This window comes from Lytechinus variegatus, chromosome 18 (assembly GCF_018143015.1).
Source record: "Lytechinus variegatus isolate NC3 chromosome 18, Lvar_3.0, whole genome shotgun sequence".
NCBI classification, from domain to species: Eukaryota; Metazoa; Echinodermata; class Echinoidea; order Temnopleuroida; family Toxopneustidae; genus Lytechinus; species Lytechinus variegatus.
In genome coordinates, this window is record NC_054757.1 from 17296590 (window position 1) to 17368678 (window position 72089).

The 72089-nt window shown below is 36.0% G+C and overlaps 1 protein-coding gene across 5 annotated transcripts; it reads right to left on the reverse strand.

The window, feature by feature from the left end:
• Positions 1 to 1232: 1232 nt before the first annotated feature.
• Positions 1233 to 56503, reverse strand: LOC121432052 (cGMP-dependent protein kinase 1-like). 5 transcript variants are annotated; one of them, XM_041629877.1, is made up of 17 exons: positions 55339 to 56503; positions 33874 to 34040; positions 28830 to 28943; positions 25024 to 25129; positions 23364 to 23505; positions 22706 to 22800; positions 21414 to 21482; positions 16082 to 16159; positions 12219 to 12254; positions 9650 to 9782; positions 9183 to 9319; positions 8499 to 8588; positions 6310 to 6451; positions 4129 to 4292; positions 3580 to 3765; positions 2988 to 3054; positions 1233 to 2428 (listed from the first exon to the last, which is right to left on the reverse strand). In XM_041629877.1, exons 1-17 carry the CDS (start codon positions 55866 to 55868, stop codon positions 2333 to 2335), a joined length of 2352 nt encoding a protein of 783 aa, XP_041485811.1. In that variant the 5' UTR covers positions 55869 to 56503; the 3' UTR covers positions 1233 to 2332. The 5 variants fall into 5 exon arrangements, with proteins under 5 accessions (XP_041485811.1, XP_041485809.1, XP_041485808.1 ...); XM_041629875.1 differs by lacking the exon at positions 12219 to 12254 and adding an exon at positions 14180 to 14224; XM_041629874.1 differs by lacking the exon at positions 12219 to 12254 and adding an exon at positions 14979 to 15056.
• Positions 56504 to 72089: the final 15586 nt, after the last annotated feature.

Consider the following 72089-nt stretch of genomic DNA (forward strand, 5'->3'; position numbering starts at 1 on the left):
AAAACAGGTTTACAATTTGAGTTTTACAACGGCCTCCTAAAAAGTTTCACTTATTCAGTGAAAGCGGATCTGAGCGGCAATAATGTTTTTTTCTCATTCTGATTGGGAATAAACATGGCTTCTGGCTCAAAATCACAAATCATAGAAGTAGCTCTTATCGCCACAATGACAAATGCAGTAATAAGACACATATCAGTATAAAAATGAATAAATATATTTTTTTTTTTTTTTTTGTTGCTTTCATTAACTTCATAGTTCGGAGAGCAATTACATAAAATCAGTTACATATAAATTCCCAATATCATTACATGATTATTCTCCTACGATACTATTACATGTAAATACTAACGGATTCATCCTGAAATAAAAGCGTTTCTGGTTTAAAAATGATTGCTACAGAATAATAATCATGCTGATGCCACTAATTCAAGTTAAGATAGTTTAAAAATCTTTTTATGATTATTTTCTCGTTTTATAATACTAGTAATATACTCAGTAAAATTATAGACCATTTATTTTGGTTAATATTAGACGAAATGCTTAAAATTGTGTACAAAAATGAGAGAGTCCATTCCACTATAACAGAATAGACACAAATTATTGAATGAAAAATCTTTTACTCGAAATGTTTCTCTTCGTACCCGCACAAATAAAACAAGGCTATTAAATATAAAATGGCATAATAATAATGGGAAAATCCATCTCTTTAGAATAAATATATACAGAGCCATATTTACATGTTGCTGAAGTATTCATAATAAATATATACATGTTTGAACAAGCCCTGCTAACATGGTATGCCACGGAGTGCATACTTTATAAATTGCAATAAATGCTTATTTTGGCATATACTTGTGCGTAAAACGATAATGCCTCACTGGAGTGATTTAGAATATGTCATTTTCCTTGACAAAGCAATAACTTACCACAAAACATTTCACGCTTCATGAACGGTTGCTATAGTAACTTTGATAAAATGGCAACTACCATGGTAACAAAGTTCATCAGCCAAACAAAATCAAAATGGTAGTTAACAAGATGGTAAAGTTAATTGCAACTCGTTACGAAACAGGCCCCAGTGATAGAATTTATGTGAATATTGCTTTGTATTGCAGTTCAGGAATATCGATTTAAAACTTGCTTTTCAAACATTTAAATCCAATCAATATTCAAATCTGGTTTTGAATTTAAAATTCTCAACTGTGATACCGCTTTTCTTTCGAGTACATCAGCTAGTGCAACATCGGGTAAATCTTTGACAAGGCAATTAATACTTGAATTAATTCCTTCAGGAAATCAGTATTTGTTTTCTGTGCCAAGGTTTGCATAATACAGATTTATCTGCATTTTTGAGTACTTATAAACCCACGTGCTGTCAAAACAATGGCGCCTGGAGTAAAGCCTAAAAGTTTGCCCCATTGAAATTACATCTAACATTCTCGTTTTGAGTTAGCCTACTCTTAACCAAACTTTAAATTGCGATTGGGTATATCGCATGTGTACCTGATGATAACAATGGCAACAACAATCTAATAGAACAGGTTCCTGTGTCTCTATAAATACGTATACACTATTTTCATACATCTGTCTTGAACGTCACTGGCAATGTATAGCTTTACCTGATCATATCTACATCAGTCATTTTCCTGATGAACAAATTGAAAATAAAAATCCAATCTTTCGGTAAGAGGGGACATAATCCATTATGATAAATATGCAACAAATGTGCAACTAAATATTGTTGTCCTCAGAAAGTTGAGAATCGTCTTGTCTTGTGCACTGTCTTCTAATATGCCTCTGTCCTCTGATCCAAATTTTAGTTAGCAATGTAGTCCTTAAACGTTGCACCTCTTGTGTTCAAAAGGAGATATCCTCTCTGAGGTCTTCGCACATCTTCTCTGGCATTTACACTGGATGTTCACATCTTGCGAAAATAGCGTCAGTTTCCGAATCATCTTCTCAAGCCATGGTACATCTCAGACCATGCAGGCAGCGTATCCATTAATGCCCAGCTTTGAAGATCAGTGCAGTCAAAATGTCTTAATGTCTGCAAACTAAATGTAAAAATGGTGTGCGATACTCCAAGTCTTGGCCAAAGAATGTCCGACACAGACCAAGACCATTCCGTTAACCCCTTGTCGCCATAAACACGGCTCCGACGATAAAATCATTGTTCCGATTCCGGTCTATGTAAAAAAAAATCGTCGGCGGCGATCATTCTGTCTTCGAGTGCCTGTCAGCTCCCGTTTTAAAATATTCCTCCCATCCGAACGCACATCTGGACTTTACATCGGAAATGATCGTTTAGTCCTCGGGTGCCGTCGGTTCCCGTTTAGAAATGTTCGTCCCATCCGGACGTTTCGTCGGGTGGCATCTCGACGTCTTTCGGGTAGCTGTCGAAGTTACTGCAATCATCTGGTCCTTTCACCTGTTGAACGAGACATAAAGAAGGTGGTTCTAGGAATTGTGATACGAAATGTTATCTCTCCTCCATTCCATCTCTCTCACTTGTTTTCCCCTAAGCCTCTTTCATCCGTTCCTTCCTCCCTCCTTCGAATCAATCTGCCTCTCTCCTTCATCCTTCAGGCCATCCAACACACTACATCTCTACCATGTCTTGTCTATGGTTCACTTATCCCCCTCCTCAATCTCTTTACCCCCCCCCCTCCTCAATCTCTTAACCCTCACTCTAAATGTTAAATCAACATTTAAACGGTTGGACGAGTGTCAACCTATTCCAAATGCTAGATGCATCCTTGCCTAGGCTAGAGCTGGATCGAACATTTTAATGAAAGGTCGATCGAAAGTGGTAAATGCAACATTTAGAAAAGGTAGTCACTCGTCCACCCCGTTGAGTGTTGATATAACATTTCATTTTTTAGTGCTGTCTTCTCGCCCTCACTCCCTTTGTCTTACTCTCTCTTTCTCCCTTCACATCCCCTTTTGCTTAACCTGTGTTTTCTACTTCATCTATTCTGTCTACGCACCTTTGGAGGTAGTGGGGGTGGCATCTCTTGTTTTCTGAGGCCTTCCCAGTCGAAACCTTGGAACCACCTGAATAATAAAATAAGAAAGTTCCATTCAACTGACGAGCTTTTTTCTTCGAATTCGACAAGAAATAAAAGTCTCAAGTCTGCAACTGAGTAATGGGTAGGTCCGATCGGATTTCGCACAAACATAAAATCATGAATGGACATAAAAAAGTTAATTGAATGTGGCATAATAGATAGTGATCATGATACAGATAGATAATGATTTAATCTATCTTCCTTAAATAATAGTTAGCATACATGCACTTATAATTCTTGAGAATTGTAAACCTAAAATAAAGATATATAACTTTTCCAAAATGCCCTCGCATTGGCAGACGGCTTGAAGAAACACTACATACATGTTACTTTCCAATATGGTCAAATAGGAAATTCAAAAAACATTATTAATGAAATAAAATTTGCCATAGTTTATAAACAAAGTTTTAGGTCTTTTCCTCATCAAGATTTGAACACTAATTATTAAGTGTTAAATCATTTCAGAGTGGATTACATTACAAATCTATTGTACCAAAACATTCAAACTTACTTGTGTTTCTTGATGTCGGCCAGTCCATTCTTCTGGTACCCGATTCTCTCGACGGGGTTGTCTCTGCATAGACGCTTTATGAGGTTCGCTGCACTACGCGGGATTTTGCGTGGGAACTCCACGATATCAATGCCCTTTAGGATGACATTGTACGTCTTCATGGGATCTGTGGCGCTGAATGGAGGACTGCGAATGTAAAGACACAAATTCAAAATGAAATAAAATTTGTAACATATGTAAGGAAACACACATCAAAAGAAATACTGCCGAAATATGAAAAATGTATGAATTTTCCATGGCAATAACACACATGTACATCTGAACCTCTTCATATTGGATATTAATAAAATGATTTCTTTTTATTGTAGTTCGTAATAGAACAAATGTAAAAATCTCATACCACAACAGATAAAGCAGGTCCCAATTAAAAATTGAGAATTTCGGCGATAGAATATACAGAATAAAATAAAGCCTGCATTTTTCATGGAAATATCAATAGTTTCCATTTCCCATCTGCTTATTTTGTTTTAAAAAAAATCTCATCCTTACTTTCCTGTTAGCAGCTCAAAGATCAGGATACCAAGGGACCAGTAATCACAAGACAGGTCATGACCTTTGTTGAGGATGATTTCCGGTGCTACGTACTCCGGCGTACCACAGAAGGTCCAGGTCTTGCGACCAAATCCGATCTTCTTTGCAAACCCAAAGTCGACCTGTGAAAGAACATGACCGATGATTAGATGTATAAGTATTCGGTTTTAGTCCTATAGACCAGTTGGTAGTTACCTTATGGACAATTTTGGTCAAATGACCTTTCATTTCTTTCATTATGATAGGCAGATTTCAAAGCGAGATATTACATAAGCTTGCCCTACATAACAAGATGAAATTGAATAGACCAGGTGACTAGAATAGCACACCAGTGAACACTTTATGAAGGTATTTGTTGCCTTCCTACTTTGAATAAATATCTTAGCATGTTGCACAATGTACTTGGCAAACTGCATGTGAAATACCAGTCGTTCGTGGACGCATTGTTGTTTTTTGTGGATGTAAATGAAAATCACAATTCAAAAGAAAATATGAACAATCAAGACATCAAAGTTGGTGCTATCTCATTAGATTTTAAGCCACCATGTCACTTTAGTACAAATGACCTTCCTCTGATCATGTGTAGAATCTTTTGATCATGCGCAAAAAGGTATTACGAACTGGCTTATCCATATTCTTATCCACACTTCCACGGAACATAACAAACTGGTCCACACTCTCATCCTCAATGTCATCCACTCTTTCATCAACCTCTAATTGACACCTCATTCCACACTCCCATCCAAACTATCATCCACATCGCCACTCACACTCATCAACAATCCTTCTCACACTCTCATCCTCACTCCTATCCACACCTTCATCCACACTCCCACTCCCACTTCATTTCACTTAATTCCACCCTCACACAAACTTTCATCCACACCCTTATTTACACTCCTATACACACTCATCCACACCCCACTCACATTCATCAAATCTCCTCACACTCTAATCCACACTCCGTTCCAAATTATCATCCACACCCACTCACATTCATCAAATCTCCTTCTCACACTCTAATCCACACTCTCATCCACACTCCCACTCACATCTTCATCCACACTCTAATCCAGATTCCAGACTCACACTTCGTTCCACTCTCACACAAACTTTTATCCACACCCTCATTTACACTCCTATATAGACACACTCTCATCCAAACTATGATCCACACCCCACTCATACTCATCAACACTCATATCCCCACTCTCATCCTCACTCCCTCCTTCATTTCACTTCATTCCACCCTCACACAAACTTTCATCCACACCCTTATTTGCACTCCTATACACACACACACCCATTCATATTCCATTCCAAACTATCATCCACACCCCACTCACACTCATCAACACTCCCTCTAACACTCTAATCCACACTCCCATCCAGATTCCAGACTCCCGCTCACACTTCGTTCCACTCTCACACAAACAATCATCCACACCCTCATTTACACTCCTATATACACACACACTCTCATCTAAACTGTGATCCACATCCCACTCACACTCATCAAAACTCCCTCTCACACACTCATCTACACACGACTCTAATCCAAACTCCCCTCCTTACTGCTATCCATACTCCCATCCATATTCACTCTCGTCTACACTCCCACCCACTCTCATCCACTCTCCCATCCACACTCCGATCAAAACTCGAACCCACACCCTCATCTACACTATCATCCACATTCGCCCATCCACACTCACCCACACTCTCATCCATTCGCCCATCCACACTCACCCACACTTCTCCCACTCATCCAACTCTCACCCACATTCTCATCCACTCTCACCGATTCTCATCCACTTTCTCATCCACACTCCCATCAAGACTCCCATCCAAAATCTTACCCACTTCCATCCACAAACACACACACTCTCGTCCTCACTCTAACCCACACTACCATTTACATGCATATTCATACTCTTATCGACCCTATCCACACTCCCATTTACACACACATACACACTCTCATCCACACTCATCAACACCCCACCCACACTCTCATCCACACTCCCATTTTTACTCCCATCCGCACTTCCATCCCCCTCTCCACACTGTATCCCACACTCCTATCCACACTCCAATCCTCACTCCGTGTTAACACTCTGCTTGTAGTCCCATACATACCAATTTGACGTAGCCCTTGTTGTCAAGTAGTAGATTCTCAGGCTTAAGATCTCGGTAAACAATACCTCGACTGTGCAAGTAGTGGAATGCTTCAACCACGCAAGCAGTGCAGAACCTCGCAGTTCGATCATCAAAGTGACCCCTGGAAATACAAGGAAAATAATCGACAACAGTGAAATTCATTTCTGCTTAACAACGTCTAATTTCTTAATAAATTTTCATTCCTGATTTGATAATTTCAAAAGAAAAAAATGCATACACATTCACTGAAAACCTAATCAAACTCGAATAAAAAACAAGCAGGTTTACGACATCTCACAATATTGCACATTGCAACTGTTTGTTTATATTTTCTTAGTATAACAATTATCCTTAAATTACAATAAAATTTTTACAAGTATTGAGGATAACGAGTGGAATGCCTCTGGCCATCTCACCTGCATCACGCGTTTTAATATAGCAGCAGTGCTCACTTTGAATACTACTCTAACTCGCACAAGATGTTCAGTGATACATGGTTACTCTTATGTCCACTATTTATGAACTAGATCAATAAACTTACAGAGATATGATGGTTATTCAACAAAAAACCCCAACATGGCCAAAGTTCATTGACCTTACATGACCTTTGACCTTGATCATGTGACCTGAAACTCGCACAGGACGTTCAGTGATACGTGATTACTCTTATGTACAAGTTTCATGAATCAGATTCATAAACTTTCAAAGTTATGATGGTATTTCAACAGATACACCCAATTCGGCCAAAGTTCATTGACCTTTGACCTTGGTCATGTGACCTGAAACGTGCACAGGATGTTCAGTGATACTTGATTACTCTAATGTCCAAGTTTAATGAACTAGACCAATAAACTTTCAAAATTATGATGGTAATTCAACAGATACCCCCGATTCGGCCAAAGTTCATTGACCCTAAATGACCTTTGACCTTAATCATGAGACCTGAAACTTGCACAAAATTTTCAGTGGTGCTTGATTACTATTATGTCCAAGTTTCATGAATCAGATCCATAAACTTTCAAAGTTATGATGGGAATTCAACAGATATCCCCAATTCGGCCAAAGTTCATTGACCCTAAATGACCTTTGACCTTGGTCATGTGACGTGAAACTCATGCAGGATGTTCAGTGATACTTGATTAACCCTATGTCCAAGTTTCATGAACTAGGTCCATATATTTTCTAAGTTATGATGACATTTCAAAAACTTAACCTCAGGTTAAGATTTCGATGTTGATTCCTCCAACATGGTCTAAGTTCATTGACCCTAAATGACCTTTGACCTTGGTCATGTGACATGAAACTCTAATAGGATGTTCAGTAATACTTGATTAACCTTATGGCGAAGTTTTATTAACTAGGTCCATATACTTTCTAAGTTATGATGTCATTTCAAAAACTTAACCTCAGGTTAAGATTTGATGTTGACGCCGCCGCCGTCGCCGTCGCCGTCGGAAAAGCGGCGCCTATAGTCTCACTTTGCTTCGCAGGTGAGACAAAAATGAAACTATTTTCTAAACTTAAAATGAGGCTTAACTAATTAAGGCTAACTTTTCGCTACAGTCACACCGATGAAACCGATTCCATCATTCATACATTAATTCACTCATTCATTCATTCATTCATTCATACATTCATTCATTCATACATTCACTCACTCATTCATTCATTCATTCATACATTCATTCACTCACTCATTCATTCATTCATTCATACATTCATTCACTCACTCAATCATTCACGCATACATTCATTCACTCATTCATTCATATATTCATACATTCACTCATTTATTCACTCATTAATTCACTCGTTCATTCATTCATACATTCATTCAGACACTCACGCATTCACTCACTCATTCATTCAATCATTCACTCACTCACTCATTCCCTCATTCATACATTCACTCACTCACTCCCTCATTCATACATACATTCATTCACTCATTCATTCATTCATTCATACATTCATTCATTCACTCACTCATTCATACATTCATTCACTCATTCATACATTCTTTCACTCACTCATTCACTCACTGATTCATTCATTCACTCATTCATTCCAGATAGATCAAAGCTATTACGTGTAAAATGGCATATTGTTGGTAAGCTTGAAGTCGGTAAAGATATTAAACTAAAAGTGAATATAGAAGGGGATCTTACTTGTCCCTCAGAATGGTCCACAGTTCTCCGCCAAGACAGACTTCCATTAGCATGTATATATACTTCTTGTCACGGAACGTCTTGAACAATCTAAAAGCAGAAATTGGCGGTGGTTTAAAATACAATAACACACATGAGTAAAGGCATTGGTAAGAATTATCCACACGAGTTACTCTGGGCACAGTTTAACACGCATGCACGAGCTTATAGACGGGTATGATTAGTCTTAAAATGAAGATATTTCTCGCGGGTTATAATACAACTTATTACACATTGGAAGGGCACTATAGTAAGAATTATCCACACGAGGTAGTCTACGAACACACACGAGGTGATAGGCGAAGGTGTTTTAACTGTTTCAGAAGTACTAACTGAATAAGTCTACGGAAGTTCTGAATAGATTATGTGTTTTAGGAAAATGAAAAGGAGATCTAAAGTTAAATGTGTTATTTTATTTCTTTAAGCTAAATGCAATTAAAACTTCATTTTTTCACGTAGCTGTCTGCTTCATAAATTATTTCATTATTTCATTAAGCATTAAGCATTTCATTAAGTGCACGTAGCAGCTGCTCTGCTAAAGCAAGGGTAATTATGGATAATTACACTGCATTATTAGTGAGCGCCTCGAACCTCCAGAGGCAGTTAGTGCTTTATTCAGTAATAAAACCTTATTATCAAACTTACTTGACGATAAAGGGGGAGCTGGATTCCAGCATGATTTTCTTCTCTGAGAAAATATGTTCCTGTTGGCGAGTCTCAACGATGTGATGTTTCTTCAAACATTTGAGGGCATATGTTCTCTTATCACCAGCCAACTGAACCTGTATAAATAAAAAAACAAAATGTTCTCCTCTTTTAAAGGGGGAGCGAACTGACCAAAATGCTGTGTACCCTCTAATTGATCATATATTGTAAATAGCTATTCTTAGTATTACAAAATTAATATGGAGAATAACCTACCCAACGATCTTACATATTTTTTATCACTTTATATGTATCTGAGCCTGTTCTGAGATGTTCTGAGAGGAAACAAACTTGTCTGCTACTTGGTAATAAAATTGCGGTAATATTTTGTATTTCTGTCAATGTTTAGGGTGATTGTTTTTTTTTTCTGGATGGGGCGTTTGTGTGGTATTTATTTCCCTTCTTACCAGCTCAACCCGACCGAACCCGCCAACACCGAGCGTGGCGACGATATCGAGATCGTTCAGGTGTATCGATGCTAGCTCATCCTGTATCGGTTTCACTCGTGCGATCTCAGTATTGTCCATCTCCGAGCTTGATCTAATTGGAGGAGGAAGAAAAACGATTAACCAATATTGCAATATTCTATCGCTATCTTTTCTAACGATATTGTATTATTTACGATACCGTTTTTGTAATGACATTAAATTTTGTATTATAAGACTATATACTTTCTGAGGAGAACTGATCCATCAACGATATTACACATTTCTAGCTTAAACTTTTCACTTCTTATGTAAACTTTTCACTTCTTATGTAAAAGGGTATTAATGTTTTCTATTGCTAAATCACTAAGGTTTTGAATCTCAAATAAAACGAGCTCTGTGATTATGGTTATTTACATACAGGCAACTTCACATTGCTTGTAAATTAATAACGTTATCAAGTGGCTTTGCATTTGTGGTGATTCTTAATGTTAAATTTCTAAATCCCACGCAATTATTGCGAATCGATTCTTTATTTTTATGTGAATAATTTTCATCGAAGTAGTTATTCATGGTTGACCAAAAATGTGGTGAAATATTTTGTACGCAGTCAACGTATTATTTTGGAAATTCAAATCTTTATGGTACAACATGAGATTTTATGTATAAAAATCTCTGATTCACTTACCTTTAACCTAACACAATGTAGGAAGCAATGTGAATGACCAAAAAATGGTAATCAGAAAAGCCTATTATGCTAATTTTGTTCCCTAAAGCTGTTAAAATTGTGTCGAAATGACTTTGCTTTACAACCCTAAAGGCAATTTTCTGACCAGACTACCAATTAGCATTTTCAGATTAGATTACCTATTTGAAATTTCTAAACATTTTAAAGACAAACACAAAATGCTGATAATAAAATTTCAATGATAGGAAATACATACCATTGAGGCCGTAGCGAATTTGAATAAAGAGTTGCTATGATTTGCTTTCTTTATTAATTTATTTGTAGAAAGCAAACAGAATAATCTTACGAAAAAATATGATCCTGAATGTAATTATTTCGAAATGTCTCAGCCCTCCCTACCTCATGATATATTTATCCCCACTTTCGTTTTTTGGTTTTCTTTGTTTCTATTTTCTTTCTTGAGAAACCATAATGCCATCGATGTGCTTCTACACCCCAAATAGGAGAGCATCACACCTGCATAAACTTTCTTTTAAAGGTTAATGGTGAAATATCAAAATAACAAACTTCAATTAAAAAAAATTATGTCTGTATTATTTCATTGTACACAATCATTATTAAACAATCGCACAATCTGGTAACAATACAAAATGAAATTATGGGCTATAATTGTTTTATATTGCATGCACGTTAAATGATATATGAATTTGTATTCTCCTAAAAATAACGTGTTAATGTAATGGCCTTGAAAATGATTTCATTTGCAAATTTAAAAGAATGATGCAAAGAAGCCATGAAAATTATTTTTAAGTGAATGTTGAAAACGAAGTCTTTCAATTGTGAAACGGGTTAATTTATCTCAGTAGCCTAAACACTACCAGCGTTTTTATTTCAATGACCAGAATGTCTTTTGAATTTCTAGCTTTCTAAAAATCGTATTTATTATCTTAAAACGTTTCATAGTCAATCATCACTGGAAGTATTCGAAAGCCTCTACCTTAAATGCAAAGCAGTATATTAATGCTTTGGTGTTTGAATTTAGTTGCAATACAGCGTCTTTAAAAAGACAAAGATTTGCTTATTATTAGATGCACTGCAAAGTGTAAAAAATGACTAACTTTGATTGATAAGCAATGAAAAGGTTTGAAAAATTATTTAAAAATGTCAGTGACACAGTCAAAGAGCAAAAGAAGAGGGTTAATAACTGAGGACTATAATGAGGATATGATTAATCGAAATAGAATTATAGGAATGAACGATAAAGAAACACATTAATAGTTCAGAGAGACTGTTACGGGGTTATGGTCAACGACTAGACAATAAAAGTGAGAAGTGATGTGTTAAAATGGTTAAGCGTGAGTAAGGGTTGGCGAGACTTGCTATGAATTTTCTTTGACGTTTGGTGCTTCAGTGCCACCATCACCGCATTTCAGTCGAAGCAATAAAGTTCTAAACTTTGACGTCACATTTTGGGATTGTTTGTTTTCTGCTTGTTTGGGTGTATAGAATATCATTACTATATTATCAGTTTCATGATGGAAAACCTCAACGCACCAAGTTTAACATGAATTGGTTCTTAGAGGCCTATAGGGTATGGCCACAGGAATCTCTAGCACCAACCCAAGCCCCTTTGAAAGAAAAAAATGTACATTGGCCAACCTGGCAAACTGACACTGAATGGGGCTACGTATACCACCCCCAATGAACATATCCCACGATATTTTGGCTCGGGTTTTTTTTCATCATGCTCCATCGAGACAGGGTATCCGGAACGCAGAAATACAAAATAAAATTGTGACGCCATCATTTAAGTACTTTATGAAACGACTAAATTATACTGTTAGGATTTCAGTGACCACTTACATTAATCTTATCTCTTCCTGATGTCGATTAAACCAGCTGTGAATTTAGATGACCAAAGTTGGCAAAATCGTTACCTAAAATTACCCTTTAATTGGTTTGTTTATTTTGGTTTTATTAAAAAACGCACTCATACCCCACTTAGAAAAAGAAAAAACATGTTTTCACAAAAATGGCTGTATCTTTGTTATTTTTTTTTCATATCCTATGACCTTGGGATGACAAAAACAAAACTGTCAACGCAAATATTGGCAAAACGTCATATAGCCAATTTTGAACTAACAAGTAAAAATACATAGTTGGACTTAAAACTAAGAAAATTGGGGATAATTCATTTCTCAGAAAAAAAATTGGGTACGATTTTCTTATAGTTCTTTCAAAAGTGAATAAAAAATTGAAACGATTAGTCTCATTAACAAGAAAAGTTACCAATTTCAGAAAAATCCTTACAGGAATAGTATAATTACCGAATAATGACCAATAAATAAATTTAAGAAAATAAGAAAATTCGAAATCAGACAGCAAATTATAGAAAAGCTAGAAACTAGATGATTATGTTTGAAGATGAAAATTTGTTGTTGAGCGATGTTATTCATCAGAATTTTAAAAGAAAATGGGAAATATCAATATCTATTTTGTGAATTTGCCAGGGGTAATTTATTCGAATTCTTGATAATCTTCACAGACCCACAGACCATTTTAATTTGACGTTCTTCAGAAAAACGGAAATGGACAGGTGCGATTTTTTTTAATGTGATTTAATTCTTTATCCGATAAATGATAGGCTAATATCTCGTATCCCCCCCAAAAAAATAAGAAGGAGCAGCAGAAGAAGAAGAAATAATAATGGTAATAATAATAGTAATAATACATAATAATAAATGAATAAATAATAATAGATAGTTTAACTTAGATGAAAAGTAAATGAAAAAATAAAATCCCAAAAATTAAGGAATGAATGAATTAATCAAAAAAGAAAAAACCCGTAGTAAACGTACATGGGTGTGGTTGAGAGTATCCTGCGCCCAGAAAAGATGCAAATGGTCTATTAAATACGTAAGGGAGTCGATGAGGTATGGATCTCATACCGGTTTGACAATTTTGATCTAATGATAATATTATTTCTAAAATGAAAGGAGATGTTTACAGAATTTTACCGATAACAAATAAGTAACATGGTCATGATAAGCTAAGCTAAGGAAGGGTCGTGTACAAGTGACTCCACAAGTGGATTTCTACATCTGAACTGAAAAAAAATGTAATCAGTTATACTCGATTATATACCGATTGCCAACTCAGCAAGATCACGTGTAAATGAGTTAGGCGCGGCTTTTGACAGTAATCCTGATACCATGGTCACACGAAAGAAATCGAAGACAGAAAGAATGACAAAAATTACGAGGCTACTGTTTTCGAATCGTGTTGCAGATCGTTTGGTGACACTGATCCCCTCACCGAAAACCGGTTTTCATAGACCCACGATTTCAACGATGCATGAGAGATATGAACAATTTTAAAAATTGTAAAATCTATTCTAATTATTCGTAATCTTTGGCCTCAAAATATTTCAATGACTCCAAATCTTTGTCACAAAATTGTGAATATGTTTTTGTTAATTTTCCTGTCCAATTATAGTAAATTGAATTCCTGCAAACGAAAAAAAAATTATGACGCCTTTCCAGAATAATTTGCCATATATCGAACTAACTTTAACATAATAAAGAAAATTTCGGATGATTTTTTTGGTGAATCGTTCTCATGCTCTAACTAACCGGTCATCGGATCGTTTCAGACCATCATTTTTGCCATTCTATCCGCCGTTTTTAGTCCGATCTCTCTTTGGTGTGAACGAGGTGTATGTATAAGAATGTAATGCGATGTGATGAAAGGGTATACTGAGTTCTCTCTAATGTAAAGGTGTAACTGTGGATGATTGAATGAATTACTAGAACATCTAAACTCACTTGTGTAATTTGCTGACGGGGACGCTCAAGTCGTCGACACTCGTTCTATTCATGTAAACATTTTCGATTGACATTATAAATTCATACTCAGGATGTCGTGTAAACATGGGGGGGGGGGTACTTATTAACTTAAACACACAATCATCATTTCCGCTCATAGGACTCCATTCACGCATACATGGAATTATGAATGTAACGTTGTACGGTTAAAGAAGAATGTATTTTGTGAATTTGTCAGTCCAGGCAGGTATACGAAAAAAGGAATATAATTTGATATCTAAATAATGGAATATATGGCAAAACTTCAAATAGTTTAGGAAACAGATATTTCTGCACTTATACTCTAGTGTTTGCACAATGGACTTAAAAAACCATCAAAGAAGTGAATGTACTAGGTATACCACGTATTTTGTCTCCTTTTCTGCTGCAGTACATTTTACATTAATTGCCAAAAAGAAAACATTCCCTCACACAGGCCTTACTACCGCAAAAACAAAACGACAAATAAGGAAGGAAAAATGGTATCCGAGAGAAATCTATTTTTCACGTGTGCGATGTACCCTACTCAACGATAATATTTCAGCACAAAAAAGTCAAGCCCTAAAATTTTCCAAAATCCACACAGAAATTTAGGGGTGCAATATGAAAAGACACGACCAAATTTCCCAAACGGCATTAAACTAGGATTTAGTCAATACGTTAAAAAAAAACAAATACAGTCAGTGATAATAATAGCAAGAAGAGGTTACGGAACAAATAGAGAAGGGAATTTTAGAGGGAAATTGTTTGTAGTGTATACCGTTTTGTGACTTTCGATATCCATTTTACTAGCCCCTTTATTGGGTCAAAGTCAGTTGAATCCACTCCTCCCAACAATCTGGATTAAAAATCAAAAGAATTACCGCTCAAAAACAGGATATTCTTCTTCCTGAATAAGAACCGTTTTTAATATCAACTCCATTTTCCGGAGTAAAAGCACTCTCAATTTGTTAACCAACTGCATAATATAACCACATATAATCCCTGTATGGTATTATGGGCATTGTAAAAGTCGTAGTCAATAGGTTGTGGGGGTGATATGATGGACATCTTTGGTCGGTATATCAAACCATTATAAGGAGACTACGACGTCAGTTGCTCGGGTTGTTTTCTTTCAGCCAAGAAGTCTACATTCGTAGAATTGTATCCGAGAAGCACTTAATGAATTTACTATTAATTTTTTTTATTTTAAGAAACAAAACTTAGTATTAAGTCTTTTGAAAATCAGGACATGATAGCACAAGAATAGGACAAATCAAATTCGTGAAGAATATCACTTATCACGTTTTTGAAAACAAATTCTGATTCATAAAGACAATTAATATTGCACCCCTATTAAATAATTATACAGTGTATACGATCTGGAATAAGTAACAAATACAATGAAGTTTCTCCCCAAAACTATCAACCGTTCCAAAATGTTGTTTTTACTGAGAATGAAAAATGAAAATAATTTAATTACCGTTTTGAATAAAAATCCGACAGAAAAGAAGGGATGATTATGTTTATGATTATGATTATTACGGAAATTTACCCAAAACATTCCATTAAGAAGTAAAGTGGATATAAGGAAATACTTATCTTATCTCCGCAAACAAGGAATTACTGTTATGATAGTTTTGATTATATTATACCGATAGCAAATAATATATTGTCTCTTTTTCCTGGGGAGCCTTATGTGCAAGTTATCATGCATTTGGTAGAGGGTGGGGTACCGGCCAGAGGAACTTTACATGCATCCCTTTGCACAGGAAAGGGTTCGGAGGTAGGTAAATTACCATTTGCCTATTAGCCTCAAATGGCAAAGATTGTGTATGGATGAGATTGCTTTTGGGAATGATGTTTGATCTGTCCCGGACTTACCTTGTAGCACCCCTTTCCTTGTCTCCATAATTCTTGTTCTGGAGGGCCTGGATGTTCCCAATCAATTCGTTGAAAGACCTGTTACCATGGAGATGGAAAATATTGAGAAAGTGTTACGAGAATCTACAAGAATCACGTGGGTGAGTACACAGCGCGATGATGGCTTGCACGATGGTAATTGGGGTATTACGATTTTAAAAGGGAGCTTTGCATAGGACGGCTATTCGGAGAATGATGTCTTGAAAACACGTAGGATGGAACGTGGTCGCGTTTCCATGCGGAGCAGGGATATTCGATCGGAATAGTATTTATCATCAGCAGCAGCATCAATACCACCTCATCATAAAATCATCATCATCATCATCACCATCAACATCATCATCTTAATCCGTACCACCATCATCATCATCCTCACCATCATTGTCATCATTATCGTCCTCACCATCATCATCATCCTCACCATCATCATCATCATGCATCATCATCATCCTCATCATCCTCACCATCATCATCATCCTCACCAACATCATCATCATCATCACCATCATCACTACCATTATTGCCATCATCATCATTCAGTATCACCATCATCATCATCATGCATCATCATCATCCTCATCATCCTCACCATCATCATCATCATCATCCTCACCAACATCATCATCACCATCATCACTACCATTATTGCCATCATCATCATTCAGTATCACCATCATCATTATCATCACCACCAAGATGATCATCAAAGTCGTCGACGGCGTCGTCGTCACCAGAAAGAAATATGTTCAATATTATGTAACTACATATACATGTGCCCATCTTTTTTCTTTATGTTGTTTTCGTCTCTTTTTTTTTGGGGGGGGGTTCTTTTTGTTTGTTCTATCTTTGTTGGGGAGTATAATTTGAATGCATAACGGTCGCAAAGGCAATGGCTGCATTTCCTTCCTATAACCTACTTTATCTTTGGGGCGAATTTTCTTTCTCTTTATGCGGTGGAAATCGGAACCCTTCACGCACGAATCAATCACAAAAGTGTCCCCATTTTTCGCTTCACCTTTCTATTATCTTCTTTCCTCTTTCTACCATATATCTTCATTTCCCAAAGGTTCTGGTAAGAAACCCTAGAAGCGTTGAGGTTATATGCATCTATTCTGAGAAAGCCGTCCGGGTGAGTCTTTCACGAGCATCTTGCCAGTGACTTTCCCTGACCGATTTTTCCTGAGCCAATCAGATGCAAGGATTCCAGCATCTTATAACAAAAGTCAGTGAAAATCACTTGGCTTGTTGTTTCATGAGAAGCTCCCCTGGACGGAGCCTTTTTCCGATTTGTAAGGCTTATCAACCAGGCATTACCAGCCGCAAGGCTCTTGTGAGATCCTCTAGTGTAACCCGAAACGGGATGGTCGCACTTGGTTGTAATTCCTGCGGGGGTTGGACGAATTCATTGGGAAACTCGGAAGAGGAGGTGACAATTCAGTTCAATGAGGTGTCGAAATGACAATGGGGTGTAGTGAATTAAACTCAGGTAACTATAGAGTGCCAAGTTTATCTATTACCCTTTACAGTATAAAGGTAAACCATAAGATGGCAAAGTGGGCCAAGATCCCCATGTTTCGACTGGTTACGCGCACACACGTCATCGGTCATTTTATTTGGCCCAACGATAGATTAACTAATGATCGGTGATGAGCGGTGATAGTAAGTTAAGTATAATGACCGGTCGTGGTTTTGAGAAGAGAATGGTTTATCACATAAATGGTTCTGTATCATCATCCTATAGAATATACAACACATACCATTACTTTTCTGTTCCTAAAGTCCTTCGTGTGTGTTATTCTTACCAATGCCCTCGAAAATGTACGTCATTTATATACTAATACGCACTGCTATTTTATTGATTTGATAGATGAGTGTGGACCCCAGAGAATGTGTATCAAATTACGCCCACATTCTCTCCATGTTTAAACATGCTTTTCACAAACTTTGTCTCTGACATTCTCACACAACTTAATTTGTTACCCGGCAAAGACGGAGCTACGCTTCTCTCGTCGTGAGAAAGGGAGAATTGAAATGCTGAGATCATTAATGTTCTCTCCCCTATTACTGCCCCCACTTCCACGCATACCCATTATAATTGTATTAATGTTAGCTATAAAAGGAAATTCAGTGAAGTTTCCATCAAACTGGCTTGTTTTTCCTTCCATCTATACGTAACCCTCTTTGAATATTTTCACATTTTAACTTTGTCATCTATGTTTATTTACAATTTTGAAAATTGCTTTGAAATACTTCCCAAATAAACTGCGATAAATCGGGGGGTGGGTGGGGTGGTTTTAGAGCATATAATTAGTGATTTCAACTAATTTTCAGGAAGTTTATCAGATGTAAGGATTTAAGTATCATAATATTATTGTCGATACAAATCTTGTATATTTATTCCTCGCTCTCTTCGCTCATTCTTATTATCAGGATGTTTAGGAAGAAAATAGAAACAGCAAGATGCAGAATAAACTCCTTTTCGCCGATGAGATAAAGGTACAAACGGAAAATAACCAATACTCATGTTATTTACTTCAACTGAAAAAGATCACTTCTCATGCAATTTAGTTCTTCATTGTTGTTGTTTTTTGGGGGGAATGAAAATAGTCAATGATCTAGCTCGTTCCGCTCGCTCGCAAGAAACCACTTAATTTAGTACCCCAGCAGCAGGAGAAAACAGAATAATTTCTGTCAGTCCACACCTCTCCCTCCAATGAAAATTTTGAAGCGACGCCCCTGAATAAATCAATGGATTATGGCTGGGATAATACTAAAGTGACAGTTTCGACAAGACTTACAAAACAAAATCAGCAGCAAATCACTTCTTAACTGGTATGCTAACGTTAGGCGACATACAGATTAGCTTCGGAATCTGCATTTTAAATGGCCAAGAGCATTTTGTTACGTATTTGCGCCTAATAATTATCGCTTGAATGATAGATGATGGTATTTAAAAACCATGACAACTCCCAAATGTAATGTATTTTTAGTCGAAAGAGCCGAATAAACAGGCAATTAAATTCCATATGTTTGTCACGGGAATTGAGCCGTATCAGACAGGCTACGTAATAATGGCTCATCTGTCCACGATTGTTTTCAAAGTGGCACATTACCAAATGCATCCATAAGGCCTATGATCTTTGATTAGGCCTTAAATCTTGTCAATAATATGAAAAACCAAAAGAAAGGTTTCCCCCTCATTAGCACCTAATACATTGCATCGATTCAGAATTATGAGTTTGGGAGGGCGATGCCCTATAGGGTGGCGCCGGCGGTGACGCACATCAGCGTATCATGCATAGCTGTGTGTGAGTGTGTGTGTGGGAGAGTGTATGCGATGCGTGAGGGTGGGTGTGTGTGTGTGTGCGCGCGCGCGCAAGCGTAAGACATCTTTATAGCGTAAGCTGACTAAACAAAATAATATCCTCTTTTTAAATTGCCATAACTTTTTGTTAAAACACGATTGAGCAGAGTAATTTGGCATGCATGTTTCTTAACTAATCGACCAAATTCTCCACAGAATCTGATTGATTTTTCATTTTGTATTGCATGGGTGAACAGGTACTGGGCATGCTGCACAAAAAGCCGAAACTTTCGGAAAGTGGCATTTTCTCTCTTTGATATTAGCCCACTCGTGCTTATCATTATTGACTGATCAAGTGCATGTTCACACAGAAACCGGTCAATGAACGAATTAACACTTTTGCGAAATTATGTTGCTCAATACCGTTTAGTCAGAAAGTTGTTTGTTGTTATGTTTTTTTATACTTTGGCTGTGTGTTTAAATCAACGATAGACGTATCCAAGACATACTGCTCTTTACTGTCATTTCATTTAAAAGGCTAGTGAGAATTGATTCCCGTGATTGGAATGAAATCGCTTGGTTCAATCGGGCCTTCGGGGCGAAACAATTACGCTAATGTTTACCGCGTCCATCTAGCCATTCCCTACCTCATGTTGATGCACAAATCAACATTAAAAAAAGGCTCGCTCTTAAAGAAGGATTCGAGCATTAAGACAAAGGCAACAGTCGTCATCTTAAAACTCGTGTTCTTGACGTACAAAACAGCCGTCGACTAAATGGCGTCTAATGGGCTGAGATGCAGAAAGCAAAAACATCACACTGTTTTGATAGAAATTTCGATATATCTCGGATAGAGTTCAATCCTCCAACGTTTGGTGCATCGCGCGTAGATATGAACGTAGGCGGATTCCAGCTCGAATATTTCAACCAAGAATTCTGTCTCCTTAGATATCAAGTAGTATTTATTTGCTCTTGCATGCTATATACCGTCGGCTTCCCGCAAGAGGGACTTAGTGGTAATCTTTCCGATTCTTTTGTTATTATGCTCTTTTATCACGTTTCATAATTTATGCTGATATTTTGAGTTTCACTTGAGGTTTAGAAATGATTTTAGCATCGCCTAAATAGCAAGTCGATGATATACTCTTAACATTGACTTTAAATTGACTACAATCCTATATTCCTAGAATTTAAAAGGGTATACAGTCACTCCTTACTTTGAGGTGATTTTGACACCATGCACAATCACCGTTTGTACCTCAGAAAATTGGTTGAAAACGGACCTTTCCAGGCATTTCTGCTGCCATCATTATCCATCAAAGCAAGAAATAATTTTCTGTATGAACGCAGCCCAAATCGGATTAATTCCCTGCCGACTTGTCCTCCATCGGGAAATCTAGTAACATTTAATTTCTTGTTCACCCTGAATATTTATAGCTTAAAGGTTTCTGGTGGATGACATCAAATCTTTATTTGAACCCCTTATGAAAGCCGACGTGCATTTTCAAATTGAATTTCATGCTTCGTATCTATTTTCAGTTAAGAATACGATTTTGATACTAAGAAAGACTCCCTTTCATAATGAAAATCTTCATTTTAACTTTTTTTTGTAAGTATACTCCAAAATACATTAGTTGCATGATGCATACTTATGGTGTACATTACTTCATTTTTTGTTTCTGCGTTTCGCAAACCAAAGAAATATGTTTCAACATATATGGCATCAGGAAATCACGTACCTAATTCAGTGAGGTACATTGCGCTTGAATCCTTGCCATTCATTGTGTATCGCTTCAGAAAGGGACTTTTATTTTAATAAAGAGAGCATATTTTCTCCGCGCCATGCAGGAAAGTCTGATCTTTAAGCCCTAAGTGGGGGCACAACTTTCACGAAATATTTCAACTCCCTTTAACTAAAACACTACCAGCAGCCTACAAATTGAAGGAAATGTGATAATTTGGAAGACATTTTGAATTTCATTGACTTACCTTCTGTCAACGGCTAAACACTCACAGCCGCCCGTATTCGCCAAGACATTTGCCGTTCTGACGTCCTCGCTACACAAAATAGAAATAAGATTTATTACTTACTGCAGAAGACATCTTAAAGAATGACAGTAGCTGGTTACTAACCAAGTATAACAAAAATATACATAATATCTTTGTAAAGTTGCGACAAAATTCTTTTCTAAATAAAAAAGTAATTATTATGTGAAAAGACAGAAATTGTAAATAACCTTCACCTGACACGTACCTGAAAACATATTCGAAAATTTTTTTAATAATAACAGAGATTCTTGTCTTAGAAAATAGAACATTCTTGGTGTAAACATTGCTGTAACCCTAAATACACACACCAAACAAATCATTTTCAGTTTATCAATACACATGTCCAAGGGGCTACCAATTGCAATTTTATAAGGATATCAGGGCTCCGTCTTATAAAGAGTTGCGATCGATCCAATCAACCTCAACTCTATGGAAATCCATCCATACCATAATGTTTTCTCCAGGAAACTTGCACTATCTCTTTCAGTATTACAAAGAGAATCACACTGAGTTTTCACGAGAATGATGAATTTAGGCATATACGCCATGTCCAGAAAATATTTTGAACAAACACACATTTTAGATGTTGATGTCACTGGCCGTCCATACTTGTGATCGATCCGATCAATCGCAATTCTTTGTAAGACGGGGCCCAGGTGGGTGTTCCATAAAGCTGTTCGTATTAAGTAAAGTGTACCTTTACGCAAGACTGGAACATGTTCTTAGATGATAAGTACGCTACATGGGAATCGTGTAGCCCAAGAAAGTGTCACCAGTTGTACCTGAAGTAATTTGTATCTTACGAACAGCTTTATGAATCATCTACCGGGTATAATACAATAATTTATGGACTATAACTCTCAACTAGAACAGACGTTGTGGACATATAAAATGCCATTAACTTTTTTAACAATGATTCAATGTCAATTTGCCACAATAAAAGCTTTCAACACACCCATTTAACCAACTGAAAGAGATAAAATAGGGTTAAGGTAAAACAAGATTGTCAGAACCAACAACACTTGGTGTCCCAAGAATACTGCACACTGAGGTGTTAAACTTACACACTAGAATTTGAACATAAGACCAAAGAGTGTAACGGTAAACACCAAAGGTGGTGTAATAAAACCCGTGTGGGTTGAAATAACACTGTAAATTTAACACCAGAGTATTGGTGTGATCATCTATATTATGTGCACCAGTTAGCACCATATTTTAGGCTGTGTACATACCTAAGGAGAGCTTTCTCGCCGAAGAAATCACCTTTCTTGAGTGTTCTAACCAATTGCGGTTCCTTTTGTCCTTGGACGGATTGGGTTATCCGGACCTACAAGCAAATAGATATCCGAAATCCGTCATAAAAGGGATCCACCAGTTAGCGGTTATTTCCCAGAATATTGGCATTGATACTTTCAAATCAGAATTTATGCATCCTAAGAAATTATCAAATAATGACATCGGCTGTCTAATGTTGAAAAGTCTTCTTTGTCATCACCACCATTATCATCATCATCGTTATTATCATCGTCGTAATCATCATCGTTGTCATCCTCATCCTTGTCGTCCTTATCGTTCCCCACACAGGCCCCATCAGTACGTCAGTACGTCAACTTTATACATAGATCTCCTTTAGTACATTATTCACTTTATCAGGCCTATAGATTTGTCGGCCTTCTTGAATGTTGAATGTTCATGATCATTATCACCACCATTATTATCATCATCATAATCACCAACGTCATCACAAACACCATCACTACCATCAGCATCATCATCGCATCATCACCACCACCACTAAATTCATCATCATCATTGCCATCATCAATGCCCCCATCCCCACTCCCCTCCCCCAGCACCGCATCGGTACCCCAGTAACTATCATCAACTTACCTCCCCCTTGCTAATGATGTAGAAAGTATCACCCCTGGAACCCTCCACTATGATATATTCATTTTCATGGAAGTAGTCTACCTCCAGACTGTTCGCTAACTTGAAGAGATTATCGGAAGACAAATCTTTGAGCAAAGGCACACTAGGAAAGAAAAAAATTGGATAAAAGTCAACATTAAGATGGTGCAACATGATGGAAGATAAACTATATAAACCATACCAATACTTACAAGGTCTAGTCATACATTATCTGGCAGGATGATAATTTCTCGAATGCATTTGCACTGAGCTGATGTAAGCCTGGGTAACAGTAATTGCAGTTTGTATCCTCCAAAAGAAAGCTGTATACATTTAGATGACTGCTTTAGTTATAATAAGCAAATCAAATTAACAGAACAATAGTTGTATCAAGCCGAACAAAAGTGACTAGTGCAATGGAATTGTCTTCCAATGAGCACAATCACACAAAATGTTCTTTCATGGGCCCATGTGATAAACGATAGTATTGATATTTATTTACACAATTTTCATAATTAATAGTCCGATTATGTTTGAAAGTTTGCATGGTGGCATCGAGTCCTATAGACCATCGTGGAAGTGGTTTACGGTACATCAGGACCCCGTCTTACAAAGAGTTCCGATCGATCCGATCAATCTCAAACATGTGGAAATCCATCAATGTCATTTTTTTTCTTTATGAAATTTGCTCATTGTCCTTTGAAAACAATGAGAAGCATACTTAATTGTCAAGAAAACAGTGAATGTATGAATATATATCATTTCTAGAAAATATTTTGAACAAATATTAATTTTAAATTTTGACGTTACTGGCTTTCCATAGTTGCGATTGATTGGATCAATCGCAACTCTTTGTAAGACGGGCCCCTTGTTTAGAGTCCTGGAAAGGAGTAAGAGAAAGTGGATAGAGGTCGAAGTGAAGTGGATAGGCGGGAAAGTGGACGTTCGAAAGTACAGTATCTTGTAGTCTTCGGAAATGAGTGTAGTAAGTTAAAAGGACTGTAAGCCATAAAGAGTAGATAAACTTGGGAAGTACTAGACAAAATGAGAGGTTTGGTAGAAGGATATCTTAAGATGGAGAGATGGGAGGTTTGAGCAGATGAGAGAAGACTGGCTTGATTTCCTTTATTTGTTTATGTATAGCTAATGTCCTGCTTTATCATTCGAACATAATCTATATGTCATTGTATTTTTTATAATTCATTATGTTTAACTTATTGTATTCCAGCTATTTAATTAATGAACGACATTGTTTTTATTGCTATCATTATTTTGTATTTCCCAACTTGAGTGGGCTGCTTTTCTTACCCAATTTGAAATTTGTAATATGATAATACATTACACTGTACATTGCCTTTCTTGTTTGTTAAATGTTCAATGTTATTAATGTATGCTACTTAATCATTTTGTAAAGCGCTTAGAAACATGTATTTAGCGCTATATAAATACAATGTACTACTATTATTATTGAGTTGAAGAGATGAAAGAAGGCTGAATTGAGTCGGCGAGTGGAGTTGTAAAGCAGGAGTCGATGCGAAGGCCCGACGTTTCAGTCAGTTTGACCGTCCATCTCCTTTTTTATCAAGTGAAATCATCAAGAGTTCCCTGGTACAGGAAACTAATTCTTTGTCTTCCGACCTACCTCTTAAGGAAGTTGAAATACTCTTCGTGTCGCTGCATACCAGTTTTCATCATAATCAGTTGGAACACGGTTCGATCGATCGCCCATACCTGTGCATCGGTGATGGCTGAGAAATAAGGAATAAAACAAATAATGCATGTCATCAATTGTTGTCGTTATTTATGTTTGGACAGATCATTGCCAACTGAATCTCACAAAAACTATCGTATATTCTCTTAACATGATTTAAGCATGATATATTACTGTTCCTTTTATCTTTATAAACTAATAGTGTATAAAGATAAAAGGAACAGTAATATATCACATAAACGCCTATTACGGTTTCGTCAATGGGTGCTGTACGTGGTACTGTTACTCCAGCTGACATTTTAGTGTTCATAACATAACTCGCTAGTAAGTGCTTAACAGCATAAAACCCCTATCGGATTCATTATTCATGCAATTCCTAATTCTAAAATCTTGCTGGGCAAATAGAATTTTGTTTTCAGGGAGAGGATTGGGGTAAAGGCCAACTGAATGTGATTGTTATCTACACGCTTATACCTCAGTCACATTTGGTCTATACGGCGTGCCTCACGGCGAGTCGAAAGCACCCGTTTTATTCATTTATATTCAAACCACCTACATGTATCTGATACATAATTTCAACTCGCCGTACGTCCGCCGTAGAGCAAATGTGACCGAGGTATTACTGATTTGATAGATAACTTGCGGGCATTACAGTGTTGTTGGTGACAGGGGTAATTCCACTAATAGTATCCATCTCTGTCTCCTGGTCACGTGACATATAGCTACAATGCACAGGCGACAATGAGAAAAAACCGCGCGAAATGAGATGGCGCGAAAATTAGATGAGTGATTTCCTTGGGAATATCAGTAAACATGGTGACCAAAAATCAGATTTTCTCAGGATCCTCGGAGAAGAAAATATGGAAAGAAATATTTCTGAGATTGTTGACGCGGAAACCCCGGTTTGTGGGAATATCATTATGACATCCAAGATGGTTGGTTTGGGAATTGTTCGTTATGGAAAATACTTATTGAACGGGGATATAGGAGTCCCAAAGGGCACCATGATGCATACATATTTCTTATATACCAAAGAAAGAAGTATAATTTCACAAGATAACCCAAAACCTTATATTTATTTCAAGTTGTACCAACATATTAAATCGATGGGATAAACAAAGTCAACACAGTGTGGGGGTGCAGCAACGCTTATGTACAGTGAGTGACAATCGTGAAGCGCCTTTCTTCAATGAGGCCAACATTTTTAAAATGAGTACTGTGGTAATACACGCCCTGTTTCGTTGTTCTTCCCTTCTAATTCTTTCTTCATATCACCCTTCCTTTCTCTTTACTGCATTAGCATAATTCCAGCCAGGCATAAAATGAACCATAAAATGAAACCTATGGAGGATAAAATCTAGGCCAGGCTTGGGAAAGGAATACACTTGATAGTGTCGTGTTTTCCATATCCATTTTGTTCGTATTTACGGGATGGATTAACTTTTCAGAGACGAGAACAAAATATTTCATAAGGAATGAGATATGAAACAGAGGCTTGTGTATAATATTACTAGATCGTTCTAGCTAATCTACTTTTTTTAACTTATAGTAGGATTATTTGTGCCGCAAGTTGCAAAGGAAATCTTCGATTTAAAGATGCACCCTTTTTATAATTTACTACAGGCCCTTCCGTGCAAACCTTGCGTGTGACTTGCGGGTTACTATTTTCGTTATATGCAGGTCGCCCGCAGGTCACCCGCACTGACAGTATCAGGCACGCATATCACACGCAGTTGCCCGCAGAAGCGCACTCCCCAAACTTTGTTGCGGGTGAGTTGCGGGTGACTGCTGCAACCGGCTGCAACTCACCAGCAAGGCTTGCACGGAATGTTGTGACAGAGCCTTGAGCGCTTCCACCTACTCTGCTTTTATTTCTATCCAATAAATCTGTCAAAATATTGCATTATGCTATCAAACGAAAGTTTATTGATCCTGTCGATTTGTAAGCTACGTCACGTGTTGTCGTCCTGGTCCCTGTATTGGCTTTCAAACTCAAGGTGCGTGTTCTCCGGCAATAATAACGGGAGCTTAGTTGTTTACGACGCCTTTCGGAGTCGGACTCCGCTCATATGTGCATGTTTACATCATATTTCCCAGTCATTTTCCGTAACCAACATGATCTCGTAATTCTCGTTCAGGGTATACTACTAATAACAAATCAATTAAGCTGTTCTATTCAATACCTGTGCTAGCACTTATTTCAGTCTTTCAACTCGCTCCAAGAGGTTATTTCAAGTGTTTCGCTAATCTTAAATCTCATCTTGATTTTTTTTTCTTTTCTCGTCTCAACCTAACTCGGCTCTGCTCGAGCAGAATCTCATCGATTTTCTGCTCCCGTCGCTCCAAGCAATTTGCATCACTGAAAGCGTTGCCATGGCAACCCCTCCCCCGATGTTGGGAGGAAAGTGCGGTGGCAAACGAGATGAAGAGTGAACGGCGTGCAGCTTTTAAAGTAAAACAAGGATTAAATCACCGCTTGACTATGGCTATACACTCATCAAATAAAATAGATTGACGGGAATAATAAAGAATATGATGTACTTTCTCACTTCAATTATCTGAAATCAAGCTAAAGATTTGTCAGACAAGAAAAGTGGACACTGGATTTTTTTCTCTCTTCGTTTTGAGGGCTTTTGAGTTGTGAAACCACAGATGCAATCAAGATTTAACAAAATGTTGTGGAAGCATTAACAAAGTGGATTGGCAAACACGACGACATACGGGGATTATTGGACTTATAAGTACTTTTGATCTCATCAGTTTTACGATCGTTATCATGTCCAATTACTTTTTTGTATACCTGTTCATTACATTATGATGCTTATTGTGGAAAATATTGCTTTTATGCAAAATAAGATCACTGAAAGAGCCGTCTTCTCAAGATGATTAAGAATTTTCAAAATTCGTCGACAAAATCAGCTATTTTTTTTCTTTAATTTTTTGGGGGGTATTCATTTATTCATTTAAAATCATCCAATGGCAAATAGGACATCGACCACAAACCCTTTTCTGTGAGGTTCCATGCGCTTTATTGCATACCCAATCGTTCTAATGCAATTTTGAACTAAACTTTGAACTGCACAATCTCCACTCCCTGAGGAACAATCTAATCATCTATGGAATGCTTCCTTATGAAGACCTATAGATATAGATTTTTATTTGGTCAACAAGCAGTTGGTCTACTTCTCTCAGATCTGCAGATAGTAGCCCATGGCCTAAACACATTGGTCCGTACTCTGAAGTTGGGTTTAGATCATAATACTTTGCTAAAAATGGGTTGTTTAGCTATGGATAGGCAATTTGTGGTATCGCTAAGTACAAGTTCAATTTACCAGCTTATTTAATTCAAACTAAACTCAATAGTTCATATCTGACCGGGATTAATTATTAAAATAATTCCTCTTTATCATTAAAATATGAGAAAAGAGCCATGTAAAAATAGAAAATGAAGCTAAATGCAATATTTGAAATTTTTGCTTCCAATAAGTTAAACTAGACATCAGAATACGGGTCATGAGGACATTAGACGAAATGGGGAAAACCTAACTGGAAATTAAACAGAATTGCAAATGGGCTAAATGATATTTAGCAGACGAACTGGTTGTAAATATCTAGGATTAGACCATGTGGGAAGATACCAAGAAAAAATAGACGAAGTGAGTGTAGACCAATCGGCAATTAATCTTAGAGTTGTGTGTTTGGTGGTGGGGGACAAGGACTTGTGTATCATGCTTTACCTGTGACTGTGGCAGTTCTCGTGCAATTATAGAGGATGGCCAGCTCACCGAAGACCTTTCCCGGACCCATGGTGGCGAGGACACGATCCCCCTGACTGACCTGGAGGGTACCCACTGAAAGAAAAGATAAATAAATAAAAAAATTGAGGATGATGACGATGACGACTTTGATGATGATGAAGATGATGATGGTTAAGATGTTGTTGATGATGATGATGATGATGATGATGACTACGATGATGATGATGATGACGATGATTATCATATTAGTGGTGGAGTTCAGCATGTGGGGTTCAGTTCCCAAGAAACAGCCCATCTACACGCCAGTCAACATACTTTATAATTTAGTTTAATTTTATTTGAAGAAAGAGCCAATGTGGCACCGCGGGGGCGTTCAAACAAATATCTTATTATGCGAATACAGAGATATCTCCCCTTTGAGGACCCAAAAAGGTAAGTCCAAAACTATCATGTTTTATTCTTTGCACGGTATCAGTTATTATTCAAGAGGGACACAAATATGGATTTACCTCATGACTATTTTATGTCCAACCGCAATAAGACTTCCGGTCAAACAAACTTACCACAGTCATTAGTAGCAGTGGGAGCCAAAAAGTCTGTACATGTCCAACATGTTCAAACAAATAGTGTCTAGACGGTGATCGTACCAAGGAGGCGTGAGCAGCATGGATCACCCCCTCCCGTTGCCCCCCCCCAAATAAAGAAATGTTGTAAGAGTATCCGCCCTAAACCCCCCCCCAAAAAAAAATAATAATAAAAAATATATATATATATGTATATTCCTTTCACTCCCCCAAGTTTAAAATTCCTGTTGTCTTCGTTTATTCGATTAAAATCCAAATTAATAATGCATCATCCTCCTTCCCTCTAGTATCTCACCCCCCCCCCCTCTCTCTCTCTCTCCTACCCATTCTCTCTTTCTAACTCTCCTTATCTCCAGGCATTTATTTAGTGCCTATAGTCATCTCGTCTATCAATTAATGATAATGAATCCTTCACTTAAAAGTGTCCTGAAATAACGAAATGAAGAGAAGTGGAATGCTAGTATAGTAAAAACGGTAGAAATTAATTTCAATTAATTTGTGCTATGGCGGACATCCATTCCTCAAGGTTACTTTCACATCTAACGAAGATAGGGTATACGTGGTATTATCGTTTCCTTTTTTCTATATTCAATATTCCATGGTACTTATCCCCAAAGACTCGTCCACACACCACATGACCTTCTTTCATTTATTCTAATGCCATTCCGTCCATCAACATTTCGTCTAACAACCATTTGGTCCAATAACCACTTGGTCTAATCATCCCTTCTTATAATCACCGTTTCGTCTATTACCATTTCGCCAGTTGGTCTAATACCCATATTCTTTACACTGATTTTGCACAATTAAAACTTAAGTTTGATTAGACCAAATGATATATGGACTAAATGGCTATTGGACCAACTGGTTATTAGACGGATTGGCATTAGACTAAACAAAAGCAGACCTTGCGGTGAGGAGACGAATTGATGGTAGACTAAATGGTAGTAAAGGAGTTGGCAATTGGACGAATTGGCATTAGACGAATTGGAAATAAACCAAAGAAACTGATACGCCTCTCTTCAAGTTTATGTCGCCCTCCCCTATTTCAATTTCCTTCCTTCACTCTCTCCCCATCTCTCCCCCACCCTTATCTTCTCTCTCCCCCTCTCTCACACACACTTTGTTCGAATTTCTTGTTATGTAACTCTCCCCCTCTCTCACCCTGTTTCTGTCTCTATCTCTCTCTCTCATTTATTTTCGCTCCACAAGCAGAAAATGTATCCCCCCCTTTCCGATTTTTCAAGAAGACGTAAGAACGTAATTTATCAGAAAGAGGGAAAATCAGGATAAAATTGATAAACGATGAGAAAGGGGGGAAGAGGCAAAAAAGGGGGGGGGAGAAAACAAGTATAATATCAAATTGAGAGGTATCGGCTGTGTAATGCTATAATACACCCGTTATTCAACTTTGGATATGGAACGTCAACTTTAGATCACCCCCCCACACACACACACACACACACACACTTTTTTTTAAACAAGTGCACACCTAGTTACTAATAATGCAAATAGCATTTCCATTTATTTGAAAGCAGGATAAAAGAGCATTGTGAATTAAATGCCTTGCTCACGGGCATATATAGGTGCCGCGGCCGGGGATCGAACTCCGGACTTTCCATGTATAGCCAGGCGCCTCAAACCACTCGGCCACGGCACCTCCCACACACACATACACACACCCTCTCTATGAATTTACTGTACTGCCACTGTTCTCAAGGAATTTATAGTTAAGATACCATAAGTTGACTTAAGTTGACTTATCCTTCACTGAAAAGTGTTTTTTTAAGCAGCATAAGAAGGTACAATATCAGTATAAAATGCATTTCGGTAAATGCTTTGTCACTTATGACACAAATAACGGAATAGCCAGAATCAAACTTAGTATTCGATAGAAGCTTGGAACAAAATTCTTTAATTTAGTCTGGACCATAATACATTGTTTTAAAGGTGACATTGGTGCTTTGTGTGATTAGTTTATGGCACGCTGAGTGCAAACGGTGGTAGGTAATTAGCGTGTTGACTTTGCCACACTAATGAAGGCAACGAATCTCTTTATCATTGACGAGAAGGGGGGCTAAGTAAATACACTTAACTCTTCCAACTGTTGCGAAAAACATCAATTTATTACGCAGTCTGTATGACAAATTGACGTTACAAGTACACGAAGTAGGAGAGGCTAACATGTTTGATTGAAGTGATGGAATGCGATATTGGATGAATGGTAAAGTCATTACTGTTGACTCCCAGTTATCGCGGTTGTCAGAGTGATAATGTTATTTGGTATCTTTGCTTGCACCAAAAAAAATATTATTGACGTTTGGGAATTTGATACATGACGTTAAATACCCCTCCTCCCCCCCCCCCCCCCCTTCTCCCTCCCAATGCAGATCGGGGTCGAGCAGGCCTTACCAACCACCCAAAACCCACATGTTTGGGGTGGGTTTTGGGGTACTTATTTCATTTCTTTTAAAGGAAAACGCTCTTCGTGAGTGATCATTATCCCTTATTTATATTGGGGGGTGGGGGTGCTTGTCAATATTTTTGTTTTGCCTACACCCAGACATATTGTTACTGCAACTGCAACTAAATGTATATCAAATAATTGCATCACAAACCGTCAAAATAATGCATTCATTAAACAGTGAGAGAAAAGCATACATTAGGGAGTCGTAGAAACAATAATAAAAATCTTCAGAGCCTTTCATTCAACTTTGCTCATATTTCGTTTGTCTATATATATTTTTTTTTTTCATTTTTCAAAGAAAATTGCAAACACGTCACTCAAAAGTAGGCCAGTGCAAGCTTCCCTGCGGAGAAAATAATGAATATTTTTTTCGAGGTAGAAACCACGAACTTTATTACTCGGGTTCTACTTGACATGGCAAATAAATAAAACGGGAGGGGCACTGTCCAGGTAGTATTTCCTCAAAGCAAGTACTCATTTGCATCCTGTTTTTTCCGTGACTGGGAATATGTTTGGACTAAAAAAGGATCGTGTAAATATCCTTTTTCATATTCCCCTTGATTTTCCCGCCATCAACAATCACCAAAAATTGATTGTGAATAATTACTATCATGGCTTCATCGTTCAGAGTTTTCTCTCTTTATTCTCTACTCTCTCTCCCTCTCCTTATCTCTCCCTCTCTCTCTATCCATCTATATTTCTCACCCTTACACATAATTTTTTCTTGCTCGATCCTCTCTTTTCTTTTCAACTCCTCTCCATTTTCTTTTTTTCAACAGCTTTTTTTGCACCCCTTTACAATTGCATTCCCAGTTTCCTACTACAGCCTAACCAATATTGGTTAATCAATCGAAAATACAAACTTTTCCTTAATATTCAAGTTATTCACTATTTTACCCATAATGATCAAACGTAAGTGTTGGTGTGAGATATACAACACAAAATGAGCGTCATAAGATAGATGTACTATCAGCCCTTTGGGCAGTGGCCTATGTAAAATGTACAGTATGATGGATGTTATAATATGTTAGATGCACCTTCAACTCGTTTGCAAATTGCCTATTTTAGGTTACTTTGTGTTTGATTTTGCGAAAGTCGGAAAGTGTCCTTGTACCAAATAGGTTATAAGACCTTTAAATAATGGTCTTTGTCCATTTTCGATCAATGATTTCAGACAATCGTTATCCTAAGAAATCAACGCGTAATCATCATGTATCCTTGAAAAATAATCAATAGTAAGATACTGCCCCCAACGTTGCCCACGACAACACCCGTATATGTGTAGGGTTCTACTGCCCAAAACATTAAAATTGATCATAGAACAAATTATTGCGATCTTTTACGTTTACTTGTGAACATCTTAGTGTGGTTTTTCATGATAAAGATATTTGAAATCAAATAAATTAATAAATAGGTAAATGAATGAACATAAATATGTTAATCAATTAATAAATGTATCAATTAACTGAATAATAATGAGAGGATCAAAACAAGTAAACAAATAAACAGAATGATATATATACACAAATGAATACATAATTTCATGATTAATGAATGGATGAATGAATTTAGAAATGCATGAATAAGTTAAATTCAAATCAGGTTCAAATTAATTTATGTTCATTTCCGACAGAACAAAATAAAATAGTAGAATAACAATGACATTTGCAAATAATATGTGAATAACTAAATAAATAGTTGAACAAGACATGAACAAATACATGAATGTATTAATAAAGAAGTGTATGAAAATAAAATAGAAAATCAAAAATATAAACAAATAAATAAACAAAATAATAAACATTTAATAATAGAAAATAAAATTTAAAAAAAATGAATGAATAGATACCTAACACGTCAAAATAATGATATTAATACAATTCAAATCAATTCAGTTCAATATTTACTTAATCCATTCGATAAACAGAAACATATTTACAATTGAATATACAAATGTATTTCTTCGACTCACCTGCCCCAACGTAAAAATGAGCCCCTGTGTCACCCTCATTGATGACTATCTCTCCCTTCTTATAACTGATCGGGAACATACAATCCACTATTTCACGGGTCTGGGAGATGTCGAAATTCTTTGTGAAGTCATTGAGGAGGATCGCATCTCGTATCAGCTGTTTGGCACTGTAAAATCAAGAAGAAAAGGGGGAAATAGATTCAAATGATCCCTATAAAAACCACAGTAGAAAAGCCTGAAGAGTTTGGGACATGGTGACCGCGTCAGACCATTCATCAGCAGACATAAAAAACACGTGAGACAAAAAATAAACAAACAAGAATTATATAAAGGCACAATCATTTACACGAGCAAAAAGTATCAAAGGGGACACAAAACCACGAAACTAAGACGGAACAATATTTCCACCGATCACGTGTAACTGTAGCAACCCCCCCCCCCCCCCACCCTCCATCATTTTCGAATAAATCATCATATTAAACATCACCACGCATTTTGCAACGATATTCACGCAGGTTTCACGCAAGACAACCCAAACTATTTGTCAACGCAGTAATTTGGAATGTAAGTCAATCATCGATCTTATATGGTCATTGCTTTACATTCCGCTTGTAGGCGTTTATTTATTTGATAGTTGATCAGTCGGGATTGCGCTCGTACATTGTACATAGCTATCGACAAACATAGTCCCTGTCACACAATGCCATACATCTAAACGCTGGCGAGTATAAACTCCTCAAAAAAGTTTGGAAATCTGAGTTTAGCCATCAATTTCTCCCAACTCAAAATTTTACACAATGCATCTTTGATATCATTCAAAACCTCATTTAATTATCTTTGCAACTTTTGAATTTTGACCTTGACCCACATTTGATATCATTCAAAACGTCATTTAATTATCTTTGCAACTTTTGAATTTTGACCTTGACCCACATTTCAAGACACTGCACCTCCATGTGAACCATAATCATATCATGTGGGGTATCATTTTAAAGAGGATTAAATGCTCTTTTCGTTGGTATCAATAACACATTAATATCTACTAAAACCGAGGAGGAATTGTCGATCAGATTTCCAAACCATTTTTAAGGGTTTAGTTCGTGGGCTTTGGGTCAAAATTGTCACGATCAAGCCAAAAAAAATGACAAAGAAAAGAGGGGAAAGGACGATGTTTAGAAGAGATTACTACAATTTGATCATCATTATTACTGTTTTCTGAACATCAACTCATAGCCTATCACCAATTTTGATTTCCCTTCCAGATGTTATTTTTCGCTCGGTTGCGACTTTTTCTGTTTTATATTTTGCCCCAAACGCCATGTTGAATCCCCTCAATGTTTGGCTCATTATGCCTCTGTCATCTAACGACAACGTTCTCAAAACACTGCAAAACGAAAGCGTATTCGTTATTTGAACTTTCTAAAACAGTTGCTCTGCGGCTAGTGAATAGACACATTACGACATTGACAAGTGACACTTGCCATTTTGAATTTTAGACATTTCAAAGTTGAAATTCGACCCATCAAACATCGTCTGTAAAGTGAATATTTAGACCGAGGCGGACATTATCTAAACACGGCACAGTGTGACAGCGCCTAACTGGATGACATTAACCCTTTATGCTTTAATAACCACGCTCTACCGTTGCTAAGGGGTACAACGTGGCTATGATGCCGCTATTGACACTGTCATCAACGGTGGATGCGGTTGCTAGGCAACGGGAGGAGTGTGTCTCATTAAGAAGAAGAGGATTCGCCGAGAGGGTGGTTATAGTACGCACTGCGTGTAAGTGTTCATTTCGTTATCAAAAAGCATGTTCCAATTTACAAACCATGAGTGCAAATACGTAGTGGATTTGTCATCCTGTGTGTATTATCATGACTCGCCAAGACGTCCGCGATGTAAGGGGTATTAGGTCTTGTCATGAATTCAACAAGTGCTGTGTACAAACAGCGAATGTAGTTTAAGAAGTAGCAGTATTAACGATTGTTTTATGTTTGACTGTTGGCATCGGTTGGTCACGTTCTTATTTTTATCGCTGTCTTGACCAACTTTACTGGGGTTTTTGTTCGCAATTCCACCAAGTGATATTGATTAAAGTACTGGTTACCTTGAAAATTACTGAAATTCTTCATAAAACTATCATTATAATTCCGAAAAATGATTGTATGTTCATAGAGGAAACATTACATGAAAAGTAGAAGTAGCAGGAGCACTGGCATACACCCCCCCCCAAAAAAAGGAAGAAAATAAATGTATAAATGAATAATCAAAATGATGATGATGGTGAATACAATAGTAATTATAGTAATTACAATAATAATGTTAATAATAGTAATACAACAATAATAATAACAATAATAATAATAACAACAATAATAATAACAACAATAATAATAACAATAATAATAATAACAGCCCTTTACTTCAATAGCGAGTCTTCGCAATTACAAGTGTAACGGATTCTATAACATTGTAAATCTATCTATCAGTGCCACTCAGCCAATCAAAATCATGGAAAGATGTCAGATCTCACAATTTGTCGGATGAAAATATTGATGAAACGCTCCCCTGGACGACATTGCTATTTTGATTCACCGATTTTCGACAAAGGCTGCTTTGTCACGAAGGGCTTGTGACAATAGATTCTCAACGTTCCAAAAAGCGTCTGTGTAGTGGTTGCCGCTATTGGGTGGAGCACGTTGCAAACGCGTGTGATCATCACATTGATTAGCACAAAGATAATGCAAACAAGGAGCCTTAATAAATTGAAAATTCATGGCAATGGCAAATGAGAAACAAATATGAATTATCAACATTAGAATCATAACGCATGACGAAGAAACAATATTAGATGTATATCATTCTCGAATCTCACAATACAGTACGGCCTGGAGTCATCCAATCCTATTGAAATTCCCAACTCCAACCTCCTATACAATGTAGTAACACATGTAGTATACCACTGACTTAATACACAATTTTTCAGGCAATAGCAATATATTTCTACGGGATTTTGTTTTTAGTCGAGTTGTTTTGAAATTCGTGTAGGTGCTCTAAAAAGGAAAAAATTATCATATCATATAGATCTAGAAGAATTGATTGAAATTCTTTTAATGTCAAAGTACACACAAAGTTTGCGTCGACTGGTTCAAATAAACAAATCAAAATAGAATACAAAATAAAAAAAAAAATGTATGTCATAACTTGAGTGGTTATACGCGCTGTACGCACGTGAGTGAGCGTGTGTATTCATGATTATTGAAGATAATCTGTGACTGAAAAATCATTTATTTTTCCCTGGGGGTCTAATTGTAACACATGTAGTACATTGAATAAAATCGGGAAGGTATTTCCAGTCACTTTTAAACTTTTAAAATATTTTAAAACACTAAATAATGATTTTTTTGGACTGCATGTCGAGTCCCACACTTCCCGGTGCAGCTCAATATTTTATACAGTCAAATCAACGTGAAACAAAGTTGGTAATCGGCTCTAACGTGTTATGTAAATTCTGTCGAACTCTCTCTCTGAAATTCATTTCTTTAAACTAGAATAAAAGTCTATTCTTTGAAGGATATCGGGAATAGAAGATGACAAAGTGGATAATAGAACGTCTTTGACAGGAGTCCGCAACTTATGTAGGCACTTTGCGGTATCGGTTGCTACTTATTCATACGGTGATGCGATATTCTTTGTATGATAAAAAGTGAACGAATGAGGTTGAAAAATCTCTCCGGGATTTCCTTGAAAACGTCTTTGGTTTCAGAAAAGCTTTACGTATAATATATATATATATCTCTCTCTCTCTCTTTACCGCTCCCCCACCCCCACCTCCCTCCCGCCCCCCCCCCCTCTCTCCCTCTCTCTCTTCTCTTTCTCCACCTCCCCTTTTCTCTGTTTTACCGTTTTACAGTTACATTTTCGGTTTCACACATTTTTATTTGGCCGGCTTGACACGTCTTTGTCTTAACATTTCTTGTTGTGTGTTCTTCATTCTATTTATGTATTGTTTATCTTAATATCTCTATTTTGCATTCATATATCACCTTCGTATTTGTTTGTAATATCACCAAAACAGATTGTATATTATCTGGTGACAGAAAGAGTAAGTTGCGTTCGTTCGATGTTATAACTTCACAACCATGACGATGCATTATACCATGCATTATACAAACGCAATTACAAATAGGTAAATGCTGATTAAAGTCTCATTAGCAGTTACTGTTTGTGAATACCCCTGTATCTCAATGCCATCCGCACTCCCTAATACTTATTCAAGTCATCGCTGACTCTATTAGGAAACTAATACACCCTAATTTATATAACGTACACGGACTTTTACTCGCCGATGTCATGAATATCGATCTAGAGTAGATGTAAAACAAGTGTTGCATTATGTAAGACCCATTCACTACTTTGCTGTGAACTAAGTTATTCTTAAGTGTTTGCACGACTATTTACGATCAATCACAAGTACATTTTTAAGTCCAACAATCAATTCAGCAGCCCTGCAATTAATTGTAAATCTACAAATTGATTGCATATCTACTTCATGAAACTGTATATACACTCTAAAAACACTAGTAAAATTCTAAAAACACTAGTAAAATTCTAAAAACACTCTAAAAACACTAGTAAAATTCTAAAAACACTCTAAAAACACTAGTAAAATTCTAAAAACACTCTAAAAACACTAGTAAAATTGTATCCAATATTGGGTAGAAAGAGAACAGGCATGTTTACTGGGTATTTTTGTTTACCCCACATTGGGCTAAATGAATGTTTTAAGGGTAAATCTCAACGCAACATCGCGTAAGATTTATAAATTATTTGGTATCTTATTACCATACCAACATGCATGTTCCCATTTTACTCAAAAACGTTTTTTAGAGTGTATAAATAATAAAGTATAATGATATATATATATTGGCTAGATTTAAACTGATTGATTGATTTGAAAACTTGTGAGAGATGAATGTGATCGATGGCATTGTTTTTTGCAATTATTTCCTCCAACATCACCATGTGTATAAATAATGCAGGCACTAGAGAATTCATTGGTATGGAGAATGTGCTGTAATGTAATGTAGACAAAAGTAAACCCAATTTGCGGGAAACAGCTGCTTCATAAGAACCGCAAGTCATATTCATCACATTTCGAACTATAGGCAAATTAAAAAATAGGAAATGAAAATGAAAAAGTAAATCTAATCAACAAAAAGCACAAGTTATATAAATACATTAATTGTGTTGTGCAAAGCACCGACGGTGTAAGGTTGTTTAGATTAGTTTTGTTTATTTCTTTCCTACAAAATGCTTCTCATTTCGGCCGGCGCCGTGAGAGCTCACCGTTATTAGCGCGCTTAATCCGATTATGATTTATTGTGCAAAATACTACGCTCACTTTTGAAATAAATGTAGGCAGATTCTGACAATGTCACACATGCAAAAGGCAGCAAATGGAATGGAAAATCAGATACTTACAGTATGACTATTATACGCAAATATACCTGACAATATCACTGTAGGTATACGTGTTGGCGATATCGCGGTTTATAAGGTGGGGAGTCAAATGAGATGGTCACGATGGGGGGGGGGGGGGTGATGTTGTTTCCAAAATTTATCCTTCCCCTAGAATGGGGATGACAATTCTTCGATTTCAATAATAATGTAGCATGGTGCTTAATTAATGTGCAATTAACGTTAAAAGGATCGTTTAACAAACTTAAGACACAAAGGAAATGTTCGTACGAATCTCCCCGTTCATACGAATTCTGAAATTTGTCAAAACTAGAAGTAGGAGCCAACTTTCCTATAGAATTCGTACTAACGCCTTTTGATCCGGAAGAACACGTTAAGTCCTTCGGCAGAACAATGTTCTGAGATGTTCGAACGTGTGACATCTCGCAGGCGTAACTCGCGGTATTCTCAATGCATTCGGAAGAATGACATGAGAACGACTTCCAAACAGGTTCTTTACCACTTCTTTTCCTGAAATTCCTAAAATACCTTAAGTTCTAAAAATGTAAAATTCATATTTCCACATCGCGCATGCAGATTTTAAACATGGTCGTGTCGTTAAGATAATCATACAAAATGAATTTACTGTGGTACTGTTGACCAATCCCCATAAGTTAGCGTCCAACGCCTAACCATTACACACCACAGAAATATATATATATATATATATATGTATAATTATGCTACACACCCATAACATCACACACACACAAACACCCTCACACACCGTCATACCTAACACTACTCAAGTACATTCACAAGTTAGTTTGAGGTATTCTTGAAAATGAACGAAAATAAGAATTAAGTAAAAAGAGTTGAAATAGGAGTTGCCCAGGCCTTGTAAATCTATAATACCCGCATAATGCAATTGAGATACTCCTACATCAATCACCTTCTTAAGAGGGTAAAATACGATACAAAACCAAGTGTCATCTTATTACCTGTCTACTTAAAAAAGAAATCGTAGAACATGTAGATACAATCACGATTGCCTTCTTTCTATTTTGAATTTACTTCATTTATGTTATCTTTGGAATTACTTGTAATAAAACTGCCAGCGATTTCCAATCCGGAATTGCAATGGGTGCACTTGCTAATTAAGATTTAAGAATTGCTGATACCATTATGTATACAACATCACTCACCGAATTATCTTCTGGATACTGCCGCACACCATTATGTATTCTTTCTTTAGTCAATATTCTATATAATCATCCCCTGTCGACAGGTGATGTTGATTTCGACTCTGGCTTTCAAATGAGCAACAGTTAGTTTTGTAAAAACGGAAAATCGTTCCCGATCCAAGCCATTCCTTTTCCCACCTCCCCTTTTCATTTCATTGTTTATTTCATTGTTTATTTTCCAATAAATTACGGCAAGTACTATCAATTTCACCTGAGCGGATCATGATGTTTTGAGAATTACGATGTATCTAAACACAAAATCGATTTCCCCGTCCTTCGACTATAAGCATTTCCCCCTAAATACCCGAGCTCCTCGGAAAGGAATCGATATCCTTTTACCGTATGACTGGAGAGTTTTTGTTCTTCTTCTTTTTGAGGAGTTGACTATCATGTTAAGTCGAATTGTCAACGTTTAAAAGGACTTAGATCACTTCAGTACTTGGCAGCTGTACATAAGGTTTATAATATACATGATTGCGCACAGCGTTGGCAAATACTCATACACTTATGCATGCAATCATTGAAATTCAATTGAAATGCTTCGCATCGCTCGAGGTATATTACACTCCGCCGTATAATGTATATGCATCTTAGTCGAAACATGGTGTGAAAAGGAATAACTCTGGAAAATGAAAAAAAAGGAGCCAGACCGGGCAGTGCAGGGGTATGTTGTACAGCAAGAGGAATAAACAAGCGAAAAGGGGTTTTAATTGAATATCCCTAGCTGAATGTATAGTTGGGTACACTACCAAGCCTCTGGTTTCATAATCCCCTTTGATTATATTCTCCCTTTTCTCTTTTTTTCGAATTTCATACAAATATTTACAAACATGATGAAAACAGTCACGTATGTGTTCTCTATATACGCTAAACACACTGTATAATGATGAAAGATAGTTTTCAATCGAATTTCACGTGAATAATACGATGGTGGACACAGTAGTTGTAAACCGGATTTATATACGTTTTTCTAATATTATGCACTCATTGAGTAAATTTTTACCAAAAATTGGGTATAAAGGGAACAGGCATGTTTGCTGGGTATTTTTTTTTTACCCCATATGGGGCAAAATGCATTTTTAAGGGTAAATTTCAACGCAAAATAGCGTAAAATTCACAAAATATTTGGTATCTTTTTATCTAACCAACATGCATGTTCCCATCTTACCTAATATTGGGTATACCTTTTTTAGAGTGTGAAAAACGCTTCAGTTACGTCTCCACAGTTCATTTTGCAATAATCTCATTCCCCCAACATGCTCGCAAACGTGTTAATTAACACACATGCAAAGACGAAAATAGTAGAAAGGAAAAAAATATAAATATACCACTCATTATCTGTCGAGAACGCGTCTGCTTTCTATTCCCTTGCCGCTTGTTAGTATTCAAAGGCAGAAAAACATGGTTATTGATAATACATTAACAAAAACTGACTTTATCATCACCACTACCATCGCCGCCATCACTACCACCGCCATCATCATATTAACACCACCAACAACAACAACATAATCATCATCATCATCACCACCACTATCAACATCTTCACCACCAAACCATAATCATCATCATCATCATCATTATCACCATCGTCAATATCATAACACCACCACCATCATCACCATTACCATCATCATCATCATCATCACCACCACCATCATCATCATCACCATCATCATCATCATTATCACCATCGTCAATATCATAACACCACCACCATCATCACCATCATCATCATCATCACCATCATCATCATCATCACCATCACCATCATCATCATCACCACCACCATCACCATTACAATCATCGCCATCATCATCACCATTATCACCATCTTCTCCCTCATCGTTACTATCGTTTCTATTATTCTCAAAATCACTCAATCTAAAATCAAACAGAAAAAAATACCTCACTAAGTAAATATATTAAATCATGCATTTCAATATGGTGTATTTTCATATCAACGAAAGGACCTCGAAAACATCAGAAAGGGTATACTCGGTGCGGCGGATCATGTAATACTCGAATAAATCTAGCAGATGTCAATTCTACAGTTGATTAAAGGGGGTCCGTGACATTTTAAAAGGCTCGCATTTCGGATTATTCAAGCCGGTATGCGCGGGCACATGCCTCACCTATATAAGTCCGCATTAACGATCCATTGTTTTAGGTTGATCCATTATTGCTGTTTCAATGAATAAAATACACCAGATCAGATCTCCGTGGAGCCACTGTAGGCATCTTACGAAGCAGAACGACTGATGATGACAGAAACTCAATATTCAGAGTCTTCAAAATTGGTTCATCAGATTATTAATCGAGATTTTATCGATCTTGAATTAATCGATTCTTAAATTAAGGCATTGAAAACGCGAATTTGCCTATTTAGGATCTCAAAGGTTTGTCTAGGAAAAAAAACAATGGTCGATGTCTGTTTAAATGAATATAATAAATGATTATCATTACCACTACTTTAACATGGTCATGTAACACAACACAAACATAGAATAGGCAGAATATACCCTTTTCCTAGAAAAGTAAAATGGACACCCAATACCTCCCCTATTTTTAAGAATATACGAAGTATTTTGTTGGCAAATCATATTCGAAAGTACAATGCACGAGAGAACGAAGCGACCGAGTTGATGATGACGGAATACTTAGTCTGATATTGCAGGATGTTGTTCGCACATTTTTGTAATATTCCCTCGGTATGTTTGGGTCAATCTTTGAGCATGGCCTGCGTAAACCTCTTCGCTATTTATGAGGATATCATTTCTATAGAATGACTGCTCTCACTACCCCCCCCCCCCGTGTGTATTTAAGTTCACTCTGTTCCCAATAATGACTTCCTTTCTGTGCCTATTATGCCGATAATTATCGTGACGTATAGAAAATATTACAAGACTAAATATTTACCCAATGTTAGCGGACTAATTCTCATCTTACATGGGATGTGCGCAATATTCATAATCATAAACAATGTACTTTCGTAGATTTCGATTAATGCATGGAGCGGCATAACTTGCTCAAACAAAAGGAGGTACTAATGGCCAATGCATAGATTTCATCTAGAGGTCCAAACCATTATTTGAATAGCCAACTGTTTAGCCAGTCCCAGGAAACTATTAAAAACAATCTCAGCTATCTGAAAATGCGATTCAAACTGATTGTAAGATCTTCTCATAGTCCAAAACCATTGCCCAAAAATGTATACCATATAAAGCTTGGCGAGATGAATATGTACACCTATAACAATGCATTCATCATAGCTCAAATATTATCAGGGAACTCTTTGATATTAAATTGGTATAGCTATTCTACCTAATTGATTTCTTTTTATAGAGCCCTAAGATTTCGCCAAATAAGTGATGAATTTGAATTATATTAAAACTGGAGAGGAAACCGTAAGTTCCATGGAGTATGTAATCGTGAATACACTCTAAAAAAGGGGATTTAAAATAAATGTGAAGAGTGACCAGTCGATATTATGATTTAAAATCAATCATTAAAGAGTTAAATGTAAGTTAAATGTAGATTGATTTTTAAATCAAAATTTATTAGCATTTAAATCTTTATATATTAATCTTAAATCCATCATCGACTGGTCACTTTTCAAAGCCGTAATGGATTAATTTTTTAATCCTTGTAATTAAGAGTGTACCTAACATTTACTAGTATGTGACCTTCATTTAGATATAGAATTTCAAAGAAAGGTTTAATACATGTTATCCTATCATGAGGTTACCTGCATAATTTTGTTTTACACATGTCGTACCGGCTTTTACAAAAAAAGCGCATTATAATATGACTGTTTTTCTTTGATGCTCGCAAGTATAACGTCAATTTTTTTTTTCGTTTTAAGCATGAACGGTAAAAAGTTAAGGAAGGAAAGGTGGTAAATATAAAGTAAAGGGCCAAAGTGTGAGAGTGTGTTTTGAAAGGGTAGAAAACGCCATTGCTTAAAAGGACCTTGTCACCCTTTCCGCCAAGAGTCTATACAGTGACGGTTTCTCATTGTCAAGAAGGATTGTGACTCCGTTTTTATCAGAATTGTATTTAACACCTTTTAAGCAAATTACCTAGCTACATGGAAGAGCATTAATGATAATAAGGAAAAGTTTATCATCATTAAACTGTACGTATATCATAACTCGGTTTTTACCAGAATCGGATTTAGCGCCGTTTGGAAGCAACCTCTCGCGCTATTATTGAAGGGCATTAATAGAACAAAACTTCATCATCATTAGACTGAACATTTCATAACTATTAAAGTTGAAAAATGTCATAACTCAGTTTTTATCATAATTAGATTTAGTACCTTTCGGGAGGAAACTCCCAAGCTATAATATAGCAAAAGTTTATCATCATTATAATATCAGAGTCAAGTATAAGCATAACTCCGTTTTGTCATAATTGGATTTAGCGCCTTTTGGAAGGAAACTCTCTATCTATACGGAAGGGCGTTAATAGAGTAAGACTTCATCATTATTAGATTGAGCATGTCATATTTAGTACAGTTAAGAATTATTATATTTCGGTTCTTATCAGAATTGGACTTAGCGCTTCTTGTACGGAAACTCTCTAAATTACATGTATGAAAGGGCGTAAATAGAGCAAAACTTCATCATCATTAGACCTTACGTGACATTTATCATCCCCTGTTGAAGCTGTCACTGCGTTGGTCATGCACGAAAGTCTTTAATGTCGACATCCTAATTAGAATGAGTGAGTTGTAAGTGAGCGTAGTAAGGTGATAGTGATTAAAAAAAGTAAACAAATTCTTTAATATAGTAAAGAGAGTTGAAGACTCGTCTTTTGCAAACGGTGCATTATGTCAGGTCAAGAGGTTATACTGTGCGGGAACGAGAGTTGCAAGGTTTGATACTCGGTACCAACAAACTGCGAAACGTTCTTGTTCAGTACTCTGCATTATGATTATCAATGTTACCATCATTATGATTTTCATTATCTTTATCACTATCGTTATTATTAGTAGCATTATTATCAATATCAGTAGTAGTAATAGTAATCTTAACTGAGGCATCTATACCTTCACCATGTCCATGATAATTATTATCATTCCTATCATTATCATGATTATATAATTCACTACAACAACAACTATTACTACTACTATTACAACTACTACTACTACTACTACTACTACTGCTACTACTACTACTACTACTACTACTACTACTACTACTACTACTACTACTACTACTACTACTACTACTACTACTTGTACTACTTCTACTATTACTTCTACTACAACTAATAATGATGATGATGATGATGATGATGATACAATAATAATGATAATAATATTTATACTACTACTCTCCCTATCAATACTGCACTACTTCCACTATTATTACTACTAATACTACTGTTGCTACGGCTACTTTCACTACCATGACTTGGTGACGTCGATTTCCAACAAAATATTCTAAATATGACTTTAACTGGCTAGCCTACAACTACCAATACTACTACATTATAATCAATTTGAACAATTTTATATTTCCACCAATTAGTCAATTAAACTGAAAGCTGACCCCAGTATTTTGTTCATTCCTGTTGCCACATAAATCGGGTAATCTACTCGTATCATATTTCCTCAAGTCTTGACATTTTTCTACAATTTTTGACCACGATCATGAAACTAATGCTTAAGCGCTAAAACAGCTAAACTGCCAATTCATCTCTTGCCAACTCGTTCACTCATCACATGATTCATTTAGTCTAATGTCATTTCGCCTAGCAACCACTGGGTCCAATAATCATTTGGTCCAATCATCACTTCGTCTAATCACCAGTTCGTCTATGGCCATTTCGTCTAATAACCAGTTGGTCTAATACCCATTTTTGTATCCATTAATTTCGCCCAGTTAACACTTATGGACTAAATGGCTATTGGACCAACTGCTTATTAGACGAAATGGTGAGTGGACGAAATGGCAATTAAACCATGTGGATAGTGGACGAACTGATGATAGACCAAATGATAGTAGACGAGTTGGCAATTAGACGAATTGGCATTGGACCAATTGGAAATAAATCCTAAAACAAATCAGCCTCGTTCCCCTTTACACGAGGACTACCACACCCATACAAACAACTTTTTTCTGGACAGGACAAAACGGATGCGAACGGACGGAGGCACGTCCCTCTATTCTTTTATTGCGAAGTGATGTGGCAAAAAAACGTGACGCGAACATACTCCAAAGCATGTCCATGATGCCCCCCCCCCTCGAACCAATTATTTCAATTCAAGTCTTTTACATGAAAGATAATAAAGTATAAGGTTGCACGCCGGGAGGAAAATCGATATCAGACCCGTGTCCTTCAGGGAAGCACATTAAATGCTGTAGAAAATCCTTAACAAAAAGAGAAAACACCTTTGTAACATTAAACGTGATAAAAAGTAATGATAGAACTACGTACCTGCAACTTCTCTACTTGGAAAAAAATAGTGGTATGTGTATAAGAACCCTTACTTAATAATGCTTGAACTTACTTTGCTGATATATTTTGAGAGAAAAAATATAAGCTTTTACTAATTCCCACGTTTTCCCTGACAGGCAAGGTAGTAAATCGCAAATTCGTCTATTGCCAACTCGACTCGTCCACTCATCACATGGTTTACGTACCTTCATTGTGTCTAATGTCAGTCCATCCATCAACATTTTGCCTAACAACCAGTCGGTCCAATAATCACTTCATCTAATCATCCATTCGTCTGTTATCATTTCGTCTCATAACCAGTCGTTCTAATACTCGTTATCTTTTCATTCATTTCGCCCAATTAATACTTAGGCGAAGTAGACCAAATGGTATATGGACTAAATGGCTATTGGACGGTCTGGTTATATTACACGAAATGGTGAGTGGGTGAAATGGCAAATAGGACCATGTGGATAATGAACGAACTGATGGTAGACCAACTGATAATAGACGAGTTGGTATTTGGGCGGATTGGATTGGCAATTGAAAATAAGCCGGCAAAGTGAACACCGATGTTTAAGCACTCCCAAAATACCTCTTTAAATGTTGGCAAGTTCCCTATTCCCATATGCAACATAATTTACTTACATTATACATGATAAATATGTAAGCGCTTAGTTACGTACTTAAACGCCTGATGAATAACAAGATTACAATCGTTATTATCATTGATGTATCATTATTGTAATGCCCCTTTCTCCTTTTAAATATGTCCTTCCTACCTTCTGATAAAGTGGCTATTTTAATATTACAATCATTTTCAGCGGAGAGCACCCTATATGTTCCACTTTGCACCCCCCCCCCCCTTGAAAGAACACTAGCTATCCCTGCAAATTATCGTGTGTATTACTAACACATGTTGGATTCATGGATTGTCCATCGTTTATACTTCCTTTGTGACATCAAACATTGATATTTCAGCTGATTTTTAGACAATGAACGGAAATTAATATACCCCACTGACTAAAATCACACGACATATCCAAATAGCGAGGGGAGACAAAAATACCTTGCTTATCGCTGACCCATGTAACACTTATACTATCGTTGTTTGTCTTTCTCGTTGTTAGTGCATATTTTACAATGTTGGTCACCTCATAATTTGATAAGAAAATTGTGACGTCATGACTCAAGTGTTAGATAGTTCTATATCTACATATTTCTCTTTGTTTCGTTCGGAATTACTGCGGTTTTGTAGAGGTCTAATATTTTACTGTTTTCTAAGAATTATCTGATAATTTTCATGAATCACCCAACAACCCAAACTCTAGAGTCACGAAACTGTTGTTTTTCGACTATAATCGAATTATAAAAGAACCGGTTATAACCTGAAAATACATGAATTATCTCAGGGAAATTCATTATTTTGTACACGAAAGCATTATCATCATTAGAATATATACATGTGCTTAAAATATAATTGCATTTGAGACAAATTTATTACCCGAAAAGCTCTACAATATCAAAAGTAGTATGCGTTAATTATTTCACCAATTATCTCAATAACTATTAAATTAAGTGTCAGATATAATATAACGATCCAAACTACACATTATAATCACCATTTCAATGATTGCCACATGATTTTAAGTCTCTATCAATAAAAGGTGTCGTTCAGTGATTGATATATATGGTCCAACCTGTGTCAGTGGCACCTGTCTACAACAGCCACCTGCCTATATTAACCACTGAAACAGATTCCCATGTTGGCAGATTGTGTGTATAAGAACCTGTCTATAGCAGCCACCTGCCTATAGTGACAACTAAAACAGATTCCTATAGAATATTGTGTGAATAAGATCTTGTCTATAGCAGCCAATTGCCTATATAAATGCCAATTAAACTGCTTCCCATGGAGGCAGATTGTGTATAAGATCCTGTCTATAGCACCCACCTGCCCATATAGCAGCCACCTGCCTATAGTGACCACTAAAACTGATTCACATGAAGAAAATTATGTGTATAAGAACCTCTCTATAGCAGTCACCTGCTTATAGTGACCTCTAAAACCGATTCCATCGAATACGAATTGTGTGTATAAGAACCTGTCTATAAAGGTCACATTTTGTGCTTGCCTTGGGTGGCCATTAACTATAGGTTCCGCTGTATAAGCTTCAATTTCACTGCTTCGTGTAATAAGTACTGTTTAATATAAGTTACCATTAACTATTTGATATGAATTACCATTCACTGGTTGTTATAAGTTACTGACCGTCTGATATACATTTTATCAACTGTTTGTACATAATTCATTATTTATGTAATACTGGTTTATATAAGCTGTCATTTAATGGTAAACATATATTTCTTATATATTTCATATCTCTTTTTTCTGTATTTTACTGTATATTAGTTGTTAGTTGAGCACAGAATGTCACTCATTACGACTCCCACGAATCAATGCGGTTTTCGGATTCACGCTTGAAGAATATTTCATTATGTTCATCGTCGTCTAAAACATTTCCCATCCATTAAAATATTTCACACATCACTTGAGACTACCTGTACCTATATCCAGAAGCGAGGAAGGGTAAAATGTGGAGGGAAAACAGCGAATTTGAGGCCATAACAGGCTGCATCGATCGGCTAATTAGCAGTGCGTATTCACAGAGTCCTATTATAAGCGAGTTCTGAGCATCTAAACTACACTATATGTCATACTGATTACAACATGAGTTATGTTGCTGCCTTTTTTGTTTGTTATTCCACCGAGTTCTGAACATTAAGAAAAATGTGTGATTAAAAACCTCAGTCTGTATCTAACAGATGTGGCACTCCGTCCTCAAATTATGCTATAGCAATAAATTAGTCTAGTGCATACGCTCGATTCCAGGGAAAAATGAATTTAACGAAAAAATGCCCAAGGGTAGTAATGACAACACTCATATGCCATTGTTCATTTAAAAACGATAACAGAAATACAATGATGTACTAAATTGATGTATAACTCCTCCGACATTCAAAATAGTTTTGTATACTGTATTATATATAGTATAGGCATTGGTTATTGGTTTATTGATTGTAAACCAACAGATCTGTTTGTATTTGGTAACAGTGTATGTATAAACTATTACTGCAGGTATTACGCAATCTTGTTTTGCTTAACACATGTATAAATCAATAAAGTTATAGTGTAATTGCTTTATAAAAGAAGGGGGTCCTGTTATTCATTTTCTTTATATTGGACCTTATTGCACGCATCATGGTTTAGTACGATACCAATCGTAGCGTGTGTAATGCATTGATATATACTCACACTGCTTGAGGGAATATATTCGCTGTATTAAGATATGCTATGTGTTGAGCTGTTGATTGCGCATTCATTAAAATTCAAAAAAAAATGTTGCTTTTTTTTAATGATTCAAATTTATCTACGCCCCTTGGATGTCTTGGTACATTAGTATCCCTACCTAAATATAGGCCTATCATATAAAGATGGATATTATAAAACTGTATATCAAGGTCACTTACGAATGTGCATCCCCCCCCCACCGGAGGGGGAGCAAACACTCTTATATGAGAGGAGACATACTGATAGAGGCCGTTCTCATTACGCTTTATGCTCGTTGTTACAGACGCCCATGTACATTTCAATATATATCATGAACCAACAATACAAGTCATTTCTTTCGAATTCAAAAGCGGCCTATAGAAGGTCGCGCGGAAATAAGCCATTCATTGCGTTTCGCATCGAATGCGATTGATTAGCCATCAGTACTGATTCTACGATTTCCATTAATTTCAGACCAAAATTGAGATTTCAATAAAGCAATTTCCATGATCAGTAAAGTTATATTTTCTTCATGGTCTGAAGCTGATAGATCATCGGTTCTTATTTTATGATTGTTTAAATGTCAAGAGAAGGGATCATCGGTTCTTATTTTATGATTGTTTAAATGTCAAGAGAAGGGATCACCGGTTCTTATTTTATGATCGTTTAAATGTCAAGAGAAGGGATCACTTTTCATTATTTCAATAGAGCTATTTCAATGGCCAACATTTATGAATATTTTGTGTGGGATTTCAACGGTATATAGACCATCGGTTTTATTCTTATACTTAACTTCCATAGATTAATATGATACAAAATGATACATCAATAAAGTAATTTTAATCATCAGTAACAAGAAGATGGTGGATTTTCGGCACTGATTTAACAAGTTATGTTATTTAAAATGTTGCACTTCGACTGTCGGCAACAAATTGATCATTATTGTTTATACGTTTTTTTCAATTAATTGATGTTTACGTTTTTAATTATTACAATAGGGTTGTTATGACGAATTGGACCTCTAAGAAATATAATACCAAAAATATTACCAACGTTTATACATTTGTAGTTTTACGGATAATTCGTTATAAAATACAAATATTTCTAATTGATCATCTCACGAGAAAATGATAAGGGCAATAATACTAATATTCCGCTTTTATATTGCGCCTGATACACCGGAACGACGCCTTGTCTCTAAGCACTTTATATTATTATTATTAACCCAATCATTGATGCTTGCATGCCCACACATAGTGTATGCACTTTCTCCACTCACTGAGGAGCATTCCAGCAAGAGTTCCGGCTCAACTGCTATGCATACTAGGCTTTCGCATCCCACCGGATGCTAGGCCGCGGTGGGATTCGAACACATGACCCTCTGATGATACAAGGCGAGAGTCAGAACCGCTACCCCACGACGCTTCCACAGAATAATAAAGTTACATTTTTCATAGCTGCAACTCATTTTGTGTATACATGTAGGATGATCATTTATTTTTTAAGATTGGAACATAATAATCATCACCAAATTTGTGGTCTTCCATAATACCCAGTTTATTATTCTATCAAGAACACAAAAAACAGTAATACAATAAACAAAAATAGGTAAATACACAAGCGAGATGTCATTCTAGAAGATCTCTTTCTAAGAAAGAAACATGCCACGAAGGAAAACAAACATAAGAAATAACAATAAACCGAAACAAAGACACATCGAGCATATATTGTTGCATAATATACTGAACAAGAGTTTAGTCAGGTCCAGATTTTAGAAAATGTGCTTAGAAAAAGTGCTTTAGGCATTTTGTGTTAATGCTGATTTATCAATTGTTTTAAGGTAATTCAGGGGTGCTGAACCCAAAAATGCTGTTTGCCAAACTTGATTCCGACGTTTTCATCCTCAAATCGGCAAAAAACAAAATGGCGGCATTTTTAATGCAGTTTCCCATATTAAACGATTTTTATGGGTGATTATATTTAAAAAATTGGGATCTATGCGTTATTTTTTATACCCAGGGTTGCAAACATAATGTGTCCGATTGATTCGTCAGCCATCTTTAATTCCAAGATGGCTGCCATGATTCACAGCTGCTGATTTGATAAATAATATGGCAAAATGTTTGATAATTTGGGGCGATGCTGGCATATTCACATTGGATATCTTTAACGTGTCCGCCATTTTTTTCCTCGCCTGCATAGCAGAAGCAAGACATGGACGCCGCTTTTCCGACGGCGGCGGCGAAGTCAAAATCAAGTTTTAACCGAGGTTAAGTTTTTGAAATTTCATAACTTTTAGGGTTTAGATGTTTATTTCATGAAACTTATAGGCATGTTAGGATTAAACAAAGTCTATTGACACAGGTTATAGTTACAAAACGTTGTCAAGGTTACCTGGAAATCTAACATAGCGTCCACAACGGCAGTCGTTGTACCATCAACTCCAAAAATGAAGTAAATCCTCAAAATCAAAATAATCAAAAAGCTTCAAGGCAAATAATGAATCAGGTCATGTTTACAAGAAAGTCAGTGAGTCTGTCAGAGAATCCAAGATTACCTTCCAAAATGGCGTCTAATGGACGTTGTAACTTTGAAATGGTCCAAATTCATATAATATCCACCTGGTAGAAATAACTTTGGGGTCTACCGAGAATAAAATAAAACATATAAAAAATCATGATTCCAAAGGGGAAAATTACATTGGAAAAATTTCAAGGTTTGTCAGTGGTGCAGTTTCCCCCCCCCCCAAAATAATGATGGCTCAAAAAATAGTTGCTATTTCTTAAACATCTGGCTGCAAAGTTCATATACTATCTACCTACAATGTAAGAACATTTTGGGGCCTTTCTCGTGATTTCAAGGGTCGATATATATGTGAAGAAAAATGTCCATTTTGTCAAAAGATTGAAGAACGCTCCCAAAATTACATTCAAATTGGCCACCATTATTACAAAAATGACAATACTTCATATCCCATCTAGTGCCACTGTTTTGGTGTCTCTGTTTCTAAGACTCATGAAAATATGTTTTACAAGAATTAGTGAATAATTAGGTGGTGGTGCACCAATAAGTAAACATAAAAAAAAACTTTAAAAAATAAGGTACACTTTCACCTAAAAATTTCCATAATTCACTGATAAGTACTTCAAGACATGTCATTTTTGTGCTCAGGGCTATCCTATGGTTTCATGATGAGAGGACAGCAGTCATTTTCACGCAATTTTAGAAGTCGCTTTGGACTTTTTTACGACAAAAATGAAACTGACCATCTTTTTTATTAGTTCCGATTTATTATTTCAGCCTTCAAACCACAATACATGTAGTGTAGATTTTGTTCACCTAATTATGACTATGTTTAGCTGATGGAAGTCTTTTAAGACTCACTTTGAAAGCCAACTTTAAATAATAGGCAAAATGGACCGCTTCATACCATTGTAACTAATCCAAAAGTATTATTCAACCCTTGAAACCATAGTGTAGACAGCAACATCATATTTCCCAAATGGATTTTAAATAGATTATGTCAATTTTTGAGTATCAGCAGCCATTTTAGTCTCCTTAATTGGAAGCGATCTTGGATTTTTAGACCTACATGACCATTGATTGCCCTTGTAACTTATCCTTATGTATTACTTGACCATTTAAACCAAGGGTTAGACAACATAATCATATACCCCAGGCGGATATCAAACAAACTATGACAGTTTTTAGGTAACAATAGCCATTTTAGACCCCCAATTTTGGAAGACTTTTTGGATTCTTGGACATAGCTGGATCTCTGACTGTCCTTGTAACTTGTCCTTATTTATCACTTGACCCTTTAAACCATGGGTTTAACACGAAAATCATATACCCCGGGCTGATACTAAACAAACTATGTCAGTTTTTCGGTGAGAACGGCCTATATAGACTCCATTTTTGGAAGCCATTATGGATTTTTGGACATAATGGAACAACTAACTGTCCTTGTAACTTGTCCCAATGTAATACTTGACCTTTTAATCCATGCGTTATACTACAAAATCATATTCTCCAGGCGGTTATTAAACAAACTGTGTCGGTTTTTAATTAACGACAGACATATTATACTCCATTTTTGCAAACCATCCTGGATTTTTGGACATGGAGGACCACAGTCTTTTTACTTGTTCCAACGTATTTCTTGACCCATTAAACCATGGGTTAGACACCAACATCATATGCCCAAGGCAGGTATAAAACAAACTATATGCCGGTTTCGGGGGTTTTTAGATAACAACAGCTATTTTAGACTCCAATTTTGAAAGACATCTTGGATTTTTGGACATAGTGGGCTGTTGACTGTCCTTGTAACTTGTCCCGGTTACTTCTTGACCCTTTAAATCACCAATGAATACAACCCAAATAAATGACACTAAAATACGTAAAAGATAAATTATGAATTTTTAGGCCATGACAGCCATTTTTACGCAATCTTGGATTTTCAGGTACCCTGGAGTGCTTATGTTCACTCTTTCCTTTTTTCGCCTTCCACCATTGCATTCATTTATGCACCGGAAAAGGTGTCTAGGGTAGATAAAGCGCCGGTTGTGTTAATTTTCAGTTAATGGCGGCCATCTTAGACGCCATCTTGAAAATAACCACTTTCCCGGATACGGATTTTGGTGGATTTTTAGTATGTTATTTTTGAGATCAAATAGTACCAAAAACCGTTGACAAACATTTTTGTTACAAGTTTTTGGGGTCAGAATAGAGTAAAAATGGGTGTAGAATGGCGGCCATTTTGTTTTTGCCAATTTGAGGATTTTAACATCAAAATCAATGTTGGCAAACAGCAAATTTGGACTCAGCGCCCTCAAATTATGTTAAAGCACTTCTTAATTCAGCATTAACACGATTTGCCTAAGGCAGTCTACTTTTCTCAAATCTGGACCTGACTAGTTATAAATGTTATGATATACAAAAATAACAAAACATGAAAAAGTTATAAAAACTTACGTGGAATCTTTCGGGTGTCTCTTGAGTTCTGTATCCTGTACTTGAACGCTGGTCTGCATACCACCACTTTCACCAGACACACCCTGTTTCTTGTTCCTCTTATTCTCCAATAAAACGGCGAGTTTCTTACCCCCAGACCCGTCAATAACTCCTGTATTCTTCTGGCTGAGCACAGCCCTGAGTTTATTAACCTCCTCCCTGACTCTCTCGAGTTCATCATCCCGCTCCTCCACCATAGCCCTCCGTATCGCAAGCTCCTCATGGCACTCCTTGAGCTGGAGCTGGAGCTCGTGGACCCGGATCTCGAGCTTCGTCACCTCCTGGGTGCCCGGGGCGGTCTTGTGGTTGAGATTCGAACCCGTGTTGTTCTTGTGCGGTGCGGCGCCATTGCCCCCACCGCCTCCCGCGTCCGAGCGCGCCTGCTTACTATGCAGGCCCGCGCCATTTCCCATTTCGTTTGCTTCTTCCGACGGTTGATTAGCAGTCTGATCGGCCTTGCCGTCTTTACCGATTCGAAACGAAAAAGGCATGATGATATCGTTGACGCGCGCGCACAAGGGGTAGAAAAAAAAATCGCACACGCCACTGCACGCAAAAGATACGGGTGATTGCTCGCAGCTATCAACACGGTGCGTGCGCAACGAATCTTCTCATAATCAGTATTGCGATCGGAGTCCACCTGTAAGAGTAATATTGGCGCGTTGCTTGGCAACGCTTAATGTTACTCCACGTGCTTCGTCTGTACGTAAAATCACACCCTGATCCTTGCAGACGACAAGAGATTGATCGATTGTTATCTATATCGGTACAAAGGTTGTCAGAATTTGATTGAGATATCGAGATAGTGGTCTGCGATCCCGAAGTCGTGTATCCTTTTGGTTTCTGAGTATCTTTACATCAATTACGTTTGATCGTTGAGTTCAATAAATCCATAAAAAGATAAACAGCGATAGAAGAATGTCAATATGAAATAGAAATCACTGGAAGCGATCTCAAGTGCCTCTTTGGGGTTGGATACTTTGTCACCGCTTCATCTGCTGGCCATAAAAGAGGCTTCTTCAGTCTCTTGAAGTGTATGGACTATGTACCCTCAGACAAGGACTTTGGACTCTGTCCTACCTCAAACTTCCTGCCTAAACATCCAGTCAGTGATTTTATTGTAGATCTGCATGGAAAGACAAAGGCAGAGAAAACGAGGTTAAATATTACAAATTCTATTGACATACCGATCCACTCAAGAAAACAAATTGGTCATAAATGGGTTAACGGGAAGATCCTGCACAGTTTCCTGTCTGATATTGTATTATCTCGAAAACTGTTTTTTCTTCAGTGCACCTATTTGAGGATAAACACTCATTCATGGATATTAGAAAATAGTCATAAATATTGAAATATAAAAAATACCCAAAAAGGGACGTGATATTAACTAAAGAAAAATAAAGAAATGAGATTAGAACAAGTGAATATAATTTTTGAACATCCAGATTTGAAGTTAAATAATTATGTTGAATGACTCTTGTAAAATCACGAGATGATGTAGAATTTTCTTCGAGAGTTCGGACGTTTTATATAGCCTACTTCTCATTTTGGTTATGCTCTTATAATTATTTTGCAATGACACATTAATGATGCATTGTACAGGGTTTGTTATTGTAATTACTTTTGGTCTTGTCAAATTTAGTTTGGGAACAACGGGAAGCTTTAATTATAATTGAAAATACTACCGATATAATTAATAAGTCGAGAAAACGTAGGTCGCCATGAAAACATACAATGGTATTTAAAAAAATCGATTTGGCAAGATAACGCTCTCTCCATGACGACTCGATAAAGCTGTGAAATTGGAAGGGCTAGATACAGTATATCTCCATCTCACATGCTGATTGCATGCACTTTAAAGCTTTCGTATAAATGCAAAGAAATTGGAAGAAAAACTGGAGAGAGGGAGTGAGAGTGAGAATATGGAGAACAAGAAGGAAAAGAAGGAGGAGAAGAAGAATAAGAAGAAGAAGATGAAAAGGAAAAAGAAGAAGAAGAAGGAGGAGGAGAAGAAGAAGAAGGAGGAGGAGGAGGAGAAAAAGAAGAAGAAGAAGAAAGCAGAAGAAGAAGATGATGAAGAAGAAGAAGAAAATAACAAAAAGAAGGAGGAGGAAGAGAGGAAGAAAACAAAAATCAGAGATCGACTTCGAAAGAAAATAGTTCTTGGGTCGTTCTTGACGTCATAACCATTAATTTATTTGAACTTCAAGAAGATTCACACTCTTGAAATCGCTCTGCATATTTATCGATTCATCATTTCTTTTATTTTTTCAGCTTTCCCGGCATCTTTTTTTTTGCATGTCTATGTCAGGCTTATATAATCTTACTGATCTTTTCTTTGACTTTGTCTCCCAAAGCAATCAATAGAGTCGGGTCGATTTCAAATGGAAATTTGATCACGCTTACATGAAATGAACATTATTATTTTTTCATCAGTCGAAAGACACACCGACATTAACGTACTATTAAAAGGGAATGAAAGGGATGCTCCGGGCTGAAGATATCTATAACTCAATAAATAGAGTAAAATGCTGAAAATTTGGGTCAAAATCGAATAACAAATACTGCCCCCTATCGACGGATTCTGTATGTGTTTGTTTGCAGTCAAAAGGCATTAAAAGGATACTCCGGGCTGAAGATATCTATATCTAAGTAAAAAGAGTAAAATTCAAAAAACAAATTGCTGAAAATTTAATGTAAATCAAAACAAATCACAAAGTTTTTTTATTTTAAAGATTTGCATTATTCAGGTGAAACAGTTCTAGGCATTTCTTCATAAATATTCATTAAGTGTGCTGATGATGTCATATCCTCACTTGTTCTTTTGTATTTTATTATATGAAATTGTGTTTATTCAAAATTTCGCTACCAAGAACTAAAACAATTGAATTGACAACTGATTAAGTGCATTTGTTATTTCTTGCTGCAACTTATTTCATCATAATGGAGACACATCATTCACACATTTATGAAAAAACGAAATAATTATGATTTCATGCAATAACATAAAAAAAAGAAAGTGGGGATGGGACATCCTCCTACTACTACTACTACTATACTACTACTACTACTACTACTACTACTACTACTACTACTACTGCTGCTGCTGGTGCTGCTGCTGCTGCTACTACTACTACTACTACTACTTTTACTACTACTACTACTGCTGCTGTTGCTACTAATTCTACTACTACTAGTAGTACTTTTTCTACTACTACTACTTCTATTATTACTACTACTTCTATTTCTACTTTTACTTCTTTTACTACTACTACTACTACTACTACTACTACTACTACTACTACTACTACTTCTACTTCTACTTCTACTTCTACTATTATTACTACTACTACTACTTCTATTTCTACTTTTACTTCTACTACTACTACTACTACCATGGCTACTGCTGCTGATACTTATGCTACATGTAAAATGCCTTATACTTGACTACTATTTGATTATGGCTTCCGGTTACCCTTTTAGCCTCCTAACTTTCATCACCTATTACTTTGGACTTTTAAGAAATGAATCTTTTAAGAAAACGCCAACACCACCGCCTCTTGCTTGTGAGATGCAATCTCACAAGCTCTTTCACCAATTAATGTAAATAATGATAGTATTGGGATAGAAGAATCGTTTTACTTGCCAAATGAATTGAATGATAAAATTGCTCATCTTGCCTTGGATTCTATAAACCTGTCTATGTTACATATCAATTGTCGTAGTATATTGAAAAATATGGATGGTATAACATTATTTCTTGATAGCTTATCTTTTCAATTTTCGATTATAGGGGTTACCGAAACCTGGCTAAAAGATGATATGTCTACAGGATTATGCCATATCCAGGGTTATGATTTTGTATATAACAATAGGATAGGTAGAAGAGGCGGTGGTGTTGGCGTTTTCTTAAAAGATTCATTATGTTTTAAACGTAGACATGATTTGAATGTGGACAGTGATGTTTTTGAAGGTTGTTTTGTTGAACTAGAAAATACATCTGGCAAAAACATAATACTGGCCGTCATTTATAGGCCTCCTGATCAACCATTGCTCGAATTTTGTGATACATTACGATCTATTCTTAGTGTTGTTAATAATGAAAATAAAATATTGTATTTCATAGGTGATTTCAATGTTAATTTGCTTACTGCCACTTCTTGCCATGAATCTAATGATTTTTTGAATTTGTTTACAACGTTTTCCATGTACCCGCTTATTCACCACCCGACTAGGATGACAGAACACTCATTAACATTATTGGATAATATTTTTACAAATGACATTATGAACAAGTTTAGTGGTGTTATTGTAGTAGATGTTAGTGATCACTTTCCGGTCTTCAGTGTTTCCTGTTATAAGATATTTGAAAAAATAAATCGTATATACAAAAGAAAAATTAATGATAATAATATTAATGTATTAGTTCAGCGGTTGCACAACGTTAGTTGGAATTTAAAATCTGATGACCCCAATGTTAGTTATAACCAATTCTTGGATAAGTTTTTACGTATATATGATGAATGCCTTCCTTTATGTGAAATAAATATTAAAAATAATCGTAAAAAGAAACCTTGGATTACTTATGACCTTTTAAAAATGGTAAAGAAGAAATATCGATTGTATAAAAAATTCATTAGAAAGCCAACCGAATTCAGAAAGAGTGTATTTAAACAGTATAGGAATAGAGTCACTTGTGAAATTAAAAGAGCTAAATATCAATATTATAAGAACAGATTTAATAATAATAAAGGCAATATGAAAGCCACATGGAAAACAATCAATGAAGCATTAGGAGTTGGTTCTAGTTTAAAGCAACGAGTTGATAAAATAATCGCCGATGGTCAGGAGGTTACAAATAAACTTGATATATCCGAATCATTTAATAATTACTTTGTAAACATTGGCTTTAATCTAACAGATAATGATACATATTGTAATATTAGATCTCACCACCAGATAATTAAAAATGATAAATCTGCCTTTTTTCCCCCTGTAACTTGCAATGAAATCGTTAATATTGTGTCTGCTTTAAAGAATGGAACAAGTGCAGGATATGATGGTATCGATATTCATGTTATAAAAAGGATAATCAATTTAATTTCTGCTCCCCTTTGCTTTATTTTCAATTCATCTATTTCAAATGGTTTATTTCCAGACAAACTAAAAATAGCAAAAGTTATACCAATTTTCAAAAACGGTAATACCAGTGACATGACAAATTATCGACCTATTTCTGTTCTTCCATTATTTTCAAAGATATTAGAAAAATGTTTATATAAACGGTTATATAAGTTTTTGTCTTCATGTAATATTTTATTTGGTAATCAATATGGATTTCGTTCGGGTCACTCTGCATCGATGGCTCTTCTCGATTTCATTGATAAAGTTTCACATTCTATAGATTCTAAGGATTACATGATTGGTTTATTTTTAGATTTAAGTAAAGCGTTTGATACTTTAGATCATAATATTTTTTTTTAATATTAGAAACGTATGGTATTCATGGAAATTTGTTATCTTTATTTAGAAATTATTTGTCTAATCGCTTTCAGTTTGTTGATTTCGATAACTATAAATCTTCATATAAGTTGATTCGATGCGGAGTGCCCCAGGGTTCCATACTTGGCCCACTACTTTTTTTGATTTATATTAATGATATTATTAGTTCTTCGCAACTGTTGCACTTCATTTTATTTGCAGACGACACCAGTGTGTTCATGTCAGGTCCAAATTTAAATTTATTGATAGATACATTTAATAATGAATTGATCAATGTGAATGACTGGTTGATCAACAATAAACTAGTCGTTAATGTAAAAAAAACACAATTTATTATATTCACAAAAAGAAAAATTAACCTTAATAATCCAATTTTACGATTCAATGGTCAAAACATATCCCGTGTTTCTGTGGTTAAATTTCTTGGTGTGTATATTGACGATAAACTGACTTGGCATGAGCACATTGGTGTCGTGTGCAATCGCATTGCAAAATGTGTGGGTGTTCTCTACAGACTTAAACACTTTCCTCGATATATTTTAATTATGTTGTATTATTCACTGATTCTATCACATATAAATTACTGTAATATTGCATGGGCTAGTGGGAATGATTATTTTATTTCTAGATTATTTATACTTCAAAAAAAGGCCATTCGTATAATTTGTAATGCCCCTTACAATGCCCACTCATCACCTCTTTTTATTCAGTTGAACATGTTGAACGTATATGACACAAATGTTTTCAATATTGCCTCATTTATGTTTATGTGTTCCAAAGGATTATTACCACAATATATACTTTCTAAATTTTCTCTCAATAATACTTTTCATGAATATAACACTCGCATTGCCACAAATTTTCATTTACCCAAGATAAGAACAAATGTTGCAAAAAATTCAATTTATTTTAAAGGTCCATTTGTTTGGAATAATATCCCAATGCATATAAGAAATATCTCTTCTTCAAAGAGTTTTAAAAAACATTTCAAATCCCATCTTTTGAGCTTGCATGACTTTGATTGAGTAATTCCTTTTTTTAATAGATACAATTCTTGTTTTTACCCCCCCCCCCTCATCCATCTGTTTGTTGTTTATTTCTTGCTGTTCTTACTCTGTATATATACAACGCATTGCTTTAACTTTGTATAAGAGGTCGGCGTTTATAAGGCTTTTAGCTCTTTTTGTCGTCCTCAATTCCCATATAAAAGTTTTTTGTTATGTAATTGTATTTTCTTTTGTTCTTATTACCTTTAATTGTTTATAATATTTCTCCTTTGTATGTATTCATGTTTTTATGGTGAATGAAATAAATAAATGAAATGAAAATGAACTTACTACTATACTCATACTTTGTAAATTTTAGATTGGAATGTATTCGAAAACAATCTTTTGAGGGGGGCAGTGAAAATTTGTGACGAGCGCAACAAAACAGATCGACACTCCAAAATTAGCCACATTTGTCGCCTTTTCTGTGCCTCCCCCCCCCCTCAAAAAAATGGCGAGCAAGAAATGGGATTTCCCTTGTAAGGGAATGGACAAGAGTCTCTCGAATTTATTTTAGTAGACTTGTTAACTGCAAAAAAAGGGGTGAACGCTGCATTTTTGAGTACAAATGTCCCACTTGGCACAAATGTTCCTTGAGTCAAAAGAAAAGGATTCATCCAAAGAGACACGCTGTATCTATGCAAATAAGCAAGTAATTTGCATAAATTTGCATATTAGGTCGATATAGTGAAAACAAGTATTTAAGAATATATATTTAACCAGAACTGCCCTAAAATTGGAAATAAAGACTTAGGGTAAGAAAGGGAAGAAAATTGACATAAAATGATTGAGATATCCTTGTTATTTTTACCTAATTTACATAAATTATGCAAATTATAATTTAAAACAGAGTATTTCTTTCATGAATCCTGAACTGTTTTATAAATAACAGCAATTAATACACAATGTCAACATTCTACATGAAAGAGAATATAATAGCGAAAACATCGATATGCTTCATGACAGTTTTAGTGTCTTAATTTGCTTAGAAAGAGGGCAAATATGTCAAAATGTATGACGTGATATTGCACTAAAACGAGACCAAAACAACCTCTATGTCACAGTCACACTCACGAATCGGACAATAAAGCGATCAATGGTATGTCATTCGAGATACACAATCTCAACACAATAGCTTCCATCGGCTTCTCGTATCGCTTTTGTTGGTGTATCTGCCACACCGTAATCTATGGGATATACGGGCAAAATGCATTTCGGTATCGGTAAAACACTATTAATTTTGTTTTATTTGTTTCTAATTTGTTTCTCTTGGAAAATTTACAGGAGACATTGCTTTGCAGGTTACTGCTTTAATGAAGCTCTGGCACATGAATCACGACGAATGTACCCCACCTCAATCCATATTTTAACTTTGTTGAAATATATATCTATTGGAGACCCCGAAGTGGCAAAACTGCATTCCCCGCAGCATTCCCGCTACTTTACAAAACCTGTTTGACTTGTATTATCGACTTGGAAAAGAGAGATGTATGAGACATCAGTTAACATGTTTCCTGAAGATAGTTTTCCTATTATTTAAGCCTACATCCACGGGATCCCTCCTAATTTACCCCGTCCCCTCTCTGTATTTCGACACTAAATTAAAAAAAAATTCGTGTTTTAAAGCCACCGGCAAGGCGAATTGCGTTTTTGGTATAATAAAGCAACTGTTATATCTATATTTCATATTTATCTATATTAATATTATTATTATCATTATTATTACTGTTGTTATTATTATTATCATTATTATTGTTCTGCAGTTTGTAAATGCTCTGGCACAGTAAAGGCTATAACCAAACAGGAGCATGCCTAGGATACCCTTTCCCCTTTTGGTTTAATATATTCAAAAATAGTTTGTCTTTAGAACTCTTAAAAGATTACTTTTTTTGTATTGATATCTTGGAAAAGATTGAGGAGAAAATACTCTACAATTAACATGTAGAAGAGCTGTGGTACATTGAAGAAAAGCCACACGTAAGCTCTAGAATACTAAAACTCCTTTATTGATTCCACTCTATGTTAAATCTAAATATTTTTAGAGCCCAATCGGAAGACAGATACTACACACAGTAAAGCCTCTTTACTTTCTCCTCTTGAAAAAATAAACATAGAAGGCATTGTTTTATATCGCATAAAATAAATTCGTGTACATTTGATTTTATTGTTTACTTCTGCAATCACATCATTCGTATATAATACATTTTCCATAACATAACAAACATAGTATAATGAGACCTTTTTTGCATGAATCATAACTAAGTGTACTAAAATTATCATTACAAACAAAACTGATCTCATACCAAATTAGTTAACATTTACAATTTGCAGAAGAATTAGGATTGTCATCATAAGCAGATTGCTTGAAAAAGTGGCAACCCCAGGTTAAAACTCATTGATTAATATAATACATTAATACAGCATATTCGATATACATGACGGAGGCCAGTCGAAGCTGCCCAACCCTTTATTTTGTTTTGACAATATATATTTAGAATTTCGTCTAAATGAAGCCCTCATCTGGAAATGGGCACTTATTATAGGCAGCATCTACATTATATAGAGGAGGCCCTGGGCCCGTATTCCCTAAACAAGATAAGCTTTTTGCTTAAGTCTTAGCAATTTGTCTTAGCTTATCTCGTTTATGGAATACGGGCCCTGGTACTTGGAAGCAAGGGGGGGGGGTGCTGCATGTGTTAGTGCAATCCTTTTTATTTGCTTGTTAAATTTCTTGATGTAAATTCTTGATGGGGCACATAATCATATTGCTTTACGTCTCAACATCCAATGTTAATCCAAGTAAAATTTGAAAAGCGAAAAAGGTTTAATGTAAAATTTTGGTCCCAAGAAATTTGACAAGCTTCAGCCCCCGCTTCCAAGTACCAGGGCCTCCTCTATATAATGTACATGCTGCCTTTAATAAGTGCCCTTTTCCAGATGAGGGCTTCATTTAGACGATATTCTAAATATATATTGTCAAAACAAAATAAACGGTTGGGCAACTTCGACAGACCACCGACACGTGCACGAACTTATTTTATGAGATATATAACCATCTTCTATATGTTTAGTAGAAATGCATCTTTCTTCCGATTGGGCTCTAAAAATATTTGAATTCAACAGAGTGGAATACATAAAGAGCTGTGTGGCTGTTCTTCAACGTACCACAGCTCTTCTACATGTCAATTGTAGAGTATTTTATCCTCAATCTATTCCAAGATATCAATACAAGCAAAAGTAATCTTTTAAGAGTTCTAAAGACAATAAACTATTTTTTAATACATGAAACCAAAAAGGGAAAGGGTATCCTAGACAATCTCCTGTTGGGTTATAGCCTTTACTGTGCTAGAGAATTATTACAAACGGCAGAACAATAATAGTAATACATGTATTAATAATGATTATAATAATATCAATATGATGAATGTAAATATAAAAATATAGATATAACAGTTGCTTTATTATACCAAATAACGCAATTAACCTTGCCGATGGTTTTAAAACACGATTTTTTTTTATATTTAAAGTCGAAATACGGGGAGGGGATGGAATAAATTCGGAGGGCTCCCGTGGGCGTAGGCTTAAATAAACAAAAAAAATACTTTCTTCAGGAAACATGTTAACTGATGTCTCATACATCTGTCTTTTCCAAGTCGATTATACAAGTTAAACTGGTTTTGTAAAGTAGCGGAAATGCTGCGGGGAATGCAGTTTTGCCACTTCGGGGTCTCCAATAGATATATATTTCAACAAAGTTAAAATATGGATTGAGGTGGGGTACCATTCGTCGTGATTCATGTGCCAGAGTTTCATAAAAGCAGTAAACTGCGAAGCAATGTCTCCTGTAAATTTTCCAAGAGAAACAAATAAAACAAAATTAATAGTGTTTTACCGATACCGAATTGCATTTTGCCCGTATATATCATAGATTACGGTGTGGCAGACACACCAACAAAAGCGATACGAGAAGCAGATGGAAGCTATTGTGTTGAGATTGTGTTATCTCGAATGACATACCATTGATCGCTTTATTGTCCGATTCGTGAGTGTGACTGTGACATAGAGGTTGTTTTGGTCTCGTTTTAGTGCAATATCACGTCATACATTTTGACATATTTGCTCTCTTTCTAAGCACATTAAGACACTAATACTGTCATGAAGCATATCGATGTTTTCGCTATTATATTCTCTTTCATGTAGAATGTTGACATTGTGTATTAGTTGCTGTTTTTTAAAAAACAGTTCAGGATTCATGAAAAAATACTCTGTTTTAAATTATAATTTGCATAATTTATGTAAATTAGGTAATAATTAACAAGGATATCCCAATTATTTTATGACAATTTTCTTCCCTGTCTTACCCTCAGTCTTTATTTCCAATTTTAGGGCAGTTCTGGTTAAATATATATTCTGAAATACTTGTTTTTACTATATCGACATAATATGCAAATTTATGCAAATTACTCGCTTATTTGCATAGAGACAGCGTGTCTCTTTGGATGAATCTTTTTCTTTTGACTCAAGGAACATTTGTGCCAAGTGGGACATTTGTACTCAAAAATGCAGCGTTCAACCTCTTAACAAGTCTACTATTTACTCAGATGACCTGATCGCTTTTTCATTCATAATCATTCCGCTGTTTTAATTAACAAGACTACGACCCTTAATAATCATGATAATACTGCTTTACTTTTAAATCTGAATTCCATATGTAATTCATTCCTTAGGTGTGTCAAGGGGGCCATTATTTTAATGTCAAAATGCCTTCCACAGTGAATAGTTCATATTGCCAACCATGCCAACGGGGGAACAATAGTCACTTTAATTTTCTAAAAGACTACAAGGCTGAATGCTTGGCCAGAGGAAAAAACAGTAATTATGATAGGACGCGCTATTGTTGGGGTACAAATTAATAATTCCAAACGAGGCTATCTTTACTTAATAACAAGGCTTTCGCTCTTGAAAATATAGGATAAAAGTCCGCAGGAAATTTCATCAATAGAGAATGCGTGTCAATAACAATGGATTGGTCATTAACTCTTGTTGTCCGCGTATCGTGTTTGTTGTTAAGTGACGTCATTGATAATATTTTCGTTCTATAGTGTATGCGAAAGATGCTTAGGTTTTTTACATCAGCATTTTGTTTTTTGTACTTCGACGAAAATCATGAAAACAAAGTTCGTTTCATGTAACTATTAAAAAAGCTTTCTTATTCGTCTCCATTATTGTAATACGCATATTCTATCATTATTATTGTTTTTGTATTTGTCGAAAATTGGCATTGCATATTGTATTGATCATTGTTTTCTTGTTTTCCTAAAATGGGAAAAAATATATACTTATGGGTATAAAACAATGACTACAGATCCTCGCTAATGAGCAAGTAAAGATAGTTAAAACTATATAAATATATAGGTAGCTAGCCTATAGGCCTAATATAGGGCCTACAGAGACAATATCATGAGTATTAAGAGGGCAATAAGTGGGTGTAAAAGAGGGGAGATAAGGCAAAACATACAGTTGGCACAACATGATTTTTAAAGGCCATGTAGGCAGATGGACGGTGGGGGAATTAAGCTAGCCCCCCCCCCGCCCCGACACTTCCTCTGACCCATTCAGAAATAGGGGGTTCCCCCTTGCCTCATCCCCTTATAGGTGCTCGTTACTGCTTATGTCATCGAATTTGTTTCGAAATCAAAATAATCACAAAGTTTAGCGATTAAACGTACACTTGATTTTAAATTAACGATTGATTGTACATTGTAGTCAATGGAATCAATCGGAGAAAAATGTTCTACGATCATTGCTAAGCTTTGTGTTACGGGATCCAGGTGGCTTCACTTGATACACACAATTCCACAGGAGACGCGGACAAAATGAATGCATCTCCTGACATTTTGTAAAACAACGCCATCTCTCGGTAGAAACATGCATATCTCATGAAGATATGAAACTATTCGATTACTATACGGGGGCCGTCGCCTAAAGGGTTTCAATTAAAAAGCATCTAACCAAAATAAAATTGATTCATTGTGGGTTTTTTTTCAAAGATATATAATTCACTGGTTATGTGTATATGTGAATATATGTATTGAAAATGATTAGATAAATGCAAGCAAATATTTATATGCAGCTGAGGCCAAAAGTGGAATTTAGTGAAATTTGTTTGCTGGCCAAACATCGTAAATTTTACTTCATCTTCAGACATATAAATACTATCATGACGAATGTGGTATCAAATGAAAGAGCGTGTTAAGCTGTTTCGCATGATTGGGATGCCACTGGGACTATAGTATATTTCAGGCTAGATTTTCTATCAGAAAAAAAGTAATATTCGTGTCAAATGAGTTTTTATTATTATAATTATATTTTCAAACATCGTTTCATAGAAATGTGTCAAATCTATGATTTTCTTTCATAATATGTCACCATTGAACGAAAAAGTAAAATCTGAATTGTTTATGTGGAGAAGTAACTAGCACAAATATGAAATGTATTTGTCAAGTTTTTAATTTTAATTTGTCTAAAATATGAAGATTTTTAGGGAAAAATGACACCTAAATATTTGTCAGCTCCTGATGACAATGCAATGTGATGAAGGGGCATGACATACTCATTTGTTTGATATCAAATTTGTCAGGCACAAATTGTTTGGCAAAGGTGAAATTTTCTTTTGATTTTTTAGGTGTACGTAAATTTTTGGCTTCAACTATATATATGAATATATATTTATTACATTCCCATTTCTCGTGAGGTTAGAAATTTTGTTTCGTTTGACATTTTTTTAAGAATTGAGTTTGATTGCAAAAATTGAAACACAGAGTCAAAGCACAAAGCAAAGGAATATGGTAAATAGATGATACAAATACGGTGAATCAATGTAAATCAGATAAACATTGAATTAATCAAATAGCTAATCATTAATATATTGTTAAAAATGCATATTTATGTTCTCTAATCACATAAAATGACACAAGAAGAAATACGACGAGTCAATCATTTTTCTTCACCCCCCCCCATCCCTCACCTTCTCCAATTGTCTCCTTTTTCTCATCCGCCCACCTCATCACAACATTTGAAACATGACATCGATATTTTCCCTCTTGATATCAATATCGTGTTTTTTTATATTAAAAAAAAAACACCGCAGGGACCTGTTGATGTGGGTGTATGCTTTGAAGTTCTAAAGTACACATTCAGAGCAATTGAAAAAAAAAATTTCCTCCATTCTTACTTTCACTGGATTAATAATTGCGCAATCCATGAGCAAAACAACTTTTCATATGAAATGAAAATCAGAGAGAAGATCTGTGGGGGATCAGACTATAAACTGTGGTATAATTAGTCCACCTCCCCGCACACACACACACACACACAAACAGGCATGGTGAATACGCCTCAAGTAGCGTAATCTAAAGTGCTTACGATATTATTTTCCAGCATTCATTAATTTCTAATCCTTCATCCGATTTGGTTCAATGTTTACCGGTCTGCCTGTCTAAATCTTTCCATAGTATCTGAAATAGCCACTCGTTGATTTAGATTGCTTTTCACTTAATATTTTGCCCCCCCCCCCATGTCATGATACGACCCCTGACCCTAGCACGAATGACGGTTAACAGTGCGATACTGTGAGTACCACTGATGTGCAATCGATAATGCCAAGGGTATCGATCGATAGGGGAGGAGTGGCCGAATAGCGTGTGACATTGACACTTTCGGTTGATAGTGGATCGATTAAACGACCTTCATGAATAATTAACCAAACGATGCAATCTGCGTCGAAAAGACACAGTGATTATTTTAAAAGTAAATCACGACCAACTGAACAGTAAATATTCTAATAAACATTAATCATGTTTAATAAGTATTACAATTATTCCCAAATTTAGTTTGCTAGACATGTATACAAAATTGAATAAAAAAGAGTTGAAATTTAACTCGTGCACAGAGTAATCTATCATTATTTTTCATTCTTTAAATCATAGTGGAAAGCAATTGGTCTGCATACAATCTGCATACACGAGCACCCACACACGATGTAATATATTCTTTGAATTTCCATACTATTGCTAATATCCACACAGGGTTATATTCAATAATTCGGGAACGCCAATTAAGGAATATGCACGTACTGCGTGTGTGAGAACCTGGATGTCATAGTAGGGGAAAGAGTTATGATGAATTATTAAAGCGGCATTACAGTGTCTCATTTAAAAACACCATCTGTAGGTTATTATTAGGAAAGTGGGTGCCAAAATAATACATCTACAATCTACCATTCCCTCTTTAATGTAGGCTATTTTAGACTAGGCCTATCACATTAGATCTTTGAACCATTTTAATTCCTAAAATACGGGGGCGTATAATCCAGATAACGGAAAATATGTATATTTCCAATAGGGTCCAAGTGAGTTTCTCGCCGTTCGTCATATCAGTGAACATGTGGACATTCCTAGTCTTATCGAAAGATGGCGCTTGATATTGAAATGTATACACTGGATAATCCGAGAGGTGCACATTATACAAGCCCATCTTCTCAGTGGACCTCTCCATTTCCAGCGAAACATTACCGATTTATCGACATTGGTTTTCTTTTTATAGCAATAGGTACGATAATTGTGTGTGTGTCTCTTGGGGGCAAATTTAGTGTTTATGATTGCAATTTCATACTGCATGCATTGTTTTACTTTTAATTCTATTGATTAATGTATGGATTGTGCATGTTTTGGGGAATGAGGAAAAGATAAAAACTGATAAAAGTAATTACAGAAAAATGAAACTCGTTAATTTCATCGTAAGTTATGCTTATGGTAAATAACATAAAATAATCATATCAAAGAATGAAATGATAAATAGACACTTGTGTTAAATGACACTATATATTGAAAGATTTGTAAGCAGAAATAGGATTTTATATCAGTTTGAAGTACAATCAGAAAAGATATAATCAAACCGACTCGCAGAAGATGCGTAATCATTTCAGTTAATGACCAGCGAATATTTATTGTTTTTTGTTGTTGTTTTTTTTGTAAAATATTGTTGTATAAAATGGATTATTTTTTTGTGATGCATATAATTTGTATATTTTGATATTCTATGGAAAATAAAGTATCAAAACCATGACAACTGAGGAATGATAGAAACAAAAATATTATTCAACTATATATAACATGATCTAGGCCATGTTTATTCGGAACGACCCCTCTGTGAATCTGGAACAATGTTTGAGAAGGGCGGTAAGGAAGAGGGGATTGTTCGGATCAACCTCTTCTTTTACTTGCCTTGTTTTTCCACGCCTTCTTTGTCTTAGTGACGTCAAGAAAATGTCAATGACCAAACCTGTATCACCGGTGCGCAGGTTGACAAGAAACTTCGATTTTGCTTTGCTCCCTTAAAAAAGGGGGGGGGGAAGAGTGCCCATTACCCGTTTTGCGTTCGATCCACGTGCTTTTCTAAACGTGTTACGCATGTGAATACTATAATGGATTCCGTCATGTCTGTGTAGTATGTCCGTTTTATCCATTTTGTAATTGTCATTCTTTCGGTGGTTGGATGTATTTTTTTCTGTTTAATTTCAATCAACACTGGCATAAGATGATCAAGAGATGTTTTTTTATGGTAAGATATAAATGTGAAAAACGTGAATGCAATAATGCATGAGTGGCAACTCGTAGAACATATGATGATATAATATCACGAATGTTAGGATCGAGAAATGATAGGGGGGGTGAGAAAAACTATACAGGGTAATGCCCGGATACGATTTTTTTTATCAGTGGTTGTGGCACAAACATGAGAGGGCGTTTTATCACTGTTTGCGTAGTCCGGATAGATTACTTGGAAGAGCACTAATCGTACAAGACAAGGTCCCTGGTTCAAATCCAGGTCGGAGCAGTGTATTTTTTCTCACTTTCTTTTTTCATTTGGACATTAGATTATGGATACTCACAGTTTCAAACAGAAATAATTTGGAGTTAATTCATCTACCTCGCCCGAATGCACCTTGACTGCATTTCAAGTCCCCTTCACAAAAATACCTCACCCCTCCCCGCCCTAAATAAAGTACGATGACTTCATCATAATCATCATGTAAACCACCCCAACATATACAGAAAACATATTGACTATTGATTCAGTCACACTGATGAAAACCGACTCCGC

What these genes read in the sequence shown, in the direction of transcription:
- LOC121432052 (XM_041629874.1), bottom strand. Translation starts at nt 55,868, where the DNA reads ATGCCTTTTTCGTTTCGAATCGGTAAAGACGGCAAGGCCGATCAGACT. An exon ending in ATATCGAAAGTCACAAAACG is followed by an intron (nt 9,783 to 14,978) that starts GTATACACTACA and finishes TCCTCCAATTAG; the next exon opens with ATCAAGCTCGGAGATGGACA. An exon ending in GCCGACATCAAGAAACACAA is followed by an intron (nt 3,055 to 3,579) that starts GTAAGTTTGAAT and finishes TTTATTATTCAG; the next exon opens with GTGGTTCCAAGGTTTCGACT.